Source organism: Pinus tabuliformis, chromosome 3_1, assembly GCF_031772625.1.
Source record: "Pinus tabuliformis cultivar Carrire ecotype Pingquan chromosome 3_1, CPIR1, whole genome shotgun sequence".
NCBI lineage: Eukaryota > Viridiplantae > Streptophyta > Pinopsida > Pinales > Pinaceae > Pinus > Pinus tabuliformis.
In genome coordinates this window covers 65,331,976-65,404,064 of record NC_142301.1, presented here as the reverse complement: position 1 = coordinate 65,404,064, position 72,089 = coordinate 65,331,976, and the positions used below count along the sequence as shown (strand labels likewise).

At 34.8% G+C, this 72,089-nt stretch overlaps 1 protein-coding gene across 3 annotated transcripts; it reads left to right on the top strand.

Annotated features, from left to right (window-relative positions):
• Positions 1 to 28,829: 28,829 nt before the first annotated feature.
• LOC149185802 (uncharacterized) lies at positions 28,830 to 29,974 on the top strand. 3 transcript variants are annotated; one of them, XM_089412489.1, is made up of 3 exons: positions 28,830 to 28,931; positions 29,078 to 29,482; positions 29,708 to 29,974. In XM_089412489.1, exon 2 carries the CDS (start codon positions 29,156 to 29,158, stop codon positions 29,462 to 29,464), a length of 309 nt encoding a protein of 102 aa, XP_089268615.1. In that variant the 5' UTR covers positions 28,830 to 28,931; positions 29,078 to 29,155; the 3' UTR covers positions 29,465 to 29,482; positions 29,708 to 29,974. The 3 variants fall into 3 exon arrangements, with proteins under 3 accessions (XP_089268615.1, XP_089268616.1, XP_089268617.1); XM_089412490.1 differs by having other exon boundaries at positions 28,843 to 28,931; positions 29,102 to 29,482; XM_089412491.1 differs by lacking the exon at positions 28,830 to 28,931 and adding an exon at positions 28,941 to 28,959 and having other exon boundaries at positions 29,102 to 29,482.
• The last annotated feature ends 42,115 nt before the right edge of the window (positions 29,975 to 72,089 follow it).

The window sequence follows — 72,089 nt, the reverse complement described above, 5'->3', positions numbered from 1 at the left end:
AATCGTTATCCCCTTCCTTGCATAGATGATCTATTAGATCAATTGAAAGAAGCTGTTTATTTTTCCAAGTTAGACTTGCATAGTGGATATCATCAGGTCAAATTTGCAAAAAAGGATGCATGGAAGACTACTTTCAAAACAAAGCAGGGATTGTATGAGTGGCTGGTTATGCCTTTTGGCTTAACTAATGCCCCTGTTACGTTCATGAGAATAATGAATGTACTCAGACATTTTCTTGATGATTTTGTTATTGTATATCTGGATGACATTCTTATATTTAGCAAAACATGGGAGGAACATTTAAATCATGTTAAGAAGACACTAGATGTTTTGAAAAGAGAAAAACTTTATGTTAAAATCTCAAAATGCAAATTTGGCAAAACATCTTTGAATTATTTGGGTCATATAGTTGGGGGTGGTGAATTGAAGATAGATCCCTCTAAGGTGGCAGTCATTGTAAACTAGCCTAAACCCAAATCTTCTACAAAAGTTAGAAGCTTCTTAAGAGCAACACAATATTGGAGAAAGTTTATTTCTAACTATTGCTTAATTGCAACTCCCTTACATGCTTTAACAGGATTGAAAAAGGTGTTTCAGTGGGGAGGAAAATAGCATAAAGCCCTCGACACCTTGAAAGAAAAGATTAGTATAGCACCAATACTAGCACTACCTGATCTTCAAAGACCATTTGAGATCCAAACGGATGCCAGTGACTATGCCATGGGAGTAGTGTTGATACAGCATAGTAAACCCATATGTTACCATTCCAAGACATTTAATTCTGCAGTAGTTAACTATCCCACATATGATAAAGAATTGTAGGCATCAGTACAGAGTGTGAAAAAGTGGAAACATTACTTAATGGGCAAAGAGACAGTTATACATACTGATCATCAACCACTTCAATATCTACACTCCCAAACTAGGTTGCAGCAATTAAGACATTATAGATGGATGGGTTTTTTACAACAGTTTCATTTAGTCATCAGATATAAAAATGGCATACACAATAAAGTTGCAGACATGTTATCTAGACCAATTATAAATGCATATACTATACTTAAGCATAACTCAGTATTGCATGAGAGATACATTGAACAATATACTCAAGATATAGATTTCAAAGATGTATATGCAACTTTAAGTCAAGGCAAACGAGAGGAAGAATTGGATTATCACATTAAGGACCAACTCTTGTATCATTGTGGGAAGCTACGCATTCCACCAAATGAAAGAGTAAAGATACTTCGAGAAGCACACACTTCTCTAATATCAGGTCACTTTGGGGTAAGTAAAACGGTTGCACAGCTGCAAATATTTTGTTATTGGCCAAAAATGAATGAGACAATTTCTAAATATGTAAGAGGGTGTACCATGTGTGCTAAAAGCAAGCCCAGTAATAGAAAACTAGGCTTGTACACTCCACTACCAGTTCCTTCTCATCCTTGGGAAAGTGTTTCCATGGACTTTGTTGGAGGACTGCCTAAATCTAGGGAAGGTCATGACTATTTATATGTTGTTGTAGATAGGTTCAACAAAAGGTGTATTATGATACCCTGTAATAAACAAATTATAGCTGAACAAACTGCAAAGCTATTCTTTCAGCATGTATGGGTTCATTTTGGATTACCCATTTCCATTGTATCTAATCGAGACACCCAATTTATTGGGAAGTTTTGGTCGAGTTTGTGGGAACTGATGGACACGAAACTGAAGAAAAGCACAACCATTCATCCACAAACAGATGGCCTGACAAAAGTGGTTAACAGGACAGTGATCCAGTTGCTCAGAGGCTATTACAGCAAGCATCCCAAATTTTGGGATGAAGATTTGTGTTATGTGTAGCATGCTTACAACCAATCAAACCATTCTTCTACACAGAGATCTCCTTTTGAGACCTGTTTTGGTTTCACACCAAGGTCTCCCTTGGATTTCATCTTTGGTAAAGACATAATAGTTGATGGACACAGTGATGTGGACAAGGCAACCAAATGCATTGAACAAATCCAAGAGATTCACCAGGTAGTACAGGAACAACTGGAAAAGAGCCAAGCCAAATACAAGGCAAGGCATGACAAGCATCGGATGGAGCATAGTTTCCAAGTTGGTGATCAATTCTAGTTGTATATCAGAAAAGACAGAATGCAAGGTGAAGGTAAAAAGCTAAAGCCAATAAGGCATGGACCTTTCAAGATACTTGAGAAAATTGGTGAGAATGCTTTTCGCCTTGATTTACTAGCTTACATGCACATCTACTCAGTGGTTAATGCAGACAGTTTGAGACTATTTGAACCTTCATTAATTGAAGATCCTAAAGAGCAGAGTCAATTGCCTTCTATTGATGATCTGTTACCAGAATATCTCAATGAACTGTAGGAAGAAACAGTTCTGGATAGGAAGGTGAGGACGATGCGTAGGGAAGATGTTGAGTACATCAGGATTGGAATCAACGGTTCAAAGCCAAGCAGTGTAAAACAGATAGAGATTGGACAAATGAAACAGCTATACCCTCATTTAGTCAATGCTTGAAAACCAACTTTTGGTGGTCCAAAAGCTGTTTTAGTGGGAAGGCTATGATCCGAATTGGATCAATAAACACTCTTATAGTTTCCTGCACTCTGTAAAACTCATACCAAAGTTTCAAAGTGCTATGCATGTCGATAATATTAGAAATAACCTCTGGAAAATGGTAATTTGTGGTTTGCACAGAGCAATGAGGACCCTCGGTCAAAGCGTGCAGATTGTTGGCCCGTGGTAACTGCGTGCTGGCACAAACTGGCAAAATAGGATGTTAGATCCAGAAATGGAGGCAGTTTCTAATACAAGATTAGCATTAATCGCGTATCGCAGGGCACCCCCTCAGTGAAGGTAAGCCCCAAGCGCTTGGTCATGTGGAAAAGCATAGAACCGCACGGAAATCGCCAATTCCATCAGAAGGTGTGCCCTGCGCTAAAACCAGTAGGATATCGGAAGGCCCTCAAGCAGTAAGCAGGTTCAGCTGAGTCCTCCGCGATTCCATACAATGGGTGACATGAATCCAGCGGATGAGAGAGAAAACCGCTCTCATCACGTGGGTAAAGGCATGCTACTTACCTGCGCAATATAGACAGAGACCGTAGGATCTGGAGGCTATAGATCAACGGTGGAGATGTAATCCGATGGATGACTAGATTCGATAGGGAAATAGGCTGGGATAAGATTTGAGATGCGGCAAGACTGATGAGTTGGAAGAGGGAACAGTTTCATAGGTGATCTTGGAGCAACAGAAATCACAATCATTCAAAAAGAACTGACACTAAGTTCATGAAGAAATAGGTGACCACCTCTCTGTGAAGCATTACAGTGATGATGACACAAAGTAGGGGAATTCCAGCAGATAGAGGTAGGAGATCCAAAGAGCCAGGAAGCAGAAAAGAACAGTGAGGGAGCAGATTGGATTTAGCCACGAACAGACAGAGAAAGCAGGGAGGAGAAGAAGCAATAAAAGAGAGCAAAGACAGAGAGAAGCAAAAAAAATTGCAGAGAACAGAGAAGTCAAGCTAACCTGCAGAGCAAGGCAACATTGAGTAGACAAAGAAAGAGAGAGAGTCTAAGAGTCTGTGAACTCCAAATAAGGCTTGAGAGGTTCGAGCAACTCCTCTATGTATACCTGTCAGGTAATGAGTACCAAATTGGACTCACACCACTAAGACCAGTTGAGGTCGAGTTTCAGTAAGGGGAGTCTGTGTACTCTAGAGACTTGGGGGATCCAAGTACATCCCTACTAATCATTATTTGTTAAGTGAGACTCAATCTGAGCTCACTGTTGTGAAACTATGCTTTTTAAGACACAATAGAAAGGCCACCACTAAAGGCTGGACTAGGAGACGTAGCCGAGGGGGATTGGGTGAACTCCTTATTAAATTTGTTGTGTTTATGTGTTTTCTTGCTGTGTTCTCTTACTGTTTCAGTGTCTGCGTATTTCACAATCTTATCGATCCATTGCATAAAATAACATAGACACCCCCTAGCACATAAGTTTGTAATACCTTCATCAATTAACTGAGATCATTTACAAGTGATTTCAGAATGAGAAAAAGTTGATTGATGTGTGGTCCCAATATGGAGATAATTATGAAGAATCAAATGTATTGCTAATAGATACAGAAAATCATACTTCTCAATTCATCAAATATCGATCAAACCACATCTTGATAAAATCATATACAGGAAAAGAGCATGATACGTGGCTTATGCAAGTTTTATTCCCCTTTCCTAAGACACTTCATCGTATCAAACAAAAACATGAGTACATTCGAATGTTCAATAGAACATGTACTTCATTGTAGTTCATGGAGATAATTTGTTTTATAAATTTGTTGAAAAGTACATTCCAATTTTTCAATACATTTTGGACATAGTTTTTTTTGAATCAATTTGCATGATTTTATATTTTTTGAAATATATGGGAGTTGCCAATTATATTAATATGTATATTTCTTATTATTTGTAAATGTTTTTGCAATGACTTCGTTGTATCGATTTTTTTTCTAAGATGTGTGTGTGCGCGCGCGTGTGTTCTTAAATGAATTGTTTACTATTCAAATTATCTTACAAGAACCATTGAGTCATGTTATTTTTAATGACTTATGTTTACTTATATGTATCAATAATCATATATAAACGTGAAATATAAGTTTTGAAATAGAACTCCTTGCAAACAAAGGAGCTATTCTTACTAAAGTAATTATAATAATTTACTTGATAAATGTTATGTGCATTATTCACTATTCATAATGCATTATTCACTATTAAGGATAAAGATAAATGTGTCATAGGTAAATGATTTGATATTTTTGAAGCATAAGATATGTGATTTCTCAATCAATAGTTTTGATAAATTCATATGCTAAAATCAATTAATTGTTGTAACTACAACCATATCATATTGAAAATCAACATGGCACAAAGTCAGTTATTCATTGTTTACATATAAAATGCACTAATATGAATGCATAAATGTGTATGTAATTTTTTAGATAAAAATATATTGTCAATAATTTTGCATTTCTTAAAAAAACATATATATGATGATAATGATTGATAAGTGGATTATCAAGGTTTGATTACATACTATCATGGATGAATTATGTCATTGAACTTTTTCAATCGTAAGGCATCTAATTTCATTTAAAGCAGTTTTTTTGTAAATTTATATTTTAAATAAACTGAAATCATATCACTTAAGCTATATGCAATCAACTATTTGTATATGCAATCATCTCATCTCATTTTAATTTAATAAGGAACCCATTTATTGACTTTTATTTGTCTATGACATAATCTATTAAGACTGTATTAATCTCATATTGTATTTTTTTGAAACAAAACTCTATGAAAAACAAAATTCTCTTCTTAATAAAACATGGAATAATTAATTAACAATGTGTTAAGTGGACCATCTAGACTCATTAAAGAGATGGGTAAAAAATGGTTGTATTTAAACTTTTTGCACCATAAGACATTGATTTTCCAATCCATATTAGCATTTTGTCATTTTCAATTCCTAAATAGTTTATTTGTGGTTTAAATAATTTCATAGAATCCAATATGACTTGAAGAATTCTATTTGGCTATATGCATTGATAGAAGTTCATAAATGTGATGCAATTTTTAAATGTAACTCTTAATGTAAGTATATATATATATATATATATTTTACAAAACAAATTATAATTAATTGATAATGAGTTTTAAGTGGTCTATATAAATCCATTTATCGACTTTTATTTTCATATCATGAAGTTTAATCTAAGTGTGTAAATGTGGCACTTTTTTTTTTAAATAAAACTCCATGTAATATGAAATGTTTTTCCTAACAACACATGGAATAATTAATTGGTAATGAATGTTAAGTAGATTGCTAAAGTTATTTCAAGGTACGGGTCATAAATAAGTGTACTTAAACTTTATGCAACATATGACATTTGATTTTCCCACCTTTATTAACATTTGGTAAATTTCAATTCTTAAATAAATTATTTGTAATTGAAATAATCTCATAGAAACCAACAAGACAAGTATGTATTACATTATATTAAGAATGTATGTATGTATAAATGGAATTTATTTTTGAAATAAAGATCTCAATGTAAGTAAAAAATATATTTTTTAGAAAATTAATAATTTAAAATCAATTATTTATGAGTTCTAACTGGTTTATTCTATTTTGAATTGACAACTTTTTCTAACTATGCATTATTAAATCAATTATTCCTATATGTAATCATGTCATATAAGTCAATAAGTCAAGAAAGCATTAACTGATTTTTATTTAACTATCATGTGGTTTAATATGAATGTATAAATGTGAAATTGCTATTTCTAGAATAAAAAACCATGTAAAGAAAATGAATTTTCTAATAAAACATGGATTAATAAATTCACCATGAGCATTAAGTAGACTATTTAAGCTCATTCAAGAGATGGGCCATAAATGGATGCCTTTAAACTTTTTACACCATATGACATGCTTTTCCCATCAATATTAACATTTTGTAAATTTGAATTCTTAAATAAACTATTTGTACTTAAAATAATCTCATAGAATCCAACAAGACTCAGAAGTTATTTGTTGAATGTCATTTAGTTATATGTATTCATATAAGTTTATAAATATAATTTATTTTTGAAATAAAGCTATTAATGCAAGTAAAGATTTATCTTATACAAAACTATTTAGGATTAACTGATAATCAGCTTCAAGTGGTTTATTCAAGCTACATGAACAATCAAGTGTCATAGATGAATGCCTTTTAATACATATTTAATCTTCAAAATCAATATCTTAATGATAATTTATTTGTATTTACATTAAGTATTTAATAATTAAAGAACACGGGGACTTATATAAATTTCAACTAAAATACATGGGTTATGTTTCACATTTATTTCTTCCCCATTAAAAATGCTTATCATTTTCTCTTCTTAGTGACAGTAATGGTCGATCATGATTTTCCATACAATTGGTTGACACTAAATTTACATCGAGACTATTATTGGTTTTGACAATGTTTACAAGGAGAGATCAATATCCACACTACCATCGACTGTGCTAATATTTGAAAACCCTTGCCTCCACTACTTACAAGAAGTCGCCACTAAAGTTTCTTGTTTACTTCAATTTGTGACACTGTCCATCATAATGGAATGACTTGAGTACCCATTTAAGAAATCTCATTCGATGTACTTGGATTTGAGTGGAGATAGATCAATGGTACGTAACCTTATTGAAATACCTAGATCAACAATGTATAGCTTTTATAGTGGATGCCTACATGCTATGAAGATGAATGATGACCCCCTCATTAGTGCTTGATAAAGGCACAAAGGGACCGTAGGAAATTGAGCACAAGAACATTTTACTAAGGTTTTAGTAGACTAGTCCCAATGCAATGCAAGGGACACCTATCCTTGTCATTTACAATAAGATCCTCACATCACCATCATTCAGTCAACAAATCCCCCATAGGCTGGGGGAAAGGGGGTTAGGGTTGTGAGACATAAAATTTAAACATCGAGGAATCTAGCATGTTAACCATAACTATAATATCTTTATTGGATGTTTGACATACTAATGTGATTTAGCTTAAATCAATTTCTTCTAAGAGTTTGACTTCATACTCCTATTGTGTATTGATACTATTGTACATAAAAACCCCATGTTTGACCTATTTATGATCTCTAATTGGTTTGAAATTACTTGCAAATTATTTTAATGTTAAATCAAGTTAATATGGAAATTTACAAAAGAATGAATGTTGTTGAAGGCCTTGTAATAAAATACTTCCAAATTTAATGAAATATGTGTTGTAGGTCCTTAATTACAACATCGTGAGGTGAAACTTCAGCGATTTTACCTTCACCTAAATGAGTTATCTGATATACGGATAGAAGGTTGTAGGATAAGGTTGGAACACATAATACATCATTGAATTGACCATTGTCTATATGAACAATTCCAGTCCCTACAACACTAAGAGATCTATCATCACCAACATATATATTTTTGGTGTTACAATCATTTAAAGAAGAAAACATGGCTTTGTTTTTGGCCATGTGATAAGAAGATCCAGAATTAATGAACCACTCATGAGAATGAGAATAAGAAGATACATTTAGTGCATATCCATACCGAGATGCTTGACAACCACACGGAGAACGTGCTATTCCTGAAGATGAAGTTGAATTTGTTGAGTGCTCCAAATGGATGTTATGCTTCTTTATCATTGCTTCCAAGGCTTCCATCTTCTTAAGGCATTTGGATTTTAAGTGGCCATCTAGATTACAAAAGTGGCAATATCTATCAGTATTCTTCCCTTTGTTTTTATTTTCCTTATCATTTTGTTGAAATGATTTTTCATTTTGAGACTGAAATGGCCTAGGACCCTTATTTGGTTTAGGACCATTCTTTTTAGGATACAACTTCTTAGGATTCTTTCAATTTGGTTACTGTTGGGCAGCTAAGGCTTTCTTAGAAGAGTTTCTAAGATTAAGAAGACCAAGATGTAAGAGTTGTTCTTGTTCTCTTTTAAAGAATCACAAAAGGCATCAGAGGGACGGGACTTGTAGTCTTGTCCTTGAGAAATGAAGGCTTCTCTTGTAGAATGGAAGGTGGAAACAAGCACAGAGTAGGCTGGTCCCAACTTAGTAAGAATGGAATAGATAAGGTTACCATCTTCTTTCTTAACCTTAACACCTTCCAAGAGAAGTCTAAGGGTCTTGAACTTGGGCAAAAAATCTTGAATGGAAGAAAAATTATTGGGGTCCAATGTAAGCAACTCATTTTCCAGTTGATGTGCTCTAAGTTCATTTTTAATTCCAAAAACTTTAGTGATTTATTTCTTTGCTTCATTAGTAGTATCAAGTTCTGCGATATGGAATCTAAGGTCTGGAGAAATAGACATCCCTATCAACCCACGTGCTTGATCTTGCCTATTTTACCATTTGGCTACCTTATCTTCATCTTTCGGTTTGGTTTCTTGGCCTAAGGTTATTATGTAAAGACCTTTACTTCTAAGTAAATCCAAAATGTAGGACCACCATTGGAAGTAGTTGGTGTTGTCAAGAATAACTTGGCATGTACTTTCAATTTTTATAGAAACTAAAGCTATAGATGTTGAAACTAAGTGTTCCAATGAAAATATATCAAAAAATTAGGTTGATTAAAACAAACAGCTCTGAAAACGACTTCGGATGAAGAAGTTATGGCTTTTTGAAGAAAAGTTGTTGAAGATGCCGATGAAGTGCAGGAATGTGCAGAAATGAATGATAATGTTATATTTAAAAAAAAATCCACCCCCTTTCCAAACTTAATCTAATTATCTCAACAAAAAGAAAGACTTGAACTCAAGACCTCTATTCTCATAAAGTAGCTTTGGACCAAGTGAGCTAGATTAAAAGGTTAGTAATTTTTGGGAAAAAGGAAGGGGGGCTTTTTTTTTTTTTAGTCACTGAAGCTTTGGGGTGCGTGCTTACTTGAGAAAGCTCTTTTTTTTCCTGCAAAACAGAAAACAAAAAACCCAACACGGACATACAAAAAAAAAAACCTTACGGCTTCAAGTTACCTTTAGCTGAAAACTAAATATTTTCCTCAATGTTTCTGATTTTCCGAGATAACACTAAGGTGCGACGGAAAAGAGCATATGCATGAGAAAAATCCTTCCTTTCTATTTCTGATATGCCGAAATTGCACAGATTCGCAAGGCAAAGAGCATACGCAAAAATGAAAGGTATAGATCCCGTAATAAAAAAATAAAGAGCTAAATAAACTGAAATAAGCAGAGAGAAAATAACTAAAAACTGCAAATAAACATTGTATACCTCCAGATCTTAAAAGTGACATAGCTAGGGCTACTGGAAAGCTTTTCGTGTCAAACGAAAGGGGTTCCTCACTAGAGCAGATGCTCCTAACACAACAAAGCAGTCCTCTCGGGCTGAAAGCAGTCAGTAATAGTAGATCTAGGAAATGACAGTCTGATGCAGTTCTACCGGCTTCAGATTTGGATCACCAACGAATGTGACCCTCAAGTAGCTCTGATATCATGTAGGAATTTACTGGGTAAGTTCCTCAAATAGAACACCAAAGGACACTACTCACAAACATATCACAGATGAATAAACCAGCATTGTTGACGTGGTTAAAACCCTCAAAGAGGGAAACAGTCCACGACTTAAGCAAATGTGGCCACTTCAGGCAATTTATTAATAAAAGAATGAAAATTTACATAAGCTTCTCTCATGGAAGGTCACCCTACAAATGACCATCCATGCTCTTTAAATAGAGATCATGGACCAATCAAGTGTTAAGCCACGGATCAAGTGTCAGTAATACTGAGGAGAGAATGAACCATCGGATCACTACATATTGTGACCATCAGATTGTAAGTTTAAAAAGTACATAGTAAAGAAACACACTTTACCTAACTCTACGCTAGACCAAGTTATACTTAACTATTTCCTGTGTATCGGAATATCCTAACAATAAGATGTAAAATTCTTTTGATTTCTGGTGAAATCCTTAGTATAACATTGTTGCTAAGAATATACAAGGATACATGCAAAAGCTTATCTACAAATTTACTAAATGAATATTCCTCTATATTCTTTCTGACCAAGGAAGTCCAGTGTATGACTGATAGTGGTATTCCCTTTACATCCACCTTTTGCAATTGAAATTTTAACATGTCTTCTCCATAAAAGAACATCAAATACACAAAGAATGACTGGTGTTTGAATGCACCTTCAGTAGTAAGCTTCAAAAACTGATCATGAATAACATTTGAAAGATATTGATTATAGTTGAAAATGACTGATGGCTTCTAACCAATTGAGAACACTGACAAAAATCATAACACTAATTTATCTACCCATTTATCTGTGGGATAACCTAATAGGAACGTAAGCATATAAATAACTTACCTTGACATTTCAAGGAAAATAGAAGCATAATATCCGGGACTATGTCTAGGTAACTTTGAATGTTCGAGCATAAAAGACCAAAAAATATGGACTTGTTGAGAGGAAAGTAATCTTCTGGTATATTTCCATGAGTGAAAACATGGAAAATGGACATGAGAGAGCTTGAGGATTAATAGGAAGAGCTTGGAAGATAGCTTCTAGTGTAATTGTGAATAAGATTTTATTATTTTGGGCAATTACAACCTTCTATCTAAGGAGATACCTAAGATGACACCATGTAACAAATTCTTGGAAAAGATGAGTCTGGGGAAAAATAAACTATGGTAGGAATGACTCCCACATACTCAATTCATCAATGTTATCTAATTTTTTTTATTTGCCCAGTTATGAAGCTCATACAAGTCAAACTCCCATTGGGTTTCCATTATTTTATACTGCATTTCAACCAAAGGAAATTCATCTAAGGTATGAACATGAGGTAATACAAGACTTTCAACAACCATTTTCGCCTTTCCTTTATGAGATGACATCGTTTATTGTAATGGAGGCTAATGAAATAGTGCTACCAAGCTACAATTGATCAACTACAAACAGGAATGGTGTTGTATAGAGTGCTGGTGTAGTTGAAAATATTTGTATCAAACTTGCATAGATAAAACGACTTGCGAAAGGGACTAATGCAAGGTGATGCGAGGTTTTTAAAGGAAGAGAGGGTTGATTAACATAAACATTACCATTTTTTGTGCATCACATTAAAATAATTAAACATTGGTGGGAGTTATTAATGACCAACGTCCATATGATTGTTTGTCAGAAGACGCAACGATTAATGGTAATGTGACATGGATGATAGGTGGTGTGTCATGCATTAGGGGAATTTTGATGTCTAAAATGGGCCTCCTAAGAAAAATTTGCAACCAAAATAAACTTTATAAGAACCAATAGGATTCAAGATGATGATGTCAACCATGGGGAATGATTCAAAATTTTTGGAGTAAAATGATTAAAAAATAATAAAATAATAAAACTATTTTTTCAACTCATATTTTCAACTTATATCCCCAAGGTTTTACTCAAATTTCAAGCGGCAGTATTCATTTGATGCAAAAATTAATTCTTCATCCAAGGAGTACCCATGTTGCATACTTTCGATGGACCCTACTATATGAAAAATGAGAAATACATGAAAAACATGATTGTAATCACATTTTTCATGTATTTCTCATTTTTTGTGTAATAGGGTCCATCAAAAGTATACAACATGAGTACTCCTTGGATGAGGAATCAAATTTTGCATCCAACAAGTGTTTCCGCTCAAAATTTGAGTAAACCCATAGGGAGATAAGTTGAAATTATGAGTTCCAAAAATAGTTTTTCATTTTTCCCTCTAAAATTAGATGAGGTTATCTAATATTATTTTATTATTTCCGCTATTATTTTATAATTTACTTAGGAATCCCATTTTAAACCTTAAAATTCACCGAATGAATGGATCGGGAATAGGCGAGAGCAAGTGGGAGTGGGTGACAGTTTTCGGGGGGTGCAAACAGTAAGTGATAAAGGAGGGGAGGGCCCTAAAGTCATCATGGAGAGTGACATGCTTTTTGGTGGTTTCCAAAAAACCATATTTCGGACCACCCCACCTCGTTAAGTTCTGAAGGCTTGGAAGGGGAACATCTTCCTCCATCGTTGATCCAGGTAGGGATGATCTCATCCGTTCAGTCATACAAATGATTTATCAAAATGCAACAAAACATCACATCCATTTCTTTACAAATTGAAACAAAATATTTCTCTATTTAATCAAAATTTGCCATAATAAAAAACTTAAGGTGACATTTTAACTAGCGTGCCCTTTGCAGATTTTTATTTTTATTCATTTTTCACATGATTTCTTCTATTCCCTTTTTATTTTTCCTCTATTTTTCTTTCCTTTTCTATTTTCATAATTTGTTTTGTTTTTCTTTTCTTTCTTTTTTCTATTTTTTCTTTTTAGGAGGATAAAAACAACTAAAAGTAAAAGATAAGTTACAACATCCCTCGAGATAAATAGTTAGATAATCATTCCTTGATCACTATACTTATAGGACCCTAACACCACACATGAACCAACACTTGAAATACTCATGGTTGCCACACAAGAATCAGCCACAAGAGTTGCCACTATCAAATATGCCCTAGATTCCTATCAGGTCTGCCTGAAATCGCTATCGCAAGTCGCAATGCCCCTGTGCCACAGTGCCTTTTGTATTTATAAAAATACATTAAAAACACTGAAAATCCCGAAAATATGGCTCATATCGGACTTGAAATAATTATGCATTGGCATTTACAACCCTTTTAGGTCTAGTCGAATTGCATAAATTCATATATATATGGCCTCGCTCCGTCGTATTACTCCGACGCGATATTGTGATGCGATTGATCACAATCACGTATCACATGGACCCGGGGTCTTTCCATATGGTGTGGCCTATGCCGACGCTGATCTGCCGATTTCGGTGATTGCAACGTCGCTTAGCCTAGGATCCTGCCTTAAGCCCCATGCCACCCCCGATGTTGATTCACCGATATCGACGATCGGCATATTGCATCAGCCAGGGGTTCTCCCTTAGGTTATATACAAACAAGCCCACCTCCGACCCGATATGTCGGGGATCAGCAATCGAGGGTGCTTCCCCTTTTCACTTAAATCTTCTCTTTTGCCCTCATCCGATGTGATTTCCCTTTCGAAGGGTTTTTTTTCCATTTTTAAAGGATTTTGCCTCTTTTTCTAAGGAACAAAGGGTGTCTTCTTTGAGTGATAACTTTTGCATCTTAAGTCCATTTTTGCCTATTCAAGCTGCAGCAGATTTAGAAGGGAAGGATCTCTGCAATGGGGGCATTTCCAGGAACTTCCTTGGACTTTCATTTTCCTCAGTGAGGGACATAGAGATGTAGGAGTCTATCTAAAATCCATTTTGGATCAAATGCCTCCTATAATTCTTGTTTTGTAGCCCTCAATTCATTTTTCAAGTTGAGATGTTTCCTGTAAATCCTCTTGAGTTGTCTATGTAGGGGTAGTGTTCTCTTCAACAAATTTCTAGCCTTAAATAGTGTTGATACACAGTTATTCAGGTGATAACGTATCTTCTATTTAGCCCTTTCATCTTGTTCTCTAATATTGATGATTTCATCCTGAGATTTCTTCAATTGCTTCCTTAGCCTATCGAATGTTTTTCTCTATCATCCAACTAAGTCTTTTTCTTCCCTAGCATTGACTTTTATTTCAGGGGGATTATTTTTTGTAGCTTCAATTTCCTAGCTGAATATCTAGTTACAGGGATCCTTGATTCTGAGGTCTCTAGCTCATGGATTTCCTCAATTTTTTCCTTCCTTTTACCTTTCGATGTGGAGACAAGTGAAGATTTCTTAATTACTAGTTCTGTGTTATCCATTTTAGATGAGTTTTCCAAAATATTCTTCTTCAACTCCCTATTATCATGATGAAGTTAATCAATGACTAATGGGCCCTTTTCAACCGCTCCTACAGTTCCATAATCTCTTTATCCTTGTCATCTAAATAAATATTCTCTGGTATGGTGTCTTGAACTTCAATAGGTTGTTAAGGTATTTTGTCAATGGGTAGCCTTTTTGTAGCAGCTCTTGTGTGTGTTTATCTGGAAAACCCCATCACCTCACGAGAGAAATGAATCTTTCTTCCTTTTTTCCTATCATATTGATCAACTAAAGTCTATGGCCTTTTGAATGAGCCTTCTACTGTTGGTTGAACATCCTTTTCCACTAATTAGGGTGTATCAATTTTTCTCTAGGGACTATCAGACTATCGGAAAGTTGAACTGTCAACTTGGATGAATCAAAAAATACTTTTCACGACAATTTTTTCTTCCTCAAATCTTCAACCACTATCAATTTTATCAAGGGGAAATGAAAGAGACCGTGCTCCACTTGGCTCTTCTTACCTTGAACCTTATCTTCCATCTTACCAATGCTCCTAAACAAGTAAAAAGATATATGTAAATGATTTTTACTTGTAAAATGCATGAATTACCTGAAGTGATATTGATAAACCCTCCCAAATTTTCCTTTACAAGTGAAAAGTTTTTGAATCAACTTGAGTAATTTGTTGTAAGGTTCAAGAAGATATTCCCTTGGCACGATAGTCCCATATTCTTTGTTTTTATACTTTGCCTTTAGAAAATATTTTTAGTTGAATTTATCTATTGGCATGTCCTTGAACCATTTTTCTCCATGCAATTGGATGTTTGTAGTTGCTGAGATATTAACCTATGAAACTAGTAAAATAAATTCTCCAACCTTGGATTCCTCCATTGAAATTTATAGCAAATTCTCTAGTCATCTGAACACTGTAACACTCTATCTTTTCACAAAACTTGATGCAACGAGTCTACTCAAATGCAACCCTAGTAGTTGGATTTGAATTCACCAAGGTAAGATATTGAGGTTCAAATATGACTATGTCACCCCCTCTATACCTTTTCTTCCTCTTTGATGTTGTCATGACCCACAATGAAAATTCCTAGGGTTTCAAAATATAATGACAATGCTCAACAATTTAACGCAGCAATAATGTAACAACAATGGAATTATGGTTTGGTTGATGATTTTTAACAATATTTTGAATGGAAAATTCCTATGTTTAAAAGCTTAAACTACAATAGTTTATGTCACAAACCAAACCACAAAAACTATTTATTTCTGTATGTAGACAATTTACCAAAACACATGGGCAATGAGGAAAGGACAATGAGTTAAAGGCTATGTGGGTTAAAATATTGTCTGGGTGATCTCCTCAGTTGTTAAAGATGAATTAGACTTCAAAAAACCTAAATCATTTTAGAAAAGCGAAAGTTGAAACCTCGATGTGGTCGTGGTGGTGAGAAAACCTTCGGTTTGCGGAAGTGGAGCAAATCCCCTGTAGTCAAAATGTGGCGAGATCTTGTTGATATTCAAGGCATATGAGGAGGATGAGTAGTGTGCTTGATGGATTTTTTGAAATCTAAAACAAATCTTTACAATCTTCCACACAGTCTGGAACTTCTTTCAAGCGCAACACAAAGGAAAAGTGCAACAACAACTTATTGTTAGGTCCCTATAATACTAGTGATTCCCCCACTAATATTGTAATTGTATCCCTTATTAATATTTTTGTGCCCCTACTATCGCCATATTCTTATTATTGTGCACCATAGAATCCATCTATTGTTATTTTTGTGCCTTTATATTATTATTGTTAGGTCGGCTTGGTTATATTGTGACCCCTTAGAGTGCTATATATAGAAAGGAGGTTTTGTCATTTGATTCATCCAAGAATTGTTCATTTATGTAATCTAAAGGAGGTTTCCCCCTCGAAGAGGCTGAATTCTAAGGCGTTGATCTATATTTTCTATCTTTTTGTGAGCTAGTTTCAACATTTGGTATCGAGCTTTAGATTCTAGGGTTTCGCTGATCCAAATAGGTCATCGTGGCATTTTCGCTATAACATTTTTTCTGCAACATTTTAGAAGCGACAAAGAAAACCCATTTGATATGGAATCACACTCAACCTCAGGTCTAAATTTCATAGATTTTTGCACTATATTTAGGGAGATACGATTTGAGGAATTTGGTCTTTTTGCAGACTCCTGAATTACATTCCAAACAAGTGACCTGGGAAAATCATCATAACTTTCTCTCTAAGCATCAGATTGAAATTTTGTAAGAAGGTACAAAAAGAGGACGGATTGTAGTTTCTTGTATATATTTTTTAGAGCCAAATGTCAAAACAGTGACACGTGGCGCTTCATACAAGTTTGCTCTTATGGAAAGGTCTATAATCAGGTCATCTTGGGAGATTGTGCATAACTCTTCCTTGGAGAATCCAATTTGGAACAGACTGGTGGAATTGCAAAGAGGATGCAGAGGGCTACTACAGGTCACAATTTCATAACTGGACGATCCAAAATTACAGAGATACATCAGATTCAATATCGAGCTCCTACAAAGTGAAAAAAGGTGTGTAGTTCTTTTTAATTTTTGCATAAGCTTGGTTTGAAAAATTAGTTTGAAGGAATTCAAAGGGCATAGTAAAGCATTATTATCGGTAATTGATACCTCGAGGAAAGAAAATGCAAACACCTAGTAAGGAACCTGAAAGCTCTAGCATGAATCATGAAGAAGAGGAAGAAATGCAACATGATATATCAAAATTAGGAGACCAAGTGCAACAAGTGTCACTTGCATAAAAAGTAACAGAATCTAAGATGGATGGTTTAAAGAAAGATGTAAAAGCTAAGATGGATGGTTTAAAGAAAGGTGAAGAAGCTAAGATGGATTGTTTAAAGAAAGGCGTAGAAGCTAAGATGGATGGCATGGAAGCTAAGATGAATGGCATGGATGCTAAGATGAATGGCATGGACGCTAAAATGGATGTCATGGATGATAAGATGGAAGAATTAAAGATAAATTTGAATAAGTTGCTACAAGAAATGGTCACTAATGGTGAAAGGGTAATAAAGGAAACTCATGATGAGAACAAAATAAGTGTTAATCATGATTCCATACACTCTAATGTTGAATCGAAGACCCATCATATTCCAAAAATCGATATGAAGAAGTTTGATGGCAAGGATCCCACAACATGGATATTATAGATGGAGCAATTTTTCGATCTCAATAATGTGAAAAACACACAAAAGGTACATATTGTATTTATAAAAATATATTAAAAACACTGAAAATCCCGAAAATATGGCTCATATCGGACTTGAAATAATTATGCATTGGCATTTACAACCCTTTTATGTTTAGTCGAATTGCATAAATTCATATATATATGGCCTCGCTCCGTCGTATTACTCCGACGCGATATTGTGATGCGATTGATCACAATCACGTATCACATGGACCCGGGGTCTTTCCATATGGCGTGGCCTATGCCGACGCTGATCTGCCGATTTCGGTGATTGCAACGTCGCTTAGCCTAGGATCCTGCCTTAAGCCCCATGCCACCCCCGATGTTGATTCACCGATATCGACGATCGGCATTTTGCATCAGCCAGGGGTTCTCCCTTAGGTTATATACAAACAAGCCCACCTCCGACCCGATATGTCGGGGATCAGCAATCGAGGGTGCTTCCCCTTTTCACTTAAATCTTCTCTTTTGCCCTCATCCGATGTGATTTCCCTTTCGAAGGGTTTTTTTCCATTTTTAAAGGATTTTGCCTCTTTTTCTAAGGAACAAAGGGTGTCTTCTTTGAGTGATAACTTCTGCATCTTAAGTCCATTTTTGCATATTCAAGTTGTAGCAGATTTAGAAGGGAAGGATCTCTGCAATGTGGGCATTTCCAGGAACTTCCTTGGACTTTCATTTTCCTCAGTGAGGGACATAGAGATGTAGGAGTCTATCTAAAATCCATTTTGGATCAAATGCCTCCTATAATTCTTGTTTTGTAGCCCTCAATTCATTTTTCAAGTTGAGATGTTTCCTGTAAATCTTCTTGAGTTGTCTATGTAGGGGTAGTGTTCTCTTCAACAAATTTCTAGCCTTAAATAGTGTTGATACACAGTTATTCAGGTGATCACGTATCTTCTATTTAGCCCTTTCATCTTGTTCTCTAATATTGATGATTTCATCCTGAGATTTCTTCAATTGCTTCCTTAGCCTATTGAATTTTTTTGTCTATCATCCAACTAAGTCTTTTTCTTCCCTAGCATTGACTTTTATTTCAGGGGGATTATTTTTTGTAGCTTCAATTTCCTAGCTGAATATCTAGTTACAGGGATCCTTGATTCTGAGGTCTCTAGCTCATGGATTTCCTCAAATTTTTCCTTCCTTTTACCTTTCGATGTGGAGACAAGTGAAGATTTCTTAATTACTAGTTCTGTGTTATCCATTTTAGATGAGTTTTCCAAAATATTCTTCTTCAACTCCCTATTATCATGATGAAGTTAATCAATGACTAAATGGGCCCTTTTCAACCGCTCCTACAGTTCCATAATCTCTTTATCCTTGTCATCTAAATAAATATTCTCTGGTATGGTGTCTTGAACTTCAATAGGTTGTTAAGGTATTTTGTCAATGGGTAGCCTTTTTGTAGCAGCTCTTGTGTGTGTTTATCTGGAAAACCCCATCACCTCACGAGAGAAATGAATCTTTCTTCCTTTTTGCCTATCATATTGATCAACTAAAGTCTATGGCCTTTTGAATGAGCCTTCTACTGTTGGTTGAACATCCTTTTCCACTAATTAGGGTGTATCAATTTTTCTCCAGGGACTATCAGACTATCGGAAAGTTGAACTGTCAACTTGGATGAATCCAAAAATACTTTTCACGACAATTTTTTCTTCCTCAAATCTTCAACCACTATCAATTTTATCAAGGGGAAATGAAAGAGACCGTGCTCCACTTGGCTCTTCTTACCTTGAACCTTATCTTCCATCTTACCAATGCTCCTAAACAAGTAAGAAGATATATTTAAATGATTTTTACTTGTAAAATGCATGAATAACCTGAAGTGATATTGATAAACCCTCCCAAATTTTCCTTTACAAGTGAAAAGTTTTTGAATCAACTTGAGTAATTTGTTGTAAGGTTCAAGAAGATATTCCCTTGGCACGATAGTCCCATATTCTTTGTTTTTATACTTTGCCTTTAGAAAATATTTTTAGTTGAATTTATCTATTGGCATGTCCTTGAACCATTTTTCTCCATGCAATTGGATGTTTGTAGTTGCTGAGATATTAACCTATGAAACTAGTAAAATAAATTCTCCAACCTTGGATTCCTCCATTGAAATTTATAGCAAATTCTCTAGTCATCTGAACACTGTAACACTCTATCTTTTCACAAAACTTGATGCAACGAGTCTACTCAAATGCAACCCTAGTAGTTGGATTTGAACTCACCAAGGTAAGATATTGAGGTTCAAATATGACTATGTCACCCCCTCTATACCTTTTCTTCCTCTTTGATGTTGTCATGACCCACAATGAAAATTCCTAGGGTTTCAAAATATAATGACAATGCTCAACAATTTAACGCAGCAATAATGTAACAACAATGGAATTATGGTTTGGTTGATGATTTTTAACAATATTTTGAATGGAAAATTCCTATGTTTAAAAGCTTAAACTACAATAGTTTATGTCACAAACCAAACCACAAAAACTATTTATTTCTGTACGTAGACAATTTACCAAAACACATGGGCAATGAGGAAAGGACAATGAGTTAAAGGCTATGTGGGTTAAAATATTGTCTGGGTGATCTCCTCAGTTGTTAAAGATGAATTAGACTTCAAAAAACCTAAATCATTTTAGAAAAGCGAAAGTTGAAACCTCGATGTGGTCGTGGTGGTGAGAAAACCTTCGGTTTGCGGAAGTGGAGCAAATCCCCTGTAGTCAAAATGTGGCGAGATCTTGTTGATATTCAAGGCATATGAGGAGGATGAGTAGTGTTCTTGATGGATTTTTTGAAATCTAAAACAAATCTTTACAATCTTCCACACAGTCTGGAACTTCTTTCAAGCGCAACACAAAGGAAAAGTGCAACAACAACTTATTGTTAGGTCCCTATAATACTAGTGATTCCCCCACTAATATTGTAATTGTATCCCTTATTAATATTTTTGTGCCCCTACTGTCGCCATATTCTTATTACTGTGCACCATAGAATCCATCTATTGTTATTTTTGTGCCTTTATATTATTATTGTTAGGTCGGCTTGGTTATATTGTGACCCCTTAGAGTGCTATATATAGAAAGGAGGTTTTGTCATTTGATTCATCCAAGAATTGTTCATTTATGTAATCTAAAGGAGGTTTCCCCGTCGAAGAGGCTGAATTCTAAGGCGTTGATCTATATTTTCTATCTTTTTGTGAGCTAGTTTCAACATTTGGTATCGAGCTTTAGATTCTAGGGTTTCGCTGATCCAAATAGGTCATCGTGGCATTTTCGCTATAACATTTTTTCTGCAACATTTTAGAAGCGACAAAGAAAACCCATTTGATATGAAATCACACTCAACCTCAGGTCTAAATTTCATAGATTTTTGCACTATATTTAGGGAGATACGATTTGAGGAATTTGGTCTTTTTGCAGACTCCTGAATTACATTCCAAACAAGTGACCTGGGAAAATCATCATAACTTTCTCTCTAAGCATCAGATTGAAATTTTGTAAGAAGGTACAAAAAGAGGACGGATTGTAGTTTCTTGTATATATTTTTTAGAGCCAAATGTCAAAACAGTGACACGTGGCGCTTCATACAAGTTTGCTCTTATGGAAAGGTCTATAATCAGGTCATCTTGGGAGATTGTGCATAACTCTTCCTTGGAGAATCCAATTTGGAACAGACTGGTGGAATTGCAAAGAGGATGCAGAGGGCTACTACAGGTCACAATTTCATAACTGGACGATCCAAAATTACAGAGATACATCAGATTCAATATCGAGCTCCTACAAAGTGAAAAAAGGTGTGTAGTTCTTTTTAATTTTTGCATAAGCTTGGTTTGAAAAATTAGTTTGAAGGAATTCAAAGGGCATAGTAAAGCATTATTATCGGTAATTGATACCCCGAGGAAAGAAAATGCAAACACCTAGTAAGCAACCTGAAAGCTCTAGCATGAATCATGAAGAAGAGGAAGAAATGCAACATGATATATCAAAATTAGGAGACCAAGTGCAACAAGTGTCACTTGCATAAAAAGTAACAGAATCTAAGATGGATGGTTTAAAGAAAGATGTGAAAGCTAAGATGGATGGTTTAAAGAAAGGTGAAGAAGCTAAGATGGATTTTTTAAAGAAAGGCGTAGAAGCTAAGATGGATGGCATGGAAGCTAAGATGAATGGCATGGATGCTAAGATGAATGGAATGGACGCTAAAATGGATGTCATGGATGATAAGATGGAAGAATTAAAGATAAATTTGAATAAGTTGCTACAAGAAATGGTCACTAATGGTGAAAGGGTAATAAAGGAAACTCATGATGAGAACAAAATAAGTGTTAATCATGATTCCATACACTCTAATGTTGAATCGAAGACCCATCATATTCCAAAAATCGATATGAAGAAGTTTGATGGCAAGGATCCCGCAACATGGATATTATAGATGGAGCAATTTTTCGATCTCAATAATGTGAAAAACACACAAAAGGTACATATTGCAACTTTATATTTGGAACCAAATTAGTTTGTATGGTGTCAATGGCTTTGCTCTCTTAAACAAATTATCACTTGGGAAATTTTTACGAAAGAATTGATAGCACATTATGAGGATACAAAAAGCAACACTCTTTTTAGCCAATTGATAAGTCTCAAACAAAAGGGTTCAATAATGGAGCACATTGAGGAGTTCCAAAAATTGAACATAAGGGTAAAAAATATTCCAAGGGAGCATAGGATTGATGTGTTCATAGGGACTTTAAAGGATAATATCCAACGTGATGTTCGTCTTTGGGAACCTAATTCATTAGAGAAGGAATTTAGGTTAGCAAGAAAAATGGAAAGAAAAATTATGGCAACGAGGAAGCATACCACTCACAACTATAAAGATGGAAGTGTTGTTTCCACTAGCCTTCCACAATCTATAAGGTTGAGACCACAACAATTGGAAGAAAAAAGTGCAAAAGGGATTTGTTATAGTTGTGATAGCAAATACACTAAAGGTCATAAGTGTGCGGAGAAGAAACTATTCTACATAGATTGTGAAGAGGAAGAAGAAAAGAAGCAAGAAATGTCAAAAGAAGAGGATATACTCTAGGAACAAAGCCTAGATAAAGAAGAAATGAATCTGACCATATCTTGTAATGCATTCGTTGGAATTACCACTCCTCAAACCATCAAGATAGAAGGACAAATCAAGAAGAAAAAGGTAATAGTGTTGATTGATTCAGGAAGCGCCCACAATTTTATTCATTGTAAGATAGCAAAAGGATTGAATTGCTAAGTCTTCTTGAATTGCCCATTTAGTTGCCTCCAGCTGAATGGTGGTATAACACTTCCTTCCATGCTGCAACAAAAATGACCCCATTTATGGTACTTTATGGATATCAGCCACCATCCATCACATCATATTTTAGAGAAAATTCTAAGGTTCAAGCAGTGGAACATCACATCGAGCATCAACAACAAGTTCTCCAACACTTAAAGGATAACCTCGTGTTGGCGCAGAATAGAATGAAAGAACACGCAGATCAACATCGCAGTGAAATAAGTTTTGATGTAGGTGATTGGGTATTCTTACGGCTACAAACATATAAAAAAATGTCCCTCAAGCAAGCTAAGAAGGATAACAAATTGTCACCAAAGTATTATGGTCGGTACAAGGTGTTGCAAAAGATTGGTACTATGGCATACAAATTGGAGCTTCCTGCAACTTCTCGAGTGCACCCAGTTTTCCATGTTTCATGTTTAAAGAAGGTTATAGGTGACAAGCTCCTAGTTCAAACAATATTACCAGAACTTGACGAGGAAGGAAAAATTATATTGGAATCGGAAGTAGTCATAGAAACAAGAACTCTACAACTACGAAATCGATCCATTTCAAAGTATCTCATCAAGTGGAAGAATTTATCCGCTGAAGATTCCACATGGGAGGATGAGAATTTTATACAGAAGCATCCAAAACTATTCAAGCGTTGAGGACAACACTTTTTTGAACGAGAGGGGCATGTTAGGTCCCTATAATACTAGTGATGCCCCCATTAATATTGTAGATGTATCCCTTATTAATATTGTTACACCCCTATTGTCCCCATATTGTTATTACTATGCCCCATAGAATCCATCTATTGTTATTTTTGTGTCTTTATATTATTATTGTTAGGTCGGCTTGGTTATATTGTGACCCCTTGGACTCCTATATATAGAAAGGAGGTTTTGTCATTTGAATCATCCAAGAATTGTTCATTTATGTAATGTAAAGGAGGTTGCCCCCTCGAAGAGGCTGAATTCTAAGGCGTTGATCTATCTTTTCTATCTTTGTGTGAGCTGGTTTCATAACACTTATGGTGACAAGGATATGATGTACTATTTGATTTGACCATGCAACTCACTCAAAATACATCACTGAATTGTCCCAATAATGAAATACCAAACCAATTATTGCCTTTATCCATGACGTGGATGACACATTAACCCTAGACTTACTAAATCTAGACCATTTAAGAACTTGATAACTTGATTTCTTTCACCTCTCAAAACTTTAGTACATCCTATACCAAATTGACACTAAGACTTGATCTCTGTGAGGTCATAGCAAGAATTTACAAATTAACCAAAATAATAAAAAGACCAAACTTGACTTTGATTACTATAAGGTAAGACTCTAACAAATATGATGTTTCTATTGTATCATCTACAACCATTCATCAAGAGGTAAGAACTCTTCATCAAATTTAGCATCAACAAATTGAATTGTTGGATTGAACATAACAATGACTGCTCCAATGGTAGCTTCACTCTCATCAACAAGCAATGTTGTTGGATTCACCAGATTGTCATCAGTAGGTTTTGTTGCTAGATTAACCAAATTGTCATCAGCAAGCTTTATTGCTAGATTTACCAAATCATCATCCACTTTTAGTTCTGTATAGTGCAATTCACAAGCATCTATGTGCGCCTTCTCTTCTTCTTTTGCAAATTCTACCTACACATCATCCACTTTTGGCTGAGCAAAGTGGGATTCAACAAAATTTTCATCTCGTTCTAGATATGCTACTATAGAACCACCTTAATCTTCAACTTCAATGCTCCCCCTTACACCAAAAATCCTCTCAAGTGTGTTCCAAGGCTCCTTGGTTGTCTTCTCATCTGTAATTAGGAGTAGAGTGTTGTCATCTAAAAATTATTTTCTACATTTTAATGTGAAGGAACTATTTTTCCTCTTCACTTCAAATTCTTCCAAAAAAGGCTTCACACATCTGTAGTGCTTGCTTCGAATTTCATAGTCTCTTGGAATTTCCCATTGTTTAACCACTGACATAATGCAATTCAACAAGAAAATGTACTTGTAGACATAGCAGTTGTCTAGAACAAAAACATATGTCCAATGATTTCTCTGTTGCTCAACTTTGAAAAAAATGGGTCTAGAAATTTTCACACTGGTGAGGCTTTCAAAAAATATTTTATAAAAAAAATCCCAATTCCCAAAGCTAATTGGAACAATGCCCCTTTATTCTAATCTCCTTTTCAAAGCTTTAAAAAACCTCCTTAAAAAAATGCAATGCTCCCTTTTTTTTTATAATTCAAGTTCTTGTTTAAAACAAACTTTGAATAAGAAGCCCATTTTTTAGTCAGTTACGACTACCTCTCATGGAAATGGTCATACTTTAATGACTTACTTAACGCAGTTGAATCCCAAAATGATATCTAATATAATGCACTGCGTAAACCCCTAATACTTAATTTCAAGAGCAGTCACAACATTTCAAATCCCTTTTTTTAATTAAAAAAACTCCTTTTAACATGAATTTTAACTCATTAAAAAGAGAATTTATTTAAAAATATGACAACAACCTTTATGTTTTTTTTAAAACATACCATGAACATTCACACATTCACTCATTTGCCTTCATGCAAAACAAATTCATGGTCGTTTGAACTTCATGCAAAGATGACTTCATGGAGCCCTTGATAAACCTCATATGCTCCTTTTTTATTAAAAACATTCATGATCCTCGCAACTTCTGATAGAGATAAATTGCACAATTTTGCGCACTTTCTCAACTCACTAGTTGCGTCAATTTCATTTTTCCTGAGGTGCTAAAGTAATGCAATGTGTTTTATTTACGGATGTGCAATTGGCACATTCCATTTTCTTCATAGGTGTTAAATTCAAGCTACTTTCACACTTTTTCCTTGGCCTCTTGTCTATGAAATGAGAGGACACTTGCTGCAAGAAATTTGAGATGTTTCTCTCAAAGAGTCTCATTTAATTTGACTAAATGAAAGTGAACTAGGACACTTGGATGGATGGTTTTGACACCTAATAGGTGGTTAGTGTTAGATTCTCCAACACCTATGATATTCAACCATTGACCCCAGAAAAGTTTCGATCATATCTATGAGAAAATGAACCTTCTTATGAATACAAATAAGCTTGAATGGGATGGGGTAACTCGAAACTTGACTATCTCATTAAGGAAATTTACAAGCTTGTTCATAGGCTTGATAAAGTAAGAATATGATGTGAGAGCAAATAGTATACAAGCACTACTATAAGGATTGTCTTTGATTTGGTCCCAACATAAAGCATGGATATGTGATCTTAAGCAATAATAATCATTGGAATGTCCAACTTGCATGAAAGTTACACAAGGGTATGGATAAGACATCAAAGGTTCTTTCACAAAGTTCAATATCTCCCCAACAATCTACCACATTAACAAGCTACCACATCAAGTCTTGTCACATTTCCATATGTTATATTGCCATAAAAATATCAAATAACAAAGTCATGTGGGAATTGTAAAAGTCAATATGAGTGTAAAGGTCATGAAGTAGTAGAAAAGTCATGGGGGAGTTCAAGGATCAATTTCCCATTTCTATAAATGTCTCCTTGTGCCTCTAAGTAAGGGGGATTTTGGCACTTGAGACTTTTAGCATAGTTGTTAATACTTAGGTAGGTGTGAGCACTCTAGCTCTTGGTGATTTTAGACTGAGTTGTGGTGAGGCAAGGAGGCTATCTTAGAGATGATATGAGCATTGCACCTTCCACTATTTGATTTTGATGGACCCCCTATACATGTACTTGGATTTGCAGTAGTATCAATGAGAAGCTCTTAATTCTTGGCATGGATTCTTGTGCATTCATCTGTTAGCTGTAATGGCTATCCAATACTCCAATTATCTGTGCATGTTTGCTTTCATGTGAATTATATGTTGATGAGATAATTCATGTCTTATTGGTCATATGTCCATTCGAATATTCACTCTTTCATGTCACACTAATGCTAGTATTGAGTTGTAAACTAATTTGCAATTAACCTATAGTACTTTCTTATTCTAGTATGTCTAAGATGGTTTTATTAGCTGACTTCCCTTGAGATGTACTTCTTCTTGTTGTTTTTTTGTTATATTCATGTATCTCGTATTACAAGTTTGTCATTTGTGGACTATTTCCTCCTCATTCTCTAGGTATTTCAAACTTGTGTTCACCCTAACATCTCTTCACTTGAAATCCAAGAGAAAACAATCATAGTGGATTTCATGCCCACATATTGGATGAGATTCCTATCCCAAAAGGTCTAAGGTCTAATTGGGACTTCCCATGATGGAGATCCCTTTTTTTTACGTTGGCAATACATGTTGCCCCTCAACAAGCTTGTATGTTGATGTCAGCATCTCTTGGCATGATTTTAATAGTGAGATAGGCTAATGTATACAAATCATGTATACCATTACATAACACAAAGCCTTAATTTGTCCATGAAGTCCTCCACATTAGCTTTAGAATATCTACAATCTCAAGCTTTCTCCTAAAAAAAATGTTAGGGTTTAAAGGAAGGGCTTCATAAAACTTCATGAAACCCCTTTTCAACCTAAAACAAATATAAAGCGGCATGCCATGGGCTCTCCACCACCCTTCAAATGAATGGTTTAAAAAACTAAATAAGAGGGAAGATGATGAGCTATTGGCAACTTCAATTCATCACACCACACCCAAACAATTCTCTAAGAATAATCAAGGTTTTGAATTCAAAATTTCTTCCTGAAATGTTTACATTCCTAATCTATTTATGAATCCAACTAATATTATTGCATAGAAAGACTTGAAAATGCTATATATTATTTTACAAGATAAAACTATATATATCCTTAAAGACATTACCAGGAAAAATGTATTTGTAAAAGGATAATTAACAAAGTGATTTTGTTCAAATAAATTTTCAATAACTTAAAAAAGAAAATAATCATTATAAAGACCAAAAGGAAAATATGGTGTGAATAGAGAGTATAAGACACATAAAATACACTAATTTTCCTTAAAGAGTATACAATGACAAGTGATACAATTCAAGATTATGGTAAAAGGCCACTAAAAAATAAGGGTTGCATGCAAATTATGCTAAAAAGTCATTGCAAGAGGAAAGTCCCGTCCTATGATAAAAGTAAAAGAATAAGAGTTGCATGCCAAATTATGCTAAAGGTCATTGCAAGAAAAGGGTCCCATGATAAAAGTAAACATAAGCACTTCACTCCAAATTCTTACTACCTCCAATAATTCATAGCTCATTAATTCACGTTCGCTGATTTTTCAAGGAATTAAATGACATAGGTAATGTTCTAAAACTACTCCACGCCAAACCATAAAAAATAAATCATCTGTCTAAGTCACTATACTATTTATTTCTAGTAATAGAGTCATTAGTTGTCTCTTGAAAAGTGTGTGTATTATTTTCATTGTACTATTTACTTCGAATAATATAGTGATTAGTCACTCTATCCGGAAAAGTGTACTGATTTGTTCCATCTATTCAAGAGTGTGTGCGCATTATTTTTTTTAAAGTAAAAAAGCTGGCATCTTTTCACTTTTATTTTTCCTTGCGCTGAAGAGGAATAACTCGTCTGCCCAATTACATCGGTAGATAGGGCAAAGATTTTCGTGTTTTTCTGCTGAATAAGAATAACCCGTCACCGTAGAGGGGCCAAAATTTTTGTTTTTCTAAGCTGAAAAGAATAACTCGTGTGCCCAATTGCGCAAATGAGAGTAGCTACATCTGTAAAGAGGGCAAGGAATTTTTTTTGGCTGAAACTTGTCTACATCTGTAGATAGGGCGTCCATCTATGTCATCCTCCTGACGCTGGACTTTGCATAATTGACGATGCCATTATCGTGACACTCTTGTACATTCTCCCTAGTGGGATGAGAATATCAGCTTCGACTTGAGATGAAAAAAATAACGACACGGAAGAGGCATTGTATTTCTCACCTCTTGCTTACGGAATTTGACCTACTCCAGTTGTAGGTATGGTTGTATATTTCGTGTAACCTAGGTATTGTTCTATATTTCTATTATGTCAGATATCAATGATTTGCTCATATTCTATGTCCACGTTATGCATCGATGCACAGTTACGAATGATTTGCTCATCATGTTATGTATTGATGCAGAAGTGGGATTTGTTGGCTTTGAAGGTGTTCCAGTTTCACCTTATTGATACCATCCAGTATTCTTACTAAGCCAACAAGATGAGCAATTTCCAACAGGCAGGGCGGAACATCAGCGGCAACAACAACAAGGTCGACCGCAGGCACAACAGCGGCGACAAGAACGTCGTCGGCCGCAACGCCAAGATCCAAGGCAATCCCATCATCGGCGACAACAGCGGCAACAAAACCAACAGCGGCAACAGGAACACCAGGATTCACGGCAATCCCGTTAACGGCCCCATCAACGGAAATCCCATCATCGGCAACAACAACAACAGCAAGAGCAACAACATCTTGAACAGCAACAACGAAGGCGAGGGCGGCAGCAACAGCCCGATCACCTTCTAGAGCAACTTATAGTACCAGGTAATGGCGACTTAAGCAGACCAACTTAGACTAAGTGGCTTTTGTTTTCCTCTCTAAAAGTTATGCTATGCTCTTTATTCAGCGCAATATATGCACAAATATGTCATGGTTTATGATTTCGGTTTCTTTTCATATGCAGAAAGACCTAATGATTTTCTTTTCTTTTGCTTAATTACACTATGATTTTCTTTTCTTGTTCTTAATTACACTGTTATTGCTTTGCAGGTATGGGAAAGAAAAAACATATACAGTCGAAGATTATCTGTTTATCTATGACTGACTATGTGTTGATATATAGATAGTTTAGAGATAAATAATCTATTTATATAAATAAGGCATCTCCATATCAATTCAACCGCTGAATGGGCATGGCCATGGACGGTTATGTCATTATGGTCATGTTAGCCTATGCAAGATAGATGTGCATCAGATATATATCCTAATTTTGATTTATGAATTAGCAAACTACATGCCTGGTTACTTTGTTTTTAATGGCTCTGGTTGTCCTACTTCACTTTAGAACTTGAATGAATGAATAAATAAACAAATTAATTCAAAAATTATTAACAAAAATTAAATTTAAAATACATATTTTTTAAATATAATTATTATTATATATTTATATACCTAATGAAGTATTCCTCTAAACCATGGTTCTCATATATTTTCTAATATCATTAAGTTAAAAGCCAAGTTCACTATGTAATTGGTATATTCTAATAAAATGTTTTCACGTATAAAGTTACTAATATCATTAAGTTAAAAGCAGAGTTTACTATGTAATTTCTATATTTTAATAAAAAGTTTTCACTTATAAAATTATTTTAAAGTATATTTTTTATTTTTAACTTCTGAAAAAAATAACAAAATTGCAATGCTTTGGCCATTTCATATCAACTTCCATAGTCAATCATTATGGTCACATTAGCTTATGCAAAATTGATGTGCACCACATTCACATTCACATTAGAGTTGGAAATTGTAATTCTGATTTAAGTATCATTAACCAGTGACTTTGTTTTAATGTTTTTAATGGTTTGATGCTCATACTTCATAATAAGTTAATTCAATAACTAATTAAATAAATTTAAAAATTTAATTCTTATTTAGCACTAATCTCACTTATTCTATGTTTTAAATCATGTAAAGTGATAGAGTGGTTTTTAATAGTGGAATTATATTTATTTGAAAGATGATGCTTTTATGCTCAGTTTGGAATTGGTTTGAGATTTATAGGAGGTAGTTATTGGATCTAAGATCAACTATGCATGTAATGATTGTTTGAAGATTTGGAGAGTATTTTGAGACTCTTTAGTGTTCCGAACTAACTTTTATGATGAGTTTGGAGTTGGTTTGAGATTTATAGGAGGTAGTTATTGGATCTAAGATAACTATATATGCAATGATTGTTTGAATATTTGGAGAGTATCTTGAGACTCTTTAGTGTTCGAAACTAATTCCACGGTAGTAATTTATGACTTGGTGTTTTGACTCGAAGTTTTGAGTCTTGTTATAAAGTGGAAATATGGACTTATATATGTAATCTAATTGAACGAAGTGTGTAATGAGAATATGGTTTTGTGATTATTTGTGAATACTATGTCTAGAATTTCAAGTTCTAAACATAGACTTATATATCTAATGTAATTGAATGAAGCCTGTAATTGAGAATATGATTTTGTGAATATTATGTCTGTAATTGAATGAAGTGTGTAATTGAGAATATGGTTTTATGAGTATTTGTGAATACTATGTCTAAAATTTCAAGTTCTAACTTGGTATCACAGTTTTGGTCAAGAAGATGGTGACGTAGTAAATTTCATAATCTTTAGTAAATAGATTAATGTAGGTCAATGTAGGCCTGTGTATGTATTCTTTGTGGATTTGTAGATCTCTTTGTTCTTTTTAAGTTCTGTTGTAATGAGATCTTGATCAAGAAATGGTGCAGTCTTCAAAGAATGGCTACATATTGAGAAGATCACACAAGGAGATCAAAGGATACCTCTATGTGGCAAAGAATGCAGAGAAAATACACAAAGAAAGAACTCAAAACTCGAATGGAGTGAACCACTCTTATCATTATTCAAAATTAGTTAAATAAACTAAACAAACAATAATAAATGATGTTTGGTCAATTCAATGTCCTTGAATTGGAAATCATAAATTGTCAACCAGGGTGCATAGACTGATGAAGTACAAGTGCACAATATGTGCTTAGAAGTTATTCACTAGGTCATTATGTATTTGTCAAGATCTAAACTTAATATGGGGTGATGTTTGTCAATTGCATTAGTGTTGTAATTATTATGGATGTTGATTATGTTTCCTAGGAATTAATCTCTATCCAATTAGTTTGTAGATGATTTGAGGGTGATTTTACTTACGTTAGATTGTTGGGATTTTTTATCTTAAATCTCTTTGTTGCAGCTCCTAATTCCCTAAGTGCAAGAAGAAACCTATTCTATCATCTATGAAGGAATAGTGTTGAACTCAATTACTTTAGGAGAGGTCTTCTCACTTGTTCAATTTATGCTCAAACAAAGTAATCCAAGAAACATCTATGAATTGAACACACTTCAATTATGCTGGATAATAAGCAAAGGAAATAACTGTGCAGTACTAGGTATAAAGAAAATTAGATAACAGTCTAAGATAGGTATAAAGAAAATTAAAGTTCTTATGAAGATAATAATTCAAGATCATTATACAACATTATCACACAAACAAAGCAATTGAAGAATTAAAGGAAATAAAATTGTATTTGATTAAATCCTGCCACTGTTTGTAGGGGCCCTGCACATAGTAGTTCAGAGCTTGAGATCAATACAACACTTGCACAAAAAAACCAAATTCATTAACACGAAATTCACAAATTGTTCATAAAACATATCATTCAGCACACACCCAAATAATAGCGCAACCATCAGCTTTATAGCAGGTCCCTTGGCATAATTGTATGAATATTTTAAGCCTAATATCTCTTAATCATATCTAAAATTATATCATGAAACCGTCCTTTTTCTATTTCGAAAGAAAAACGATAAGGTTTCACCTGATCTAGGGTTCTGTTCTGCATTAATTTGTCACTCCGATCTCATATGCCTCTTTTAGCAAACATTTTCGAGTGGATATGAAGCTATCCATGAGGGAGTCATCCTTTATCCATCTCCACCTTTCAGTGCTGACCTAGAACTCTAGAACCTCGTGAACAATGAAGACAACTATGGAATCCTAGACTAGCTGCAGAAATAGATTGATTCGATAACCAATTACAACTTTAATTAAAACAATAGGTTATATAGTTGAATATGAACAAGGAAAAATACTAATGCATACCTTCATCAAAACCTAGTAGATATGACTTGATTAAGTGGTAAATATATATGAAAAAGAGAGGATCATTGAGAAAAAAAGGATGTCATGGTAGGACAATCTTCAGACTCTACATTCTCCTAGATTGGAGATGTTGCATGTCCTCATAAACTTTTTCCTTGTCTTCTGCTTGTGTCTCTTGTTTGTCATCTCCCTATTTCATTGTTTTCTTCTTTTTGGTAGAGATTGGCATTCTAGGCTTCCTCCTTAGAATTTTGTACTTTAAACTGATTATCTCTCTCTACATAATTCCATTCTCTTTCTTTAGCTTCTTGTTTTTCTTATACCACAAGCTTGGATGTAGGATCAGATTGTCACTTTTGGCAATCTATATATCACTCTGTGTCTTCAGGGCTTGATTTTCATTTTTAAGATATCGATTCAGTGTTTCTAGTTCAAAGATCTCCTGCTTCAAGATGTTTGAGGCTGATTGTTCATTCACCTGGTTGCTTCCTTCTCTAGGGCTCTCTATTGTCTCCTTTGTTGTTGTCACCTTCCTTTCGAGTGACTCTATATAGTCATATATTTCCTGCTGTGTGGGGTCAATACCTGGACTATGTATCAGGCTTCCTAGAGGTGAGCTATAAGGTTGTGGTGATGATCTTGGTGACCCTTTTAGATAATTTCCAGAGCTTCCAATTGGCTCATCCTCTATTGGCTCGTTCTCTGTTAGCTCAATATTTGTTGGAATGTTCTCTGTTAGCTCAATCTTTGTTGGAGTGTTCTCTATTGGCTCCTCTTCAGTTGGCTCCTTTTCATTTGGCTCATTTTCCTCAAGGTTAATGTCTTATGTAGTCTTTGAGGTTGTTTGTTGAGTCATGCTCAACCTAGTGCTCCTTCTCAACCTTGGGGTTTCTGTTTTCTACACTTTCCTGCTCTTATTCTCTGATTTTTCTTTTAGAGGCGAGGTTTTACTTTGTGAGAGTTCTTCTTTACCTCGGCTAGCTTCCTCTCTTCTAGGGTTTCCCCTCTTCATTCTCTGAAAAATCTTTACTATAGGCAACTCTTCTTCTGTTACCTCTATCTAAGTTTGAGGTGCATGTTCCTTTATCATTTCTATGGTTCTTTTTCTCCCTCTAAGGGCCTTTCCGCTACTTGGTTTTTCTGCGGATTTTTCCTCGAAATTATTCCTTATTAAGAAACTTTCCAAGTCATCCCCTATACTTCGGAGGTGAAATTTGACCAATATTTTTACGAGACCATGATGGTACATGGTGTTTTATATGCATTGAATTTTCTTCTAAACATTTAGCCATTTTCCTAAGGCTATTCAAGATAAAATAGGTGAGGTTTATCGGATGATCCTCAAGGAAGTTCATCATCATTCTAACATGATAAAAGTAAATTTGTCGAAACCTACCTTCACGAGTGATAAACTTCTAAAGCACAAGCAATAAGTTTCTCCATTTGTTTCTAAGAGCAGAGCTTGGAATACTTTTTTTGTAGACCATTGTGTCCATGATCGGATTCTTGAGGAAAGCCTTCCAATCCTCGCTATCAATCCCTATATTTTTAAACCATTTTCTCCATGACTTGTAAACTTGGTGGCCTCAACAATCATAGACTCTGTTACTGTGAGCTTTATGTCCCTAATTTTGGCCTCCATTCCATCAAATGAGCACGCAAATGCCTTGGTTACCTCTTTGTGTAAGTCGTTAAATTTCTCAATGAACTGCAACCATTATCTTCTTTGCAGCAACTCCCTATTTTGTGCGTACCCCTCTAGGAATTGCTTCCCTGTTCGCTCAGTTTGAACAATTACCCCCATGCTGAAGGATGCTTTGCCTCGAAGATTTGCTACCTTGACAAGAAAATGGGACTGGTAGGGTTTGCTAGTTGGGAGAAAGATCAAGTGACTCTGAAAGAGTAGAGGAGTGTAGATATAGGGAAGAATGAATGGGTTATCAAGAGGATTATGGGAATGGATTTGACCCTTAGGCGCATTCAAATTTATGATTTGGTAATTAATTTGGTAGATTTGGCATAAGGTCGTGACATGACTTTTAGAGTGGTGGCATATGATATTTCGTTAAGGGGCCAAGGTTGTAATGGTTGCACTTTAGTACTATATTTTCTTACTCATACATGCTATATATCTTTCCCCATTATTAAATTAAAGCAGCATGTACCTTTAATTTTCTGTTTCTAACCTCATTTGTTGTCTTTTAATCTCTTACAAGTGCATTGTTTTCAACTGTCCTTTAATCCAGATCACCAAGCATCCTTGTAGACTTCAGAATTATTGGGCTACAGAAATTTGTTGAGCTGCGGAAACTTGTCCAAGCTGCGGAAACTTGTCCAGGCTGTGGAAAGTTATCCAAGCTACGGAAAGTTGTCCAAGCTGTGGAAAGTTGTTATTTCTACAGCTTAAGAGAAAGAAAGCTTTAGTAGATGAGCTTTATTATTTTTTTCTTTTGAAAAGAAAATTTGAAGTGCCAACAAATTGGTTTTCACTTTAATTTTTTGGTGTAAGCATGCCAACAACATGTTGGTTTTCATGTTTATACAATTATATATATATATATATATATATATATATATATATATATATATATATATATATATATATATATATATATATATATATATATATTTCGAGAACAAACCTGAATGAAAATTTCTAAGGTGGAAAAGGAGAAGAATTCTTCTTGACCATCTTCAGTTCTGAATTATCCTAAAATATTTTGACAAATTCTTCTACTGTTAATGGTTTCTGGTAAAAATTGAGTCGATGTCCATTTACTAATAGAGGAGCTCTTTCTTCATCAATAGTCCTGATTCTTAACATATTCCTTGTTGTCCTTGAAAATGGAAGGCCAATAATATCCTAAAAGCAAGATTTTGTAAGTGGTTCTCTTGTTAGAAAAATGTCCTCCACATGGCTCATCATGACAAGCTTTTAGTATCTCTGGTATTTTGTTTTCCCGAACACATCTTCTGATGATGAGGTCTGGTCCTATCTTATATAATTCCTCATTTATCCCTGAGTAGGATGTGCTATTGTGGAATATTTTTTTTTCTCTAGGAGATAAATGAAATGGCATTTTTCCTTTCGCTAAATACTTAGCAATATCTACACACCAAGGTGATTTAGTAGATACTGCAAAAAGATATTCATCATGAAATTTATCTTCTATGGGTCGATCATTGTTTTCATTTTGTATTCTAGATATAAAATTTGAAATTGTGTTTTGTTTTCCTGGCCTATCTAGAATGGTTATGTTGAATTCTTGTAAAAGTAGGAGCCATCTGGTTATTCTTCCATTAGTGACTAGTTTATTCATTAGGTGTCTAATGGCAGAATGGTCTGTGTGGACAAAATTTTCGTAGCCAGTTATATAATGTTTGAATTTATTAATGGCATGAATTACAACTAAGAACTCCTTCTTGGTTATAGTATAATTTAACTCTACAGGGGTTAAATTTTTACTGGTCTAATAAATGGCAAAAGGAGTGAGATGTTTTTATCCTAAAACAGCTCCTAAGGCTGAATCTGAAGCATTTGTTGAGATATGGAAAGGCAATTTTTAGTTAGGTCCTTTCAAGATGGGTGCTTTAGAAACTCTCTTTTTCAATGTTTCAAAGGAAACATGACATTCAGAATCCCAATTGAATTCAGAGTCTTTGGTAAGTAATTTAAAGAGTGGGGATGCAATTTTTGTGAAGTTCTCTATACATCTTCTATATTATCTGGTAAAACTCAGAAAACTTCTAACATCCTTTTAACAACTTGGCACTGATAACATGGAAATGACTTCCACCTTAGATGAGTCTACCTTAATTCCATCTCCGGGAATATGGTGACCTAAAAAAATTCCCTCCTTAAACACAATGAAACATTTTTCATGGCTTAATGAGAGGTTTGTTTCTTGACATATTATTAAGACTTTCTCGAGGTTTTCTAGTGCTTCATTGAAAGAATCCCCATAGACTATGAAATCATCCATGTACACCTCCACACAATCATGGATAAGGTCAGAGAAAATGCCAAGGACTGCCCCTTGGAATGGTGCGGAAGCATTACATAACCCAAAGGGAAGTACCCGATAAGAATAAGTTCCACATGGACAAGTGAATGCGGTTTTATCCTGATCTTTAGGGGCCACCTGAATCTAGTTGTATCCACTGAACCCATCCAAGAAGGAAAAATATTTTTTTCCTCCTAAAGTATCTAAGACCTAGTCTATGAAAGGTAGCGGAAAGTGGTGTTTTAATGTTGCTTTATTCAACTACTTGTAATCGATGCATACTCTCCATTTTACATTCTTTTTAGGGATGATTACTAGGGGTTAAACCCACTGACTTTCAGATATTGGATAAATGAAATTTACATTTAATCATTTTTGCAATTCCTCCTTAATAATTTCTTTTAGATTTAGGTTCATTCTTCGTTGAGGTTGTCTAACTGATCTTGCATTTTGTTCAATGTAGGTATGATGTATGCAAGTTTTAGGATCAACCCCTCTCATGTCAGTGTATTCCAATGCAAAATTAGAAGAATGTTTCTGTAAAATTTCTATCAATTGTTTCTTTTGAATGTCTTCCAAGTTTTCATTCATATTTAAGGTTTTTCCCGAAAAGATTTCTATCGAGGAATTCCAAAATTTATCCATGGACAACAATGATACTTGTTTGGAGGAGAGATATTCATTTTGACTACGCTCATAATGTGAGGAAGATTCATTATTTTCTAGTAGATTTAAAAGTTTGTCTTCCTCTTCTACTTGTTCACTGACAAAAATAGGTTGTATATCTTCTCCATCTTCTACCCATTCTTCAGTTTCTGTATCTATTGTTGTTCTTGCAGGGGGGAATAATGTAAATTTATTTGTAGAATTCCCATCTAAGATAAACATGTCACCTGACCTACAGCCAATGAAAGCATCTGTTGTAGCCAACCAAGGTCTTGCTAGAATTAAGGGATGTTCTCCTAGATTACTCTTGGGTGTTAAGACCATGAAATCAACAGGATACTCCCAAGAATCTAACGATACACAAACATCCTCTAACACACCATCTCGTTTAATAAGAGATGTATATGCTAATTGCAATAAGGTTGGTGTGTATTGAAGGTTAGGAAGCCTAAGTGTGTCCATAACTTGTTTGCTCATTATGTTTATGGCTTCCCCTAGGTCAATTAGTGTGTTTGGTATTTTAATTCCATTGATGTGAATTTTTACAATGGGGCTTCTTGGGGTAAATATTTTTGAATTTTCATCTTCCCCATCATAATGCCTACAATTTTTCCAACTAAATGAATTCTTTTTATACCTTTTCTTCTTCTCCCTAATCATTGTGTACTTAATTCCTTAATTGTTTTTGCAAAAATTGGTATTTCTTTTATGGCTTGCAATAAAGGAATATTAATACAAGCATTGCTCAATTCATCCATTATATTGTAATTAGGCAAAATAATTTCTTTCTCTACTCCTTCATCGCTTTTCAACCTTTCTCGAAAATGTGGTTTAACTGATATTGAAGGTTGTTCTATGATAGGAGCATCTATTGGAATTTCTTCTATTTATTTAGTTCCTTTTTGGGGGAGAGAAGTCTCCCCTTCTTCTGATTGATTCTTATGTTTTTGGAGATCAAATTTAGTTTTTTGAATGACAACACAAGGGTTTTTTGGTAATACCCTTCCAGAACCTAATTGGACATTGTTTAGGTCTAGTGGGGTTATCACATAAGTTTGAGGATTTTGACCCTCCATGTTGTATACTGGTTGTTGTGGTACCTTATTATAAGGACTTGGAAGTGTTTGAGCAGGTAGTTGATTTGATTATTGTGGAAATGGTAGGGAAAGTTGCGGGTTTTGACTTTGTATTGGGACTTGTGGCAATTGGTTGGCTTGAGGAATTTCATTGGACGGGGTTAAGAATTGTGGTGGAATGTAGGATGGTGAGTATTTTTGATATTGAGCATAGGATCCATAAAGATTTTTCCATCCTTGATTCCAAGGTTGTGATTGTGGCGGAGCCCAAGGCTGCCGGGCTGAGTTCCAATTACTTTGTGAAGATTGGGAAAATTGTTGTGGTCTAAATCCTTGTGGTTGATTTGGTTGGGGTTTTTTCCATGGTCTTTTGGCTATAAAGTAGAGAGGGTCTACTAGTTCTGAGATTCTTCATCATTGAATACAGCCTTAAGACTTGTTAAGGATGGACATTCCTTTGTATCATGATTATCTGCACATACGAAACAGGTTTTTATGGCTTTTAAGTCTAAGGGACACTCTCTCAGAGCATGTTTCTTCCGACATTTGGGATAGAAGATAGATAATGCAACATTTTCTGAATTTTGCTTGTTTTGTATTTTAGGGGTGTCTATTTGTTCACTTAGGCTCACTAAAATATTTGTTTTAAAGGTGTCAAGTAGGTTTCCTATTTCTGCTCTACTAATTGTCCTAGCTACAGACTTGTTTATTCTTGATAAGAGAGGGTATCTAGGACTCTTTCCAATTCTTGCCTTGCCCCCTGAGATATGTACACATAAATCACAAATATTTGCAAATGGTAGCTGGGAAATATCTCCTTTTCCTGTTAGGCTACGGAGATCGATCCGTTCATATTTAACAACTCTGAGTAAAAGAGCTTTTAAGGTTTCTTCATCCAAACTATCAATTTTTTCTCTTTTAACATTATAAACAAATATTTTTGCCAAGTCTTCAATATTTTCATCTTCTTTCTGTGTCATTTTGAAGACTTCATCTTTAACTAGGCATATAATAATCTCTATACTTGCCCAAGAAAGCCTCCTTCATCTATACCCATGTTGTTATGGAATGCACTCCTAGACTCATGAACCATTTTAATTCTGAGTCTTTTAATGTGGCAGGGAATAGTTTCAACTTTTGAGCATCATGCAAATAGTCATATGATCTGCATAATACTTCAAATTTGAAGAGAAATGTCTCGGATATTCGTTTCGTTTCCCATGGGAATTAGGAAGAACTGAGGGCGATATATTTTTCATTGTGAGGGTTGTATCTTCATCAAGAATAGGGAATCCTGAAGGATCTTGATTTCCTTTGCTTCTACCCCCTCCTCTACCTCAACCTCTTCCTCTTCCTTTACCTCCAATCATATCTTCTTCACCATGGAAATTGTGCGCTTGTCCTTCCCCTTCTTCAGCCATGATAGATTCTTTGGAACTAAGATAGTGTTCTTCTAATCTTTCTGGTTCCTCTATCTGTTAGGTCCCTATAATATTAGTTATCCACCCATTGCTATTTTGGTTGTATCCCTTATTGTTATTATTGTGCCCCTATTTGTCCCATATTGTTATTATTGTCCCCGATAAAATCCCTCTATTGTTATTTTTATGCCTTTATATTATTATTGTTAGGTCAGTTTGGTTATATTGTGACCCCATAGACTCCTATATATAGAAAGGAGGCTTTGTCAGTTGAATCATCTAAGAATTGTTCATTTGTGTAATGTAAATGAGGTTTCCCCCTTGAAGAGGTTTATTTCTAAGGCGTTGATCTATATTTTCTATCTTCTTGTGAGCTGGTTCTATAACATTTGGTATCCGAGCTTTGGATTCTAGGGTTTCGCTGCTCTAAACAGGTCATTGTGCCATTTTCGCTATAACCTTTTTTCTGCGACGTTTCAGAAGCTAAAAAAGAAACCCGTTTGGGCCGAAATAGTTCGAAACTTTGGGTCCAAATTTCATAGTTTTTCTCGCTATATTTGTAGTAGTCATTCCTCCTCTTTCAGGGTCTTCTAAGTGCATGGGAGTGATGAGAAATGATGAAGAGGGATTGGTTGATGGTGCTAGGGCTCAAAAGGAGTAGTGTAGGTTTGTGAAAATGGAGAGGATGTTCTATTTGTTTTTTTTCAAGAATGAAATGGGATGGATGAATGATAAATAGATAGTGAATATGAAGTGGAAGGAGGGCTTGGAGTGCTGTGGTGACCTGGCCTTTGCAAAAAGTTCTTATTTTAACTTCTTTCATCTTTCCTTGAAATCACCACCCTTCATAATTTGACTTCTCAACATTGCATGAGTGAAGAAGTGAGGTGAAATTAACTAGTTGAAGGTGGCTTAGACTGTTGACCCATCCTTACCTTACAAAACCTCATCTCTCATGAATTGACAATAAATTTCCAACTATAATATGCTCAAGAAAAGAGGTAAAAAATATTGCATACATATACCTACATGATGGTTGTTGGAGAGACCTCCATGCTGCTGCTGAGTTTATGTTGATGTGTAGGTGTTGGATGGTGATGTTGATGAACCTGATGCTTCTACTAAGCTCTGGAGGAGCTTATTTGACCTCTATATTTCCATGTTGAAGCTGACTGCAAATCTTTGGCTACTTCATCATCATATCCCCTCAATTTTTCAATGAAACCCATCCAATTGTACCTTATGCATATCTCTAGCACAGGAGGGTGCTGATGACTCCTCACTATGTTGATGAGTTCCCCATGTCATTTTTCTCTGATGGATGGAGGTTTGTATAGGTATGATAGCAAATTTAAAAATTTTGTGTACACAATTCTCTTATGCTGCAATCACTTTCAACAAACTAGAAGGGTTTTTTATGTTCATTTCACATGGAAACATGTGGGGAAATGTAGATCCTACCTCCTTAACACTACTTGATGAATCCAACCTCTATTTTTCCCTTTTAAAACTGCTCACTTCCAATCCTGTAGGTGTTGTTCTGTATCCTGTAGGATCTCAGGGAATCTTGTAGGTTTCTAGGATAACGACTTGTTTTGTCCATATCTCGCAAATGGTAGAATGGATTGACTTGAAAATTTCTGAACATGTTTCCATCATCATTATTCACCTCCCCATAAAACAAATTTGGTCAATGGATGCACGGATCTCGAGAAAAACTAAAAGTGACTGAAGTTGATGGAGGCCAATTTCTTGGAAACCGTGAATTGGAATTTGCTGAAATTTCTTGGGCATGGTACCATCATCCATATTCTTCTCCCCATGAAAAAATTGTTTAAATCGATGCACAAATATCGAGAAAATGAAAAAATGGTTGTAGGTGATGGAGGTTGATTTCTTGAAAATTGTGCATTAGAATTTTCTGAAATTTCTTAAGCATGTTACCATCATCCATATTCATCTCCCCCTGAAACAACTTGGAAAATGGATGCATGGTTTTCAAGTTATGGCAAAAACAAATTTATGCTTTATGTATTTTTGAATCATGTAGTAAAACTAAGCATCCTGTAGTTTTTTAGGAAAACAAGCAAACTAAATGGTAGAAGCTTGAGAACGATGGATGGATGATGGAAATAGATGAGGTTGATGGACTGGCATGGCCTTGGCCTTGTTGGAGCATTTGAGCAAAGGAGGAGAAAGTTGAAATTTGACTTCTTTGACTAGGCTTGACCAATTTTTTTCATTTGGTACTAACTTGTTTTTTTTTTGTTCTTCTTGCAGATGTTGGAGAGCACATGCATTCGTTAGAGACATACATGGAGGAAAGATTTTTTTTTCCTTTTTTTTCTTCTAGGCCTACTAGCTTCCTGAAGGAGGTTTTAAAATAGTAGGTCTCCCTCGGCACCCCAAAGGAGGTTTTCACCTAGGATCTTTTTTTTTTCTTTTTTCCAACCCATTGACCACCTCATGGAGGTTTTCAATCAATGACCCAATATGAGGCACCTCAAAGGAGGTTTTCACCTGAGATTTTTATTTTTTCCTCTTATTTTTTATTTTTTTTTCTTTTTTCTACCCTACTCTACTTGAAAAGAGAAATCATTTTCAAGTATAAGAATACTTTCAATGGAGCCAGGTGCATATCAAAATGACAGAAAAACTGATGTGTAGGTTTGCAATATATGATTTGACATGTACCTGGATCTCAAAGACCAAATGATTTGACTTTGAAAGGATCAAGCATACTTGAAGAAGAGAGTGATGTTGCAACTTAGTGACTGTCTAGAACCAACCTCAATATAAATTTCATGCTCTTGGTTTGATTGCTTATCTGGATCATTCTTCATGTATTCTTCTACCATGACTTTCAAATCTTCCTCTTTTTGTTGATTGTTCTCTTGAATACGTGGAGGATTTGATGGTAACCATGAGAGAGTTTTCTCAATCTCTTATTTTGATGTCTGCTCTTCATCAAGTGCAACCCATGATTCTTTGATCTTCTCTCTCGAATCTTCTTCTTCTGAATGTATTCCTTCAATGATATCAAGAGAATCTCTTTTTTGCAATACTCTTCCTGAGCTATGGTGAATACCATTGAGCTCAAGAGGAGATTTTTGGAACTTTTGTACCTCAACATTATAAATGGGTTGAGCTACTTCAATTTGTGGGTTTGGAAATGGTGGTACAGATAGTTGAGTGGGAGTGTATATTTGAGATGGATCTGGATGGGGTTGTGGTTGTGGTCGAGGTGAATGGTAGGGATAACATGGAGTTGGGTATGGAGGATATTGAGGAAAATATTGAGGATATTGTAGATGGCTCCCACAAGTTCCTTGACAACCTTGAGGCCAAGATTGGTTTTGGGGTTGAGATGGCTAATGTTTCCAAGGAAAAGCTGTGTTCCAATTACTTTAAGGTGGATATGCATAACCTTGAAATTGTGAATTAGGATCTTGAATGATATTAGGCTGAATAGGCTGCCATGATCCTCTTGGAGCTACATAAAATTATTGCATTGGAAATTGACTTGCCCCATTGTCCTCTTGGTGAACTTCTTTCAACCTTGGTAATGAGGAGAAACATTTAACATCATGTGATTCTGCATGGACAACACAAACAACTTCTTTTTGCTCATTTTGTATTCTTAACATTTCTATTTGTTCAGTTAGATTGCTAAGAATTTTTGTTTTAAAGTCATCAAACAAATTTCCAAGTTTAGTTTGACTTACCGATCTTTATGTTGATTGACTTACTCTTGCCCTTCCTCTTGATATGTGTTTGCATGTTTTACAAATTTCTTCAAATGATAATTGGTATACATCACCTCTACTCATGAGATCAAGGAGATCAATCCACTCATCCCTAATTATTCTAAGTAAGAGGGTTTTTAGTGTGTTGGGTCCTAAATGATGTAGTTTTTCCCTCTTAACATTATACATGAACCTCTCCATTAGATCCCCAAGGCTCTCATCTTCTCTTTGATTCATTCTAAATATTTCTTCCTTAATATCATGATCTTTCTATTTTTCTAGAAATATATTTTGCATATCATTCCATGACATTATTGAATTAGTCCTTAAACTCATGAACCATTTAAGAGCTCTATCCTTCAATTTTGCCAGAAACAATATCATTTTTTGATTTTTTAATAAGTAACCATATGATATACAAACAATTTCAAATTAAAAGAGAAACGTTTCCAGATCCTCTAACCTTATACCATGAAATTCTGGAAGAAAAGATAGAGGGATGTTCTTCATGTGCACATTGATATCACTATCTTGAATGGGAAATCCAAGAGGATCTTCCTCATTGTCTCAATCCATTTCTTCTATATTCTTTTCCATCTTCTTCTTCAACCTACAAAAGTGAATGGTGATGTGGCTCTTACTACACCACGTGATCAAATGGGCAGGTGGGTTGGTGTTGGAAATTTTTTGTTTCTATGATTGCATGAAAACTATAATGCAACGCAATTTTCTACTTTTGAAATGAAATATGCCTCATGTAATTTTTTTACTTTTTTATTTTTGCAAAAAGTAAAAAGAAATGAATCAACTAGGGAAGAAAACAATGCATATTTTGACACCTCCTCGAAAACGGCGCCAAAAAGAGACGAGCTTCAGTATTGCAACAAGATTTCTGCAACTCCCATGGCTACTGACTTTAATTATCAACCCAAGGTTCGTACAAACTTAAGAGGTATCAACACTATATGTGCAGCATACAATGTGTCATTCCTTTGCTACCATGATGTAATGCAGTGAATGTACTGAAGTCAAATCCTAAACTAATTACAAAAAATGAAATGTTCAAAATGGAACCTTAACCTATTGCAAGAAAGAAAGTACAAGGAAAAACGTTGAAATCAAATGATAAAGCACACCATTTTCTAAGTAACTTCTAAGAGGATTTTCTTCAAAAGAATCCTAAGTTAATATGTGTGTCATCTTACTGTCCTAAGCATGCAGATTTAAAACATCAAACATCACTACTATGCATGTAAAGGACTGAAATAAATTTGTTTTTTTTTTCTTTTTATTCTTTTTATGGAAAAAAAAGTGTGAAAGATAATCTCTTTTCGTAATGTGGCAGGTGTCTTGGAGATTATGTTGGATGGTTGGAAGGCTTGGGAGACCCTTAGGTGACATTGTGTGGCTTCTTGGATGTTTTCCCTCAATTTAGCTTCAAAACAGGCCACTACAAGAAAACTTACAAGATCCCTTAAAAACTTACAAGATACAACAGAAAGAAAAATGATTGATGTTGAAGGTGATCCAAAGCTTAGGGAAGGTAGTTGGTGGATAGAATGAGGTGGGAGAGTGCCTAGGACCACTTCAAAACTCGAAACCAAATTTGGGAGATGGATGGATTTTCTCAAAAAGCTTGGAAAGGTTTCCTTGTGAAATGATGAAATTGGTGAGGGTTTAATGACCAAGAAAATCAAATCCAAATTGGATGAGACAAATTTTTTTATTAACTATGATGCTTTAGGTCCCTATTCCAAGTGGAATCACTCAAAATACCTCTGTCAACCCATGCAAAAAAAAACAAAAGAAAACATTACTAGTCGAAAATCTAGAAATTTGAGAACTAGTGAGTTGGTAAATCTAAAAAATGTCTAACCAAGTCAAGTGAAAATGAAATGGGGTAATTTTTTTTATGAAAGAGAATGGTTTTGTGATCTAATTCAAGTGGAGCCAACTTGATTGAATCTTGTTAGCATGATTTAAAAAAATAGCAGAAATTTACTATTCTTTGCTAAAAAGGAGGTCGAACAATCTAGATTTCGGAATAAGAAGACTAATCCAAGTAGCTCAATGATTACTATGAACTTCCAAAGCTTTTCCAAGGATGAAATAATTCTTGTGATCCTGCAAAATAAATTCCATTAACCATTTAACTCAACCCTACAACAAGAAATCATTAATACTAAATGTAGAAGTAGAAAGAAATAAAAACTAGAGATGCATGTGAATAAGCAGTGAAAAGAAGGAAAGAAAATGATACAAAATGGCTCTGAGGTTCCTAGAATGGCCAAGCCCAAGGAAAATTAGAGACTTATGGACAAGAAAAAGATTTAGAAGATGAGCATGACACCAATCTTCATTATTTTCATCAATAGAATTACATCCCTGCAAGAAAATATAATGGAGCTGCAAAAATACAAGTTCTCTCCACAATAACACTAATGAAAATCTATCTCTAGAGGAAAATTCTACTTGGTACTTATACAAAATGACTAGGAATCATTCCCCATGAATGGAGGAATATTTCCCCACCAAAATCCCTTGATTAGTGGATCTGGTCCCGTGATTAGTGGATGTGGTCCCTCGATTAATGGAACACATTCCTAGATTTTCTCAATCATTGGAGTTCCACAATATGTGCCATAATTCCATAATATCTTCTTGATTTATTATTTATTATTGATCCTCCTATAGTAGGGAAAAAGTCCCTAAATTATCTCCTCCTTCAAATCTTCACAATCTGCCCAATATTCTCATAATATTCCACAAAAATAAGTAATATTAGGCACACATATCCAATTATTCATAAACCTTCCTAATGAATATATTAAAGTTAAAAATAAATTATCTAATGCAAAAAGAGAGGCATAGTGTGTTGAAGGATGGTCATAGGCCTTGATTTATGTTTTAATTTAGAGGAATGGGCCTTAATTTATGTCTAATTTAGAGGCCCATCAGTGACCTAGTTTAATCACCAAATATTCAAGAGATTTGGTTCTGGTGTCTTTGGCCACAAATGGCATTCACTCTATCTTTAGCTGTGAATGCATGTTGTTCAGAGTGTCCTACAACTTGGATGCTACCATGGATGAACTTGTTAATGTTGTGTAAATCATTTAACTAGTATGTTTATGAATATCAATCTGATCAATTGCATGAATCTTCTTGGCACCAAAATAAAAGAGAAAGGCATTGTATTATTGTTCACCTTTAGGGACTAGAACCGTAGGTTCCAAGAAGACTAATTGGAACTATCCCTTCTCTATGTCAAGTGCAGACATAAACTTGTACTGAGCAGTACAAATCTACTTCCAGAATTCTAAGTATGGTGTAGCCTTCAATGCCCAATTATTCTTCTTAATCTCTCTATATCTTGAAGAAACATTTTGATGTGTTGCAATCTGGGATGTACAAGATACAAGTGACTTTGTTATCTCTTCCATGTGTGAGAAAAGAGTGGTGGGAAGACTTGTTCAAACAATTGTAGCCTGCTCCTATAAGCCCTTTTATTCTGATTATTCTTCTTGAGTATTTGTATGAGTATCTTTTTTAGTATCAATCTTAATATTTTCCTTAAGATCGCTCTTCTTTCTTCTCTTGAAAACACGAAAGTTTGCAACTTGAGAAGCTGAATCTGTAGGAGACATACTTTCGTTTCATATTTTAGCTTCTTTTTCCTTTGAAATAGGAGTTTGTAGAGATGTCTGACTGGCAATTTTCTCTTCAACCTCTTACATTGTATTCTTTGTCCACTCCTCTTGATTGGCATACTACTCTATTTATGGTCTACATGTATGTGCATAGGGTGTGGTGTTCTGCTCAGCTCTTAATTTTAAAATTATCCCTAATGGATCATAAGATCATGTGAAACTTAGCTTGAAATTCATCTTCTTTAATAACTCATCTACTTCCTTTGCTGCTACATTGGTGTTGATGACGTAAGGACCAATATGTGCCTTCAACTTAAACTATGATTTCTACTTTATTGAAACAAAATGCAGGTCATCCATGTTTAACATTTGCTTAATATATTCCAAGGCAAAGATTTTTACTAGCACAAAAATTGGCAACATGTAGGGAGGGATTTCACATCCATAGATTCAAATTTCTATATAATTATGGTAAAGATATAATCTCCAACCTTGGCTTGTTCTATAGGATGTAAAACTCTTTTGATTTCTGGTGAAATCCTTCGTATAACATTGTTGCTAAGAACACACAAGGATACATGCAAAAACTCATCTACAAAATTACTAAATGAATATTCCTCTATATTCTTTCTGACCAAGGAAGTCCAGTGAATGACTGATAGTGATATTCCCTTTACATCCACCTTCTGCAACTAAAATTTGAACATGTCTTCTTCATAAAACAACATCAAATACACAAGGACTTACTAGTGTTTGAATGCACCTTCATTAGTAAGCTTCAAAAACTAATCATGAATAACATTTGATAGATATTGATTGTAGTTGAAAATGACTGATGGCTTCTAACGAATTGAGAACACTGACAAAAATCATAACACTAATTCATCTACCCATTTATCTGTGCAATAACCTAATACGAAAGTAACCATATAAATAACTTGCCCTTACATTTCAAGGAAAATAGAAGTAGAATATCGGGGATTATGCTTTGGTAACTCAGAATGTGCGGGCATAAAAGACTAAAAAATATGGACTCATTGAGAGGAAAGTAATCTTCTGGTATATTTCCATGAGTGAAAACATGGAAAATGGACGTAAGAGAGCTTGAGGATTAATATGAAGAGCTTGGAAGATGACTTCTAGTGTAATTGTGAATAAGATTTCATTATTTTGGGCAATTACAACCTTCTATCTATGGAGATACCTAAGATGACACCATGTAACAAATTCTTGGAAAAAATGAGTCCGGGCAAAAAATAAACTAAGGTAACAATGACTCCCACACACTCAATTCATCACTGTTATCTATTTTTTTTATTTCCCAATTATGAAGCTCATACAAGTCAAACTCACATTGGGTTTCCGTTATTTTATATTGTGTTTCAACCAAAGGAAATTCATCTAAGGTATGAACATGAGGTAATACAGGACTTTCAACAACCATTTTCACCTTTCCTTTATGAGACGACATCGTTTACTATAATGGAGGCTAAGGCAATAGTGTTGCCAGGCTATAATTGATTGATTACAAATAGGAATGGTGTTATAGAGGGCACTGGTGCACTTGAAAAACTTTGGATCAAACTTGCACAGATCAAACAACTGGTGAACAGGACTAATGCAAGGTGATGTGAGGTTTTTAAAGGAAGAGAGGGATGATTACCAGAAACATTACCATTTTTTGTGCATCACATTAAAATAATTAAACATTTGCAGGAATCATTAGTGACCAACTTCCATATGACTGTTTGTCAGAAGATGCAACGATTAATGGTAATTTGACATGGATGACAGGTGGCGTGTCATGCATTAGGGTAATTTTGATGTCTAAAATGGGCCTCCTAAGAAAAATGTACAACGAAAATAAAATTTATAAGAACCAATAGGATTCAAGATGATGATGTCAACCATGGGTGATGATTCAAAATTTTTGGAGTAAAATGACTAAAAAATAATAAAATAATGAAACTACTTTCTCAACTCGTATTTTCAACTTATATACCCAAGGTTTTACTCAAATTTCAAGTGGCAGTACTTGTTTGATGCAAAAATTAATTCTTCATCCAAGGAGTACCCATGTTGCATACTTTTCGATGGACCCTGCTATATGAAGAATGAGAAAAACATGAAAAACATGATTGCAATCACATTTTTCATGTATTTCTCATTTTTTGTGTAAGAAGGTCCATCAAAAGTATGCAACATGAGTACTTCTTGGATGAGGAACCCAATTTTGCATCTAGCTAGTGTTTCCCCTCAAAATTTGAGCAAACCCATAGGGAATTAAGTCAAAAAGATGAGTTCAAAAAATAGCTTTTTCTTTTTTCCCTCTAAATTAGATGATGTTATCTAATATTATTTTATTATTTCCAGTATTATTTTATAATTTCCTTAGGAATCCCATTTTAATCCTGAAAATTCACCTAATGAATGGAGAGGGAATATGTGAGAGCAAGTGGGAGTGGGTGACAGTTTTTGGGGGATGAAAATGGTACGTGATAAAGGAGGGGAGGGCCCTAAATTCATCATGGAGAGCCACATTCTTTTTGGTGGTTTCCAAAAAACTATATTTTGGACCACCGTACCTCATTAAGTTCTGAAATCTTGGGGGGCGGGGGGACATCATCCTCCACCGTTGATCCTGGTGGAGACGATCTGACCTGTTCAATCATACAAATGCTTTATCAAAATGCAATAAAACATCACATCCATTTATTTACAAATTGAAACAAAATATTTCCCTATTTAATCAAAAGTTTCCATAATAAAAAAGTTAAGGTGGCATTTTAACTAGCGTTCCCTTTGGGGATTTTTATTTTTATTCATTTTTCACATGATTTATTCTATTCCCTTTTTATTTTTCCTCTATTTTTATTTCCTTTTATATTTTCATAATTTTTATTTCCTTTTTCTATTTTTTCTTATTTTTTCTTTTCAAGAGGATAAAAACAACTAGAAGTAACAGACAAGTTACAACATCCCTTGGGATAAATAGTTAGATAATCATACCTTGATCACTATATTTATAGGACCCTAACACCACACATGAACCAACACTTGAAATACTCATGGTTGCCACACAAGAATCAACCATAAGAGTTGCCACTTAGATATATTTTAGAGAAAACTTTTGAGAAAAAGAAATAATTGAACAACAATTTGCACATCTTGAAGAATATCTCAAAGTCACAAAATGACTTAATCTTCCACTCTAAAGAGGCCACAATCCATGAATGCAATGTTGCATGAGGACATGCAACATTCTCAGTTGGGGGGGAATGACGGGCCTCAAAAATATCATCTTTTTCACTTTCCTTCAATATTTACCATATTTTGCAGCTCCATCACCTTACACTAATACCATTTTCATGATCATATATTGGTTTATACTTATTATTTTCCAAAGAATTTACTTTAGTTTTTTGAGTGAATTTATGATTAAATAATAGAAAATTAACATGTATTATTATATCTAAAATTGGGATGATTATTGTGATGTGTGTAGGCATGTTTTAATATTCTAGCACAGTGATATTTGGCCACTAAGTCTTCAATTCGAATTTCCTCTTTAGACTCTTGAAGATTTGAGGAAGGTTTGAGATCATTGATCAAGCACATTTCATGGAGAAGAATAATGGAAGCTTTCATAAGTGTCTCCTATTAAAGCTATGAGATATTTGTGTGTGGATATGAAGAGATATTAGGGTTGCTAGATGTTAACACATGGTTTTAATTACATGATTTATTTGTGGATCTACATTTATTAATTAGTTATGTTAGTTTTTGTATAAATAAGAGTGTCTTCTCCATTCAAAAGTGTGTTAAGTTTTGAATGCTAAGGATTGGCTATGTGTATACTTGATGTTATGAATACTATTGAAGTTCACTTTATTTAAAATAATCATTTGATATGGTTATGCCTTCATGATGAGATTTGGTGTGTGATCAATAAATTTCTGAACTTTTCACCACTTTTGTACTTCAAGATGGCCATCTAATCAGTACGAGTGTATTTTAATGTTCCAAATTTTCAAGATAGATTAGTTTCTTTTATGGTCATTTTCTGAAATGTTTATTTCAAGTATTTTGATTATATCTTTTGTTTCTCAATCTATTTATGTTCTTTTGTAGATCAAGTGAATTTATTTCATTCCCATAAATTATTTCATAGCATAGTTTTCTTCCATAAGCCTTCATAGGAAAATCATGGTTTTAACTTATGAATGAACTCTAATCTTTCAACACACTTTGAATTTCTGAATTGCTTTATAGTATCCAATGCTTTCACAGTTAAATTATATCATTTTTATAGATTAAATTTACAAGATTTCATAGATTAGATTTACTCACCTTCCTAGATTAAAGATTTTCATGCTTTCATATGCCAAATTTCAAATGCTTTTATTATATTAGATTTACTGCTTTAATTAGCATAAGTGACTTTGTTTTCACTATATTAAAATTTATTTTCTTTCCTAGAATATTTTGTCTTAGATTTTACTCCATTCAAGGATAGTCGTTTTATTGCTTCCATCATAATTATGTGTGTGTCCTTTCACTAGATTTCATCTCATAGATTTTCCTTGCATTTGCAGACTTTAAAATTCAATTTCTTTTTAGATTAAGATTTTTTTTCCACTTCATTGCATTTTCTTCACTCATTTGCATAGCCTTTCCATTCATTACTTGCTATTACAATTCTTATTTTATAATTAAAATTAAAAGTTGATTTCCTATAATATATTGTGCAAGTGTACTTCACAAGTATATGACCTTGGATTGTCATTCAATGCAAGTAATTTAACTCATAATTAAATTACCCAACACTTAGCAAGTAAAAAATAAAACTTAATGACGTAGCCATGGGTCCCAAAATTCCATGTAGCATACAAGAGGAATTTGAGCATTGGTGATATCATGGAATTAGTTTCTTTTAAGCTCGGGAGGAAGTATGCAAGTCTTGTCTAGAACACGTAACCCCAGAAGGGTCTAGTCTGGAAGTTACAAAGGTTGGCGCAAGGTGAAGTTCTACGGGCACAAGGCTCCAAGGGGACATGGTAGAGGATGTCTGTAGGCAAAACAAGAAACAATTGGCTAGCAAAGGATCCCACTAGGCATGTCACCCTATAATTCTAACCCCGAAAGATCCAAAGGGAGTGCAGGTTTCAAGTTTCAAGGATAGGGGAATTAGGGCAACCTGGCATAAATAGGTCATGGAGCAAGCGATCATTGATTAGCTAAAGGAGGTCCCCACAACCACATCACCCCAGACAATGTCGATGGAGTGAAAGCACAAAATTCTAGGGATGAGGGATTTGAGATAACATGGACCCTAGAAAATGTGGTAGAGGATGTTGTTGGGTCCCTATAATACTAGTGATTACCCCATTACTATTGTAGTTATACCCCTTATTTATATTGATGTACCCATGTAGTGCCCATATTGTTACTATTGTGCCACATAGAAGCCCACTATTGTTATTGTTGTGCCCTACAATATTATTGTTATGTAGGCTTTGATTGTATTGGGACCACTTAGACTCCTATATATAGAAAGGAGGTATTTTCATTTGTATCATCCAAGAATTGTTCATTTATGTAATGTAAAGGAGGTTGCCCCCTCGAAGAGGCTGAATTCTAAGGCGTGGATCTCTCTTTTCTATCTTTTTGTGAGCTGGTTTCATAACATTTGGTATCAGAGCTTTGGATTCTAGGGTTTCGCTGCTCCAAACAGGTCATCGTGGCATTTTCGCTATAATTGTTTTTCTGTGATGTTTCAGAAGTCGCAAAAAAAACCCATTTGAGAAGCATTGGCGCTGAACCTTGGGGCCAAATTTCAGAACTTTTATCGTGATATTTTCGGAGATATGATCTGAGGAAGTTGGTCTTTTTGCAGACTCCTGAATTACATTCAAAACAGGTGACCTGGGGAAATTCGTCATAACTCTCTCTCTGAGGATCGGATTGAAATGTCGTCAAAAGTTACATAAATTAGACGGACGGTAGTTTCTTGTGGGTGAGTTTCAGATTCAAAGGTTGAAACAGTGACTCGTGGCACGTCGTACAAGTTCGCTCTACTGAACCAGTCTAAAAGCAAGTCACTGTGGGAGATTTCACATAACTCTTCCTTGGAGAATCCAATTTGGCTCAGACTTGCGGCATTGGAAAGAAGACGCAGAAGGCTACTACAGATAGCAATTTCAGAACTGGATGATCCAAAATCACAGAGATACATCAGATTCAATATCAGGCCTCTATAAAGTGAAAAAAGGTGTGCAGTTTTTTTTTAAATTTTTGTGTAAGCTTGGTTTAACGGAATTCAAAGGGCATAGTAAAGCATTATTATCGGTAACCGATGCCCCGAGGAAAGAAAATGCAAACACCTAGTAAGGAACCTAAAAGCTCTAGCATGACTCATGAAGAAGAGGAAGAAATGCTACATGATATATCAAAATTACAAGAACAAGTGCAACAAATGTCACGCTCACAAAAGCTAACAGAAGCTAAGATAAGTGGCGTGGAATCTAAGGTAAATGGCGTGGAATCTAAGATAAAGGGCATGGAATCTAATATGGATGGCATGGAAGCTAAGATGGATGGCATGGAAGCTAAGATTGACGCTAAATTTGATGGCATGGATGATAAGATGGATGAATTGAAGAAGTTGCTACAAGAAAGGGTCACTAATGGTGAAAAGGTAGTAAAGGAAACTCATGATGAGAATAAAAGAAATGTTAATCATGATTCCATAGACTCTAATGTTGGATCGAAGACTCACCATGTTCCAAAAATCGATGTGAGGAAGTTTGATGGCAAGGATCCCGCCACATGGATATTACAGATGGAGCAATTCTTCGATCTCAATAATGTGCAAAACACACAAAAGGTACGTATGGCAACTTTATATTTGGAACCAAATCAGTTTGTATGGTATCAATGGCTTTGTTCTCGTAAACAATTTATCACTTGGGCAATTTTTACGGAAGAATTGATAGCACATTATGAGGATACAAAAGGAAACACTTTTTTTAGCCAATTGATGAATCTCAAACAAAAGGGTTCAATAATGGAGCACATTGAGGAGTTCCAAAAATTGAACATAAGGATAAAAGATATTCCAGAGGAGCATAGGATTGATGTGTTCATAGGTTCTTTAAAGGATAATATCCAACATGATGTGCGCCTTTGGGAACCTGATTCATTAGAGAAGGCATTCAGGTTAGCAAGAAAAATGGAAAGCAAAATTATGGCAACTAGGAAGCATACCATTCACAACTATAAAGGTGGAAGTGTTGTTGCCCATAGTCTTCCACAACCTACAAGGTTGACACCACAACAATTGGAAGAAAAAAGAGCAAAAGGGCTTTGTTACAATTGTGATAGCAAATACACAAAAGGTCATAAGTGTGCTGAGAAGAAATTATTCTACATAGATTGTGAAGAGGAAGAAGAAAAGGAGCAAGAAAGGTCAAAAGAAGAGGATATATTCCAGGAACAAAGCCTATATGAAGAACAAATAAATCTGACCATATCTTGTAATGCATTGGCAGGAATTACCACTCCTCAAACCATCAAGATAGAAGGACAAATCAAGAAGAAAAAGGTGATAGTGTTGATTGATTCAGGAAGCACCCACAATTTTATTCATTGTAGGGTAGCAAAAGAATTGAATTGCTTCCTATATCCAGCACCAGAGTGTCAAGTGATGATTGCAAATGGAGGAACAATAAATTGCTCTGGAAAGTGCCATAATATCAAGCTATCCATGGGAGAATATGTATTGACTAGCCCAATGCTTTCCATTCCAATGGGAGGTGCTGATGTTGTACTAGGAGTCCAATGGCTACAATCCTTGGGTACAATAGCTTTTAATTTTCAAGAACTTTTCATGAAATTTTCTGTGGAAGGAAAGGAAGTTGAATTAAGGGGTATTGCAGGGAAACCAGGAAAGATAATCAGCTCTAATGGTATGACAAAGCTTCTAAAAAAGGAGCAAAGAGGTGTAATTGCACAATTATGTTCCCTAGATGTTTCCACATTGGAATCATCTATTTCTCCAGATCTCCAAAAAGTCCTGGACAATCATTCCAAGGTATTTGAGACTCCCAAAGGTCTCCCACCTATGCGTGATCATGATCATGCTATTCATCTGATTCCAGGAAGTGTTCCTCCAAACATCAGGCCGTACAGATATCCCTATGTCCAAAAAAGTGAAATTGAACGTATGGTTGCAGAAATGCTAGAGGCTGGTATAATTCAACCGAGTCAAAGTTCTTTCTCTGCTCCAGTAGTATTGGTGCACAAGAAGGATGGATCATGGCGCATGTGTCCGGATTATAGGGAGCTCAACAAGCTCACTATTAAAGATAAGTTCCCCATTCCTGTCATTGATGAATTACTGGATGAATTGCATGGATCAATTTACTTCACCAAGTTGGATCTTCGTTCAGGATATCATCAAATCAGAATGAAGATTGAAGACATTCCGAAAACGGCATTTAGAACTCATGAGGGTCATTATGAATTTTTGGTCATGCCTTTTGGCCTTACCAATGCACCTTCAACATTTCAAGGTTTGATGAATTCAATTTTCAAACCATTCCTTAGAAAATTTGTGTTAGTATTTTTTGATGATATACTTATCTACAGCAAGTCTTGGAAGGATCATGTTGAACATGTTGACAGGGTGCTACAACTATTGGAGGAGAAACAATTATATGCAAAAAGATCCAAATGTTTCTTTGGAGTCCAGGAGGTGGAATATTTGGGTCATATTGTATCTCATGAAGGAGTTAAGGTAGACCCTAGCAAAATTAAAGCCATTAAGGAATGGAAAATCCCCACATCCATAAAGCATTTGCGAGGATTTCTTGGGTTGACAGGGTATTATCGCAAGTTTGTTAAGAATTATGGGAGAATAGCAGCACCTCTAACAACATTATTGAAGAAAGATGCATTTTCATGGACTCCGGAAGCAACAAAGGCCTTTGAACATCTTAAAGAGGCAATGTGCCAAGCACCGGTCTTAGCTACACCGGACTTCACAAAAACCTTTATTGTGGAATGTGATGCTTCAGGAAATGGAATTGGTGCTGTTCTAATGCAAGATGAAAGACCCATTGCTTTTGAAAGTCGTCCAATCAAGGGAAAGTTTTTAAGCAAAGCTATTTATGAGAAGGAAATGTTGGCAATACTCCATGCACTTAAGAAATGGCGACCCTACCTAATGGGAAGACACTTCAAGGTAAAAACAGATCATGATAGCCTTAAATACTTTTTAGAACAAAGATTATCCTCTGAAGAGCAACAAAAGTGGGTCACAAAGATGTTGGGTTATGACTTTGAAATCATCTACAAAAAAGGGAAGCAAAATGTGGTGGCAGATGCACTCTCAAGAAAGGATGAGGATGTGGAAGCATTGTTGTGCGCCATTTCTATTATCCAACCAGATTGGATAAATGAAGCAAGGGAGGAATGGAAGAATGACGAAGAAGTGTGGGCACTTATTCGAAAGCTACAACAAGATTCCAGTACGTCTGATACATTTAGCTGGAAAAATGATTCGTTATGGTACAAAGATCGCTTATACCTCTGTAAGAATTCCCAGCTAAAACAAAAGATTCTTATGGAATTGCACACTTCTCCCTTAGGAGGGCACTCAGGATTTTTAAAAACTTACCACAGGGTTAAGAAGGAATTTTTTTGGGATGGCCTTAAATCAGATATTCAAAAGTTTGTGGCAGAATGTTTGGTTTGCCAGCAAAATAAAGTTGAAACAATTAAGACACCGGGTCTATTACAACCTTTATCCATTCCAAGCCAACGTTGGGAGGAGGTTTCAATGGATTTTATCACAGGTTTACCCAAGTCTGAGGGAAAGAGTGTCATCATGGTGGTAGTTGACAGACTTACCAAGTATGCACACTTTTGTGCATTATCACATCCATTTAAAGCCAGTACAGTTTCTACTGCATTTATGGAAACAATTCAAAAGCTACATGGAAACCCAAAGATTATTGTAAGTGACAGAGATCCCATTTTCACTGGAAATTTTTGGACAGAATTATTTTCTTGTCTTGGTACTCAGTTAGCTCATAGCTCATCTTATCATCCTCAATCTGATGGGCAAACTGAGATAGTAAACAAATGTTTGGAAGGATATCTTCGTTGCTTTGTATCTGATAAACAGACACAATGGGTCAAATGGTTGCCTCTGGCTGAATGGTGGTATAACACTTCCTTTCATACAGCAACAAAAATGACCCCATTTATGGCACTTTATGGGTATCAACCACCATCCATCACATCATATTTAAGAGAAAATTCTAAGGTTCAGGCAGTGGAACATCACATCGAACATCAACAACAAGTCCTCCAACTCTTAAAGGATAACCTCGTGTTGGCACAGAATAGAATGAAACAACAGGCAGATCAACATCGCAGTGAAAGAAGTTTTGATGTAGGTGATTGGGTATTCCTACGGCTACAACCATATAAGCAAATGTCCCTCAAGCAAGCTAAGAAGGATAATAAATTATCACCAAAGTATTATGGTCCGTACAAGGTGTTGCAAAAGATTGGTACTATGGCATACAAATTGGAGCTTCCTGCAGCTTCTCGATTGCACCCAGTTTTCCATGTTTCATGTTTAAAGAAGGTTATAGGCGACAAGCTCCCAGTTCAAACAATATTGCCAGAACTTGACGAAGAAGGAAAAATTATATTGGAACCGGAAGCAGTTATAGAAACAAGAACTCGACAGCTACGAAATCGATCAATTTCAGAGTACCTTATCAAGTGGAAGAACTTATCCGCTGAAGATTCCACATGGAGGACGAGAATTTTATGCAGAAGTATCCTGAACTACTCAAGCGTTGAGGACAACACTTTTTTTGAAGGAGAGGGGCATGTTGGGTCCCTATAATACTAGTGATTACCCCATTACTATTGTAGTTATACCCCTTATTTATATTGATGTACCCATGTAGTGCCCATATTGTTACTATTGTGCCACATAGAAGCCCACTATTGTTATTGTTGTGCCCTACAATATTATTGTTATGTAGGCTTTGATTGTATTGGGACCACTTAGACTCCTATATATAGAAAGGAGGTATTTTCATTTGTATCATCCAAGAATTGTTCATTTATGTAATGTAAAGGAGGTTGCCCCCTCGAAGAGGCTGAATTCTAAGGCGTGGATCTCTCTTTTCTATCTTTTTGTGAGCTGGTTTCATAACAGATGTTGATAACGGTGAGAAGGCATAATGGCCACATGGTGCATTCCAATTGAATGAAGGAGATAGGTGGTAGCATTGGCGGTATGTGATATAGGTAGATCAAAGGCTTGGGATGACGTGAACATGATGTAAGGCCTAAACATGTGGAAGTCTAGGATATTGATAGATGGCATGCAGATTTAGCACTTTCATGTACCTAAGTGGGCCTAAAATGGATGAAATGTGGCACTAGTTTGAGTGTGAAACATGGCACTAGTTCAAGTGTGACACGTGGCAGTTGGCACAAGTATCAGACATGTCAGGATGGTGGTAGATACAAATCATCTCAAGTGGTTTATGATTGGTGCGACTCTGGAGAAAGGGAACCGCCAAGACACATAACCCTAAAGGCCTTAACTCAGAGAGTTCGAAGGCACACCATTGTGAATCATTGAGGGTGATGGGGTGATGGGCTGGCATGGCATACTAGTTGGTGCATGAAGTGGAGCACTGACCCAATTAATTTTTGTGTACTAGAAGTGTGTCAAACCTCAATGGACACATAATCCTAGAGGCCTTACCTCACAGGTTATAAATTTTACTGCAAGAAGGTTATCTAAGACAGAGGAGAAGTGAGGCACAGTGGTATAAAAAAAGCAAGGCCCATTTATGAGGTGGTAAATCCACATAACCCTGAAAGGATTAATATTGGTGCAGACAACATAGATAAGTGGACCCATTGGGACACATAAGCCTTGAAGTCTTACACTAGAAGAAAACAAAGGTGCATAATTGATATTTGTTAGTGGCAAAGGTAAAGCTCCAGCGCTTGGTTTCGTCTAAGCTAGAATTGGCTTCATGGGGCTAAGGTAAGGGAAACTAGCATTGGGAAACCTATAATAAAAACCTTTTTCTCTAATTAATGGCATCTGTAGAGATTTTAGATGCAAGGAAAAAAAGGACCAAAAAAACTCAGAGAATTAATGGTGCAACATCTACATTAAGGATTTCCATCATTGATCTCTACATTAATGCATCATTTCATTTAATGATCAAGAAGATTCATACTGTGATATTAAGATAATTTATAGAGTGTTTCAAATACTGGAGAAAAGAATGGAACAACAAAATGAAGAGGTTGGATGGAGTAACCTCTCAAGCAGAGTGATGAGCTCACAAGGTCGACATCGATCTCTTTGTTATAGAGGAAAAAAAACTGAAGATTTCATGTGTGTAAGTGGGTGAATGTAGTGTATGCTGAAGAGTGAGGAAAAATGTTTCTGTGCAGAAGAGAAGGCCAAGAGTAGAGTGTGATTAATGTATGTGGGTCGAGAATAGTTTGGAACTGTGTATGCTGCAAGAAAGGAAAGAATAGTGAGTTTTTGTGGAGTGAACTAAGTGTATGAAGTTGTTGAGAATGATATCAAATAGTGGTCAATTTGAGAAAAGGAAAAAGAGCTAAAAGGGTTGAGAATATAGAGCTATGTTGGTAATTACAAAGCTAAAACAAGACAAAGTGAGTGCCAACAATATAGAGTATCAAGTTCGTTATTGAGTGTAGGTTGCTACCTACAAAATAAGCAGTTAGGGATTCCATTGGAGTAGGTGTTTGAAGGTCACTTGGAGGTTATGGCCACCTGCAGGTTGGTGCTTACACAAATATTGAAGTTGGTGCTTCAGGTAAGTTGAATAGATGTCTACGAAGAAGGGAATTGGGGTTTATTGCTAGTAGTGACTACCAAAGACAATCTAAGGGGCTTAGTGCTTCCTGTGAGAGGTGGATCAAAAACAAATTGATGTAATAGAGTAGGATCTCATATTTACATCATAAAACAAAGATTGGAGGTTTTTCCCTTTTGGGTTTCCACTCTAAAATCCTATTTGTCATATGTTTATGGTGTCAATGGTGTTTTGGTGTGTTCATGTGTTATTTTATATTATTTTTACATGATACATTGTTGATGATTACATGAATGATTTCAAAGTTAAAAGAGAAATTAAGAATTAGCATTAAAATATAAAATTATCCTTAATATTGATTCAAGCCCTCTCTGTATTAATATGTTTTCCAATACTTTCTAGATGATATTTTCAAACCATGAACTTTATCTTCCATTGGAAATGATAACTTGGGATTAATACTACCCTATCTTTATTGATTGTGGTTGACAATCAGGCCATCACTAATTATTGTTCCAACCACTCTATAAAGATTAAATTCAAAAAATCTTAATGTGTTATCATCTCCCTATTAACAAAGAATGGAGAGAAATCGTGGAGGAGAGGATTTTCTCTTCTCAATATTACAAATTAGTTAAATAATATTACATTGGAGACATAAACAATAAATGACTATAGTGAGACTGATGTAAATTGGACTATCTGAAACTGAACTAGGACACTTGGATGGACGATTTTGACACCTAGTAGGTGGTTGGAATTAGATTCTCCAACACACCCTCTTAATTACAACCACATAAAAATTTAATTAAGATATTCATTGGTCTATGTCTCATCTAGGCTTACAATCTAAAAAATTGACTTGAATTAGATTTACTTTTCTTCTTCTCTTCTTCTAGATCCTATAACTTGTAAATTGTTTCAACTTTTTCTTCTTGTTATATCCTTCAAATGTTAGTTTCTTCATTTTCAGGTGTAGGTCTTCTATTTCTCGAGGTTGTATAAGCATGTCCTAGACTTCTTCAAAAGTCGGCTTGTATGTGGAATGCTTCCACATGTCATCTTCTATAGTTTTGTTTTCATCATCCATATTTTCATGCAACATAAGTCCATAATACAATTTCATCTCCTCACAACTCCAATGCATGAAAATTTCAATAAGATTTTTATCATCCATGCCATCTTCAAAAATCATTGTTGTAACGTCTAGGCATACCTCATCTAAGCAAGGTGTTGCAAGCCATGTTTCATGGAAACTTAATTCTTCTTCATAATCTTCATGTGTACTTGCACACTGGAAATCAATGTTAGAATTAAAAATATTTTCACAACCACATTGGTTATGTTCCTTATGCTTCGTAATGACAACTTTCTTCTGTTATGCTTCATTCTATACCTCTACTTCTATCTATATCTCTTAGACCTCTTCACTAACCTGTGATGTTGTAAACACGTTTTCTTCCACTTGGTTTTCTGAATCAAGTGGGATTCTCTCACTGAATATTACATGTCAATATTTTTAGCACTTCGTAGATCCTCCAAGTTGAGGAGAGGAACCGAGAGGTAACCACAAACCACTCTTTAGAATTGGAAGCTAGCTCTTCCAAACCTAGAGAGGGATATATCTTATGAAATCTTTTGGATCTTAGGCTAGGCCTACAGATCAAGGTACAATAATTTTAATAGTTTCATGGCATCGGTGAGGTAAAATCCATTGGGCATGGAGTCAAATTAAGCTAAATATTTTCAGTGCTGTGATGGGAAGATCAAGAATCCTTAGATAGGGGAAAGGAAGGAAATCATTTATGGTTTCTTTGTCAAATTTCATTGTAGATAGGTGATTAGAGGAATAATGAAAATGATGATATCTAAATCTAGCTGAGGATGAACTTTGGATATTATGGTGGAGGAAAAAACATTGAAATATTTAGTTACTTATAACAAAGCACCTAAAAGTGAATTCCGAAATAAATTCGTTTAACTAAACATTGAATACGTAACATTTAAGCATGTCCATAACAAAAGATAGAAAACAAAAACTTAAGATAAACATCACCATAAATTATTGACACAGGGATCCATGAACAAGTCACTGAAATTTTGTAAATAGAGCTGCATAATGCATAATGTCTTTTTCATATCACACACCAACCATTTCCTTAACCAAAATTACATCATATATACATCAAAAAAATATTAGTTCCTCCCTTTAGGAACTAAATTACACAAAAAGACTTATTTTTCTACTTGTAGCAGCCAATATAGAACGACCTTCTACAAATTAGGAAATTGTTTGACTAGATTAATCTTTAACAAAATATATTGAATGGTTGTATAAAGATGAGGTTTGAATCTCTAACACATCTAATGGCACTTTTCATAACCATATAAATCAACTTCAAGAGGTCTGGAGTCGAACTAAAAGGTCAAACTGCTGACTGTGGAAAAATGCAGCAAATCTATTGCATTACTCCCTCCATTAGAAAAATGCAACAAAAATGCACCAAATTCATCATTATCATACTTATTATCATCTCTCGGATTTTTGAATGTGTTAAAGAGGTGGAGGACAACCTCCAAAACATCAGATACCTATTAGAAAACATTTGTTCAAATTGCAAACCTCTATTCTTGAAAATCATCACTTGTCAAAATCAAACATTAGCTGCCTCAACTAACAGGTCCAACGTTCCATTTATTTCCTTTTATTTTTCCTACAATTCTTCCTATAATTCTTGTTTTGTAGCCCTCAATTCGTTTTTCAAGGTGAGATGTTTTCTGTAAATCTTTTTGAGTTGTCTATGTATGGGTAGCGTTCTCTTCAACAAATTTCTAGCCTTAAATGGTGTTGATCCACAGTTATTCAGGTGATCATGTATCTTCTATTTAGCCCTTTTATCTCATTCTCTAAGATTGATGATTTAATCCTGAGATTTCTTCAATTGCTTCCTTAGCCTATTGAATGTTTTTTTTCCCTCATCCAACTGAGTCTTTTTCTTCCCTTGCATTGACTTTTATTTCAGTGGGCTTTCTTTTTGTAGCTTTAATTTCCTAGCTGAAGATCTAGTTACAAGGATCCTTGATTGTGAGGTCTCTAGCTCATGGATTTCCTCAGTTTTTGCTTCCTTTAACATTTCGATGTGGAGACAAGTGAAAATTTCTTAATTACTAGTTCTCCATTATTCATTTCAGATGCCTTTTCCAAAATATTCTTCTTCAACTCCCTATTATCATGTTGAAGTCAATCAATGACTAAATGGGCCCTTTTCAACAGCTCCCGCAGTTCCATAATCTCTTTATCCCTGTCATCTAAATAAATATTCTCTGGTATGGTGTCTTGAACTTTAGTACATTGTTAAGGTATTTTGTTAATGAGTAGCCTTTTCGTAGCAACTCTTGTGTGTGGTTTTTTGGAAACCCCCATCAACTCACGAGAGAAATGAATCTTTTTTCCTTTTTTCCTATCATATTGGTCAACTAAAGTCTATGGCCTTTTGAATAAGCCTTCTATTGTTGGTTGAACATCCTTTTCCACTAATGAGGGTGTATCATTTTTTCTCTAGGGACTATCTGAAAGTTCAACTGTCAACTTGGATGAATCCAAAAATGCTTTCCATGATTGATTTTTCTTCCTCAACTCTTCCACCACTAACAATTTGATCAAGGGGAAATGAAAGAAACCGTGCTCCACTTGAATCTTCTTACCTTGAACCTTATCTTCCATCTTACCAATGCTCCTAAACAAGTAAGAAGGTATATTTAAATGGTTTTTAATTGTAAAATGCATCAATAACTTGAAGTGATATTGATAAACCCTCCCGAGGTTTCCTTTGCAAGTGAAAAATATTTGAATCAACTAAAGTAATTTGTTGTAGGGTTCAAGAAGATATTCCCTTGGCACCATAGCCCCATATTCTTTGTTTTTATACTTTTCCTTTAGAAATATTTGTAGTTGAATTTATCTAATGGCATGTCCTTGAACCATTGTTCTCCATGCAATGGGATGTTTGTAGTTGCTGAGATAGTAACCTATGAAACTAGTAAAATAAATTCTCCAACCAGGGAAAATTTTAAGAACCCCCTCTAAATTTATAAATATAATAAATTGGCGAATCTCCATGGTATATAGGAAAAATGGAAGACGATTTTATCAATAATATAATATGCATATATAATTTTTTGGCGAATCTCTCACCAGGCATGGCGAATATTTTACTCAATTATAAAATCTTGTAAGATCTTGGCGAGTCTTTCACTAAATAATAAAACTTTGTAAAGTCCTAGTGAATCTTAGCATAGGCTACATGTTGGTTTAGTTCCCCCATTTAAATAGGCTACATTCGAGGTGAATACCATGGGTCAATGCCATGTGCCATTTTGGTGAATACCATGGGTCAATACCATGTGCCATTTTTATTTTTATTAATTCTAATATTAGGGTTAATAATGGTTTTTTGCATGGTATTAATAACTTTCTAGTCCATGGTATTTGTCCCATAGTATTTTGGCCATAGGTTTCACCTAAATATAACCCATTTTTTGAGTGTTCGTAAATATAATGTGACTTATGGAGTAAATATAAAAAAATGTTTTATTTGTTTACCATAGCTCTCGTTTATTTATATTTTTATTAATTTACCATACCTCTTTTACAAATATGGTATTTGGCCCATAGGATTCACTTAAATAAAACCTCTTTCTTGAGCCTTCATAAATAGAACGAGGCTTATGGACTAAATATAAAAAGAGGTTTTATTTATTTACGATACGTCTAGTTTATTTATATTTTTATTTATTTACCATACCTTTTTAGTAAGTATAAAAAGACGTTTTATTTATTTACCATACCTCCACTTTACTTATATTGTTATTTGTTTACACCCTCACATGTATATAAGGTGACTTATGGAGTAAATATAAAAAATGTTTTATTTATTTACCATACCTCTCATTTATTTATATTTTTATTAATTTACCATACCTGTTTTATAAATATGGTATTTGGCCCATAGGATTCACTTAAATAAAACCTATTCTTGAAAATGGGCGAATGGAAGGTTGTAAGTCCTAATTTCAAGGGCTAAATTTACCTTTTTTACCCTCTCCCTTAAAATAAGGTGGGCTATTTGAGGTGATTTGTAAAAATGTACTATGATACAAAATTTTCGCCCACTAAAAATTTAAAACCCCTTAATTTCGCCAAAGGGCGAACATTCGCCCCTAAAATTATCCTTGTCTCCAACCTTGGATTCCCCCAGTGAAGTTTATAGCAAATTCTCTTGTCACCTGAATGCTGTAATCCTGTATCTTTTCACAAAACTTGATGCAACCAGTCTGCTCAAATGCAACACTGGTAGTTGGATTTGAATTCACTAAGTTAAGATCTTGAGTTTCAAATATGACTATGTCACCCCCTCTATACCTTTTCTTCCTCTCTGATGTTTTCATGACTCACAATAAAAATTCTTAGGGTTTCAAAATATAATGACAGTGCTCAATAATTTAGCGCATGAATGTAACAACAATGGAATTAGGGTTCGGTTGATAACAATATTTTGAGTGGAATATGTCTGTGTTTAAAAGCTTAAACTACAATAATTTAAGTCACAGACCAAACCGCAACAACTATTTACTTTTGTACGCAACATTGGCTTGGAATCGATAAAGGTTGTAATAGACCCGGGGTCTTAATTGTTTCAACTTTATTCTTTTGGCAAACCAAACATTCCGCCACAAAATTTTGAATATCCAATTTGAGGCCATCCCAAAAAAATTCCTTCTTAACCCTGTCGTAAGTTTTTAAAAATCCTGATTTCCCTCCTAAGGGAGAAGTGTGCAATTCCGTAGGAAACTTTTGTTTGAGTTGGGAATTCTTACAGAGGTATAAGCGATCTTTGTACCATAACGAATCATTTTTCCAGCTAAATGTATCAGATGTATTGGAATCTTTTTGTAACTTTTGAATAAGTGCCCACACTTCTTCATCATTCTTCCATTCCTCCCTTGCTTTGTTTATCCAATTCGGTTGGATAATAGAAATGGTGCACATCAATGCTTCCACATCCTCATCCTTTCTTGAGATTGCATCTGCCACCACATTTTGCTTCCCTTTTTTGTAGATGATTTCAAAGTCATAACCCAACATCTTTGCGACCCACTTTTGTTGCTCTTCAGAGGATAATCTTTGTTCTAAAAAGTATTTAAGGCTATCATGTTCTGTTTTTACCTTGAAGTGTCTTCCCATTAGGTAGGGTCGCCATTTCTTAAGTGCATGTAGTATTGCCAACATTTCCTTCTCATAAATAGCTTTGTGTAAAAACTTTCCCTTGATTGGACGACTTTCAAAAGCAATGGGTCTTTCATCTTGCATTAAAACAACACCAATTCCATTTCCTGAAGCATCATATTCCACAATAAAGGTTTTTGTGAAGTTCGGTGTAGCTAAGACCGGTGCTTGGCACATTGCCTCCTTAAGATGTTTGAAGGCCTTTGTTGCTTCTGAAGTCCATGAAAATGCATCTTTCTTCAATAATGTTGTTAGAGATGCTGCTATTCTCCCAAAATTCTTAACAAACTTGCGATAATACCCTGTCAACCTGAGAAATCCTCTTAGATGCTTTATGGATGTGGGGATTTTCCATTCCTTAATGGCTTTAATTTTGCTAGGGTCTACCTTAACTCCTTCATGAGATACAATATGACCCAGATATTCCACCTCTTGTACTCCAAAGAAACATTTGGATCTTTTTGCATATAATTGTTTCTCCTCCAATAGTTGTAGCACCCTGTCATCATGTTCAACATGATCCTTCCAAGCCTTGCTATAGATTAGTATATCGTCAAAAAATACTAACACAAATTTTCTAAGGAAGGGTTTGAAAATGGAATTCATCAAACCTTGAAATGTAGAAGGTGCATTAGTAAGGCCAAAAGGCATGACCGAAAATTCATAATGACCCTCATGAGTTCTAAATGTTGTTTTCGGAATGTCTTCAGTCTTCATTCTAATTTGATGATATCCTGAACAAAGATCCAACTTGGTGAAGTAAATTGATCCATGCAATTCATCTAGTAATTCATCAATGACAAGAATGGGAAATTTATCTTTAATAGTGAGCTTGTTGAGCTCTGTATACTCCGAACACATGCGCCATGATCCATCCTTCTTGTGCACCAATACTACTGGAGCAGAGAAGGAACATTGGCTAGGTTGAATTATACTAGCCTCAAGCATTTTTGCAATGATACATTCAATTTCACTCTTTTTGGCATAGGGATATCTGTACAGCTTGATGTTTGGAGGAACACTTCCTGGAATCAAATGAATAGCATGATCATGATCACGAATAGGTGGGAGACCTTTGGGAGTCTCAAATACCTTGGAATGATTGTCCAAGACTTTTTGGAGATCTAGAGAAATAGATGATTTCGATGTGGAAACATCTAGCGAACATAATTGTGCAATTACACCTCTTTGTTCCTTTTTTAGAAGCATTGTCATACCGTTAGAGCTGATTATCTTTCCCGGTTTCCCTGCAATAACCCTTAATTCAACTTCCTTTCCTTCCACATAAAATTTCATGAAAAGTTCTTGAAACTTAAAAGCTATTGTACCCAAGGATTGTAGCCATTGGACTCCTAGTACAACATCAACACTTCGCATTGGAATGGAAAGAATTGGGCTTTTCAATACATATTCTCCCATGGATAACTTGATAATATGGCACTTTCCAGAGAAATTTATCATTCCTCCATTTGCAACCATCACTTGACACTCTGGTGCTAGATATAGGAAGCAATTCAATTTTTTTGCTATCTTACAATGAACAAAATTGTGGGTACTTCCTGAATCAATCAACACTATTACCTTTTTCTCCTTGATTTGTCCTTCTATCTTGATGGTTTGAGGAGTGGTAATTCCAACCAATGCATTACAAGATATGGTCAGATTCATTTCTTCTTTATCAAGGCTTTGTTCCTAGAGTATATCCTCTTCTTTTGACCTTTCTTGCTCCTTTTCTTCTTCCTCTTCACAATCTATGTAGAATAATTTCTTCTCAAGACACTTATGACCTTTAGTGTATTTGCTATCACAACTGTAACAAAGCCCTTTTGCTCTTTTTTCTTCCAGTTGCTGTGGTGTCAACCTTATCAGCTGAGGAAGACTAGGGGCAACAACACTTCCATCTTTATAGTTGTGAGTGGTATGCTTCCTGGTTTCCATAATTTTTCTTTCCATTTTTCTTGCTAACCTGAATGCCTTGTCTAATGAATCAGGTTCCCAAAGGCGAACATCATGTTGGATATTATCCTTTAAAGTCCCTATGAGCACATCAATCCTATGCTCTGGAATATTTTTTACCCTTATGTTCAATTTTTGGAACTCCTCAATGTGCTCCATTATTGAACCCTTTTGTTTGAGACTTATCAATTGACTAAAAAGAGTGTTATTTTTTGTATCCTCATAATGTGCTGTCACATAAAAATCACCCAAGTGATAATTTGTTTACAAGAGAAAATCCATTGATATCATACAAACTGATTTGGTTCCAAATATAAATTTGCAATACGTACCTTTTGTGTGTTTTTCACATTATTGAGATCGAAAAATTGCTCCATCTGTAATATCCATGTTGCAGGATCCTTGCCATCAAACTTCCTCAGATCAATTTTTGGAATATGGTGTGTCTTCGATCCAACATTATAGTCTATGAAATCATGATTAACATTCCTTCTGTTCGCATCATGAGTTTCCTTTACTACCCTGTCACCATTAGTAAGTATTTATTGAAGAAAATTTGTCAAATCTGTCTTCAAATCTGCCATGCCTATCTTCAAATTTGTCTTCAAATATATCTTCAAATCATCCATATTATCTTCCACACCATTCATCTTAGCTTCCATGCCCTTTATCTTAGATTCCACGCCATTTATCTTAGCTTCTGTTAGCTTTTGTGAGTGACATTTGTTGCACTTGGTCTTGTAATTTTGATATACCATGTAACGTTTCTTTCTCTTCTTCATGAGTCATGCTAGAGCTTTCAGGTTGCTTACTAGGTGTTTTCATTTTCTTTCCTTGGGGAATCAGTTACTAATAATAATGCTCTACTATGCCCTTTCAATTCCTTCAAGATAATTTTTCAAACCAAGCTTAAGCAAAAATTTAAAAAAATCTACACATCTTTTTTCACTTTGTAGGAGCTCCATATTGCCTCTGATGTATCTCTGTAATTTCAGATCATCTAGTTCTAAAATTGTGATCTATAGTACCAACTTCCTCAGATCATATCTCCGCAAATATAGCGCGAAAAGCTCTAAAATTCGGACTTGTTGTGGTAAAAACACAACACCCCCCATTATTGATGCGTCCACTTCGAATAATGGGGACCCTTTCAATAAAAATTTTGGCTAAGCACCTTTTTGGATTTTTATTTTAGTTAATTGCCCTACGCTTTCGTTAATTTTTAGTTTTCTTTGGATTCTTGTTTTGATTGCTTTGTTAGAATCGATTTTTTATAAGCTTCACATTGACGCTTGTTTGGTCTCATTTGGTCAACTGGTTTGAAAATGGCACTCATTTGAAAATTTGATTATTTATGTAGCCTGGGTTGAAATTGCATAAAATGTACAATATTGCATTTTGTAAATAAATTAGTTCAATAACGCATTCATTCTAAATATTAATTTATAGCGAGTTCTTTTTACTAACATTTTTCCGTTTTTAGTTATGCGGCCAAATCATTAATTATCGAGATTTAAGAAATTTACTCCAATTTCCAAATCAAATCCTAATCTCGAAAACCCAAACATTCAAGTGGCTGTAGTTTATTTTTATTATTTTTAATTATTTTTCAAGTGGTTGTAGTTTAGGTAATTTCACAACTTAACTAAAATTCATTAAAATAAAATCAAAACCAAAAAATAATATTAAATATTAATTTAATTAAATTTAATTAATATAATTAATTTAATTAAATTAAAATTTAATATAAATAAATAAATAAAATCGCATCGCAAGTTTATTCGCAACATATTTTAAAAGCCCCCGAAATACCCATTAGTCATCCCCGATGCGATATGGGTTGGAAGTCTTGTTCGCAATGCATTTTTTTCAAGCCCCCGATACACACCATAACACCCATAACCCCCGATGCGATATCGCATCGGGGAAGTTCACTTGAAATATTTTAATAAACCCCTCCATCCTCCGATTTGCTGATGCGAAAAGGCATAAGGAGCGTACCATAATTCCATTCATAGTTTTAAAAGTAATAACGTGTGAGTAACATGGAATAAGTGGAGTGAATAAAAAGTAAGGTAGGTTATAATATATTTTTAAATATTAGTTTGAATATTAATATGTTATATATTAATTAAATTAATTAATAATATGTAATATATTATATTATTTAAATTAATATGTAGTATTTAATTAATAAATTTTAAATTAAGCATATTAATTAATTTATGATATTTAATTAATTTGATTAATTTAGATTTAAATATCATTTAGAATTAGTTTTTAATTAGATTTAATTTGTTTATAAATAGTTAATTAGATATTAGTTAGTTAGATTAATGATTAACAATTAAATTAGAAACTAATTTAGGATTAGATTTTTAATTCAAATTCTGATTTTTAGCCCAGCAACAGAATTTCCAGATTCATGCCAGATTTGACCCATCAACTTTGGAAGCTCATAAATTGAGTTATACTTGGCCAAATGAGGCCCAGGAGGGCTCATTGGAAAGAGAAAATCAAGGAGAACATTTTGGAGGAGGTTTCACCAACAGATTTACTCATTTATTGGGTCAAAAATCAAGCAGAAGATCAGGCTCCGAATTTTAAAAAACAAAATCAATTTTCTGAGTTATTTTCTTCAATTTCATTTATCCAAAGCCTCTTCTAATTGCAGATCCATTGGCCAATGATATCCTTTGCCAATCAAATCATTCCAAGCATCAATACAGAGCTTATATTTTATTTTCAATTATTTATTTAAAAAAGAATTTGATTGGGTTTGATTTAATTGCCAGAAATGATATTTTGATTGCATTTTAATTTATTTTGATTTCTTTTGCAGGAAAACAGTGGGAAAGATATGGAGAAAAAGATTTCAAGCAATGAAAATGCTCCAGCAATTGAAGATCAGAATTAGGTGCATGTAAAATTATATTTGGCAGATTTCTCTTAAACAAACTCTCCTCTCCAAAATTCCTTCACAAATATTATAAATAACAGATTGCAGAATGTAAAAAGGGCTGCTCTCCACTGCAATGCTAGACTTCAAAAAGCACTACTGTAATAGGAATTTAGAGTTGTAGGAGAGAGGAGAGAAAATCTCAGATCTGGGGATTATTGAGGATTTTTCCTTTGTATCTTGAATTATGTATGAGGGGCAGAGTTTTCACTATTGTGGCTTTAGCTTTGAAGGCAGAAGTTCAAGCAATTGTAAAGGACTGTTGGAGACCAAGATCAGAGAAATGGATGCAATAAATTGGTATTTTTAATACTACTGTTTTAAATATCAGTTTCATTTTTATGGTAACAAGAATGTGTCATTTTATTCATGTTTGTGCACTATTGTCAATATGGGCAGTTTGTCTCAATGTTGTTATCATATATCTCTGTTCTTATGGATTAATTTCTGATTTCTGAGTAACTATTTACTCAGAAATCTGCCTTGTTAAAACTGATTTATTGAATGATAATATGTTGTGAACTATTTCCACATATTATTGTTTAGTTATTGGATTTGCTGATTTGATAATCAATATCATTTATGTGAACTACTTCCTGAGTGTTGTT

Bases quoted from the DNA above. Each gene is read 5' to 3' on its own strand.
- LOC149185802 (XM_089412489.1), top strand. From the start codon at position 29,156: ATGAGCAATTTCCAACAGGCAGGGCGGAACATCAGCGGCAACAACAAC.